The 72,089-nt window shown below is 41.2% G+C and overlaps 2 protein-coding genes across 7 annotated transcripts in view; both read right to left on the bottom strand.

Moving 5' to 3' along the window:
* Positions 1–18,123, bottom strand: part of TMEM248 (transmembrane protein 248) — a 43,242-nt gene extending 25,119 nt beyond the window's left edge. Inside the window, exons 1-2 of one of the 2 annotated variants that reach the window (XM_040260616.1) lie at positions 17,945–18,123; positions 4,428–4,558 (exon numbers count right to left, since the gene is read on the bottom strand). The gene's annotated coding sequence lies outside the window, so the exon portion shown is untranslated. Of the gene's footprint in view, positions 1–1,840; positions 2,103–4,427; positions 4,559–17,944 lie in introns of those variants that run through there. The other variant, XM_040260609.1, reaches the window with a different exon arrangement.
* A 2,298-nt stretch (positions 18,124–20,421) lies between these two features.
* RABGEF1 (RAB guanine nucleotide exchange factor 1) lies at positions 20,422–70,337 on the bottom strand. Of its 5 annotated transcripts, none has more exons than XM_040260546.1 (9): positions 69,253–70,337; positions 45,744–45,932; positions 43,550–43,716; positions 38,343–38,512; positions 32,290–32,371; positions 31,435–31,567; positions 30,106–30,197; positions 25,435–25,691; positions 20,422–22,955 (listed from the first exon to the last, which is right to left on the bottom strand). In XM_040260546.1, the coding sequence occupies exons 2-9, from the start codon at positions 45,920–45,922 to the stop codon at positions 22,557–22,559; spliced, it is 1,479 nt and encodes a 492-aa protein (XP_040116480.1). In that variant the 5' UTR covers positions 45,923–45,932; positions 69,253–70,337; the 3' UTR covers positions 20,422–22,556. The 5 variants fall into 5 exon arrangements, with proteins under 5 accessions (XP_040116480.1, XP_040116501.1, XP_040116506.1 ...); XM_040260567.1 differs by having other exon boundaries at positions 38,343–38,509; XM_040260572.1 differs by having other exon boundaries at positions 38,343–38,509; positions 45,744–45,929; positions 69,253–69,359.
* Positions 70,338–72,089: the final 1,752 nt, after the last annotated feature.

Below are 72,089 nucleotides of genomic sequence, written 5' to 3'. Positions count from 1 at the left end.
CAGCATCTTTTTTCATTGTCTTTAAAATGAGTTAAGCTCTGCTTCGTGTCATTGGCTGTTTAACAAAACAAGACACATACATCAAATGCAAACAATTCTCTGTAACCCAAAAAACCACCAGAAGTCAGACTCGGTAGCCTGTGTTTTTCTGAAGCAGAAAAGCATTCAACCCTTAACCAGCTGTCTCTGAGAATACTTCCAGACACCTACTGCCTAGCCACCTGGACCGGGTGCCCTTCCACCAAAGGCCCAAGCTTTTTCATTTCCCAGCAAACCTAGAATGACCCAAACCCTCCCCATCCTTCAAGGTCCACCTCAAAAGTCACTTCCTTCAAGGTTATGTGGCAGCCAGGATGGGACAGGAGCTAGAGGGAGAAAGGATACATGTATATGTATGCCTGGGCCCCTTCACTGTTCCTCTCAGACTATCGAAACATAGTTTGTTAATGGGCTGTACCACAACAAAAAAATTAACAAGTTTTTTTTAAAAGTCACTTCCTTTAGGAAAGTTTTCTGATTCTAATCAGAAGGAAATCTCTAATAGCTGGTATCTCTATATGGCAATTGAGTCCCACCACGTTTTATCCCCCATCCCCTTCTCTACTTAAGTCCCTTGCCAGCAAAAACTATATTTGCACTTAGGTCTGTCTCACTTCCCTGCAGCAGCTGCAGCTCCCGGTCCAACAGAGCAGGTGCGCTCCATCAGCATTTGTGATCCTAGAACCCAGACGCCCTCCGCAGCCCTGATTCCAGTCCATCTCAATTAGGCCACAGAAATTCTTCCCCAGCCTTTACTAGGAAGTCAACACACTGCCTCCTTACTCCCAGAGTAAACAGGCTTGGAATCATAAAGTGAATCTCAGCTGCACGACAGGTCTGTTTCCTTTGAGACTTCTTAGATGCAGTGAGGGAGCAGGAAGGTGCTTTTATCATTCAAGCCTTAACAGAGAACTATCTACACATGGGATACAAAAAGCTCAGACTCCAAGCTCACCAAAAAGAGTGCTACAGGGACAAAGTCGTCACCAACCCTGGGGTCGTGCCTCCCACAACCTCCCGGGGAGGGCTCATCTTTGAGGCGGGAAAGTAGCAATTCAGCAACCACGCAAGCTTTCCTGGTTTCAGGCAGACCGCAAAGCAGCTCATCATTCAACACTCAGCCAAGGCTGTCATCGGCTAAGAACTAAACTACAGACACCGGATTCTTCAACAAAGGCCCCCTCACCAGCTGTCCACCGATTATGGTGTTTACACGGTTGAAAGCAGCACAACAGGCCTAGTCTTATTCCAGAGGGTGCCTATCAAGGGAACTAAAATTACCGGCCTCTAGATTACCTTGAAGCCACTCAATTTAGTTTATTAAAATATGAATGAGGATGATAATCCACCCCCGCTCTGGATAGTTACCAAGCTTGACACACAAAAAAATACCACTAGTTCACTTCAAGTGTCTACACATAGACAAGTCTCTCCCTCCCATCTTGAAATGTGTATCCTTCGCAAACGGAATACCGCAAACGCGACCCAAAGTCAACAAAGGCAAACTACCAACACGTTCCCCGTGCCAAATCCAAATTATCCAGGCCTCGGCTCCAGACGTGGGAAGTCCTGCCATCTCGAGGGCCTCCAGGGAACGCTGACTCCGGGGACGCGAGTGGACAAACCCGGTGGCGGGCGACCCAGGCCGAGGCCACCAGCCTAGGCCGGACCAGGACCAACCCCCATCGGCAGCTGGAGCGGGGATGCAGCCCGAGACGTGAGGGCGAAACCCAGCCGGTTCACCCCCTCCCGGCCCTCGTCAGCCCCGGCCGAGCCCTGACCCCCGCCCGCCCTGGCTCACCCCGCCCCGGTGGGCAGCGGCGCGCCCCGGGCCCGGCCGGGCCAGCTGCTCGCCGGACGCCCGCGGCCGCTCGGAGCTCACTAGCGGCGGCGCGCGGCCGGCCCGGGGCCGCTCGGCACCATTCTCCCCGCCGCGCCGGGGGCAGCGTCCGGCTCCGCGGGGCCGACGCGAGAACCAGAGGCCAGTCGGGCTCCCGCCGCCGCGACACGGTCTCGTCACCAGGTCCGGCTTCCGTGGTTTCCGGGTAGAAAAAAACGCCACAGCCAACGCCGCCTTGACCTCCGACACCTGGCGTCCGACGGCGGCGTGGCGGGGACAAGACTCCTCGGTCGCTGGAGGCGGAGGCCACGCCTCCTGGCTGGGTCACGTGGGGGGCTCGCACGAGAGTACGTGGGCTGCGTGCGTGCCAGCGTGGAGTGCGGGACGTCCTTTTGCGAGTTCTGCGTAAGAGTGGTGTGTAGTGAGAGCGGTTGCGCGGAGTATGCATGAGTGAGGCGTGTTTGTGGTGCCTGCATGTTTGTGGGTCTCTGTGTGTCCGTGTGCTTTTTGTACGAGGCTGCAGGCGGTGCATGTATATGATGCTTAGTGTTTGATGGGTGTGTGTGTAAAGTGTGTGCATGCGTGTAAATGGTGTGCGGGTGTGCGTGTGTGTCTGTCTCTCTGCTCCAGGATTAATCTCTGCTGATAAAAGTATCCCTGGCTGCAATCAAAATTGTGAAATGATTGGCATTGTCCAGTAAACTTGAAGGCATACATTATCTCCGGAGAATGTTACCTTGGAGAAACACTTGCACGTCTGCACAAATTGACCTAGTAATGTTTATAGCACCACTATTTTTTTGTTCGTTTTTTGTGTTCGTTGTTGTTGAGCTATAATTGCTTTACAGTGAATTAGGCATATGTATGCATACATATATCCCTTCCCTCTTGAGTCTCCCTCCCACCGCCCCGCCCCAGACCAGTATTTGTAATCACTAAGAATTAAGGGGAAGGGAGAAACAAATGCTCATACAGTCAAATGCAAGCCTGTAAACCTTAGGTATACTCATATATAATCAAATACAATACAAAAGAGCAGTGAAAAATAATTGAAAACTGCTGACCCAGCAAAGAAGCTCAACTCAGGGAGCAAGTCACACAATGATTTACTGACGCATAATTCCACTGTAAAAAATTTCCAAACGTGCTAATATAATGGACACATTGTTTAGAGATGTATACATAATTGGTAGAACTCTGACAAAAAGCATGAGAAAAAGATACACAGGATTTCCCTGGTGGCGCAGTGGTAAGAATCTGCCTGCCAATGCAGGTGACACCGGTTTGATCCCTCGTCCGGGAAGATTCCACATGCCACGTGGCAGCTAAGCCACAACTACGGAGGCTTTGCTCTAAAGCCTGAGATGCTCAACTACTGAAGTCTGCATGCTGCAACTGCTGAAGTCCATGCTCCACAACAAGAGAAACCACTGCAATGAGAAGCCTGTGCACTGCAATGAAGAGTAAGCCCCGCTCACTGCAACTAGAGAAAGCTGGCACAAAGCAACGAAGACCCAGAACAACCCAAAATAAAATTAAATAAAAACTTTAAACAATCATTAAGAAGAAGATGCACAACCTGCAGGCTAAGTGTTAAAATGCTGGACTGGGGGAAGGGCGCACAAGCCAATTCAAAGGTAATGGGAATGTTCCCTATCTTAAAAAGGGTCATGAGCACACAGCTATTTAACAAATTTAATTTATTGTTTATATTTTATTCGTAACTTAAAATTTTTATTTTGTATCCACTAGATAGCTAATAAAAATGGAAAACACTGTGATTCACCATTGAACTAGAAAGTTTTGAGTACGAAGATGGTTTATCATGTGACAAAGGCAGCAGAAGCTGCTAAGTATCTTAAAGTAGGTCAAACCTAGGAGATGCCACTGTGAAGTCATTCAAGAGTCGTGAACCAGAATGACTCTACCCTGAAACACTTATCTTTGACAAAGGTATTAATAGCTTTCAGCTGGCTTTCAAAAGAAGCTGCTTAACTTCCAGTAGAAAATAATTAAACCAAAGATATTTTAATCCGCAAGATTATACCTTCAACCTTAAAGACGGTAAAGTCAATCAAATTACAAGTGGAGGCTCTGACAAGCATGCCAATGTAAGCAAGAATAGCTACACGTGGCCGTAGCTTCTTTAAATCAGTTGGTGAATATGAATTAAACTTAAACCTGGACTGTGAAAGTGAACAGCAGTGTGGTAGGTCATCGTGTCAGGATAAATATATGTGTTATCAATTAAAAATAAGTTATGTCAGTTCTGTGCATCGAAGTCCAAAAAGAAATAAAAAACATTTTAATTCCACTATTTTCATACACACTTATGTAATTCTTTTTCTGAAAAGCTGTTATTGAATCAATGAACATCTTACACTCAATGAAATATCAGAATCAATAAACACTTGTTGCATAAGTGAAAGAACAGTAAATATTTAATAAAAGAAGAAATATGAATTCCAACAGATAGAAAAGGATGTCATTGATGATAATGATGGGGGACTCACTGAGGGTAAACAATTTTCTGGGAGGGAAGGTAAACCTCGACAGCAGGAAGGAGAGCAGGAGATTCTGGTTGGAGGTGGGATTTGGGGTCTAGTCCTGGCTTTGCTGTTCACTGTGTGGATCCCCTTGAGTAAGTCACAAATACTCCGAACCTCAGGCTCTTCATTCCTAAGGTGGAGAAGATAACATCCACTTACTCAAGTTGAAGACCATAAAGAAAACTGTGCACCGAAGAATTGATGTTTTTGAACTGTGCTGTTGGAGAAGACTCTTGAGAGTCCCTTGGACTGCAAGGAGATCCAACCAGTCCATCCTAAAGGAAATCAATCCTGAATATTCATTAGAAGGACTAATGCTGAAGCTGAAGCTCCAATACTTTAGCCACTTGATGCAAAAAGCCAACTCACTGTAAAAGACCCTGATGCTGGGAAAGATTGAGGGCAGGAGAAAAAAGGGGTGGCAGAGGATGAGATGGCTGGATGGCATCACAGACTCAATGGACATGAGTTCCAGCAAACTCTGGGAGATGGTGAAGGACAGGAAAGCCTGGCGTGCTGCAGTCCATGGGGTCACAAAAGAGTCAGACACGACTTAGCAACTGAATAACAACAAAAATCCTCCAAATGTTCTGTAAACTGTAAAATGCTGTCCAAAGATAAGATATGTGCTGTGACAGTTAACCATGGTAAGACCACAACAAACTTTAACTGTTCTGTGAAAGTTCAGGCAGGGTCCCAACCCCTGGTCATCATACTGATGAAATGTTGCTTTGTAACCCTTGGGTTCAAGGAGCTTTAGAATAGTTTATGTCAGCTTCTCAGCATTATTTATTGATAATAATCAGACTGATAATTTACACCTGGTCTTCTTGAGGCCCCACAGCGGGCTCTGCCATTGAGGAATGTGCCTATGTGACCGGCAAGATCTTTAAAGGACTCTGCTTTGGGCTCCCTGTTCCAAAGTTTTCATGTACATGTTGATGGTTCCTGATCCAAGAAAAAAGTGATTTCTGTCTTGGTTCTTATAAAAAATGGACAATAGGACCTGGTCTTTCCAGACCTTTTGCTATGGAATAGCCTTTGACTATAATGCATGTCCTACTTTAACACTGTTGCTATTTATTTTTTTCCTGTAATAAACTGTAGCATTGCCCTATGAGTTTCCTGAGCAACTGAACCCTGTTAAGTGAAAGTGAAAGTCTCTCAGTCGTGTCCGACTCTTTGCAACCCCATGGACTATAGTCCATGGAATTCTCCAGGCCAGAATACTGGAGTGGGAAGCCTTTCCCTTCTCCAGGGGATCTTCCCAACCCAGGGATTGAACCCAGGTCTCCCACATTGCAGGCAGATTCTTTACCAGCTGAGCTACAGGGAAGCCCAAAAACACTGGAGTGGGTAGCCTATCCCTTCTCCTTCTTAATTGCCACCATTCATGCAGCTGGTGTCTGAAGTAGGACTTATGGAAAGCCTCCTCATTCTTAATGGCTAAGGCATTATTTTAAAAGAAAAAGGATAGGACTTACCTGGTGGTCTGGTGGTTAAGAACCCGCCTTGCAATGCAGGGCACTCGGATTCAGTCCCTGGTCAGGGAAATAAGATCCCACATGCCACTGGGCAACTAAGCCACAACTAAAGAGACCGTTCACTGCATGAGACAACAAAGATCCCTCATGCTGCAGCTGAGGCCAGATGCAGCCAAATAATAAATAATAACAATAATGAATAAACAAACACAGCTCCTAAAAAAAGATAATTCTGATAAAGCAGATGAAAATGAACAAGCCATCCTTGGTTTGAAATAGCACAGATTTTGAATTGAGATACTTATTAATAATAAAACTATCCAGTGAAATCTGGAAATGAAAGAATCCAAACTCCAGGAGCTTAAATGGATCAGAAGGGAAATGCAAACCGATATCAAGTCAGCTACAAATTCAGTCCCATGGTTGCTGCTTTGAGCAGTAGCCAAATGAAAACAAGCTCAGAATCTCCATGGGTTGAGTTCTGCCCTCTCTGGCTGGCGCTATAATTTTTGATGAATCAGCTAAGCCCATGACAACTCAGAAGATAATTCAAGTGGGGCAAGATTAGAGTGGAGGGCAGGAAGCCATGGAAATAAGGGATTATTCAGTAAAGGAATGGAGACATTTTGTAGATCATCACAGACATCATCCTAATAAACATTTGTGGAAATGACCCTCCCAAGACCTTTGAAATTGGGTCTCTGTCCCTGCTTTGAAGTCTGCTAGCCAGAGGGGGAGTATCTGGGCCACTCCCACCCCATCCTCTGTTGGCTAATACCTTTGTGAGGATGGTTCATGAGGAAGCCCCTAGATTAATGGAATGGATGAAGAAAAGGATATCCAGAGAAGGGTGGGTAACTTTATTGCCCCTCCCTTTATCCACACAAACTGAGATGCCAAAACCCTGCAGGTGCAGCCAGGATTGGGCCATGTATTTAATTATGGAACCGAGTCACCCAGGCTGTGACCAAAACCATAAGGGTAGGAATCCCGCCGGCACTGGCACCGTCTAATACTTTACTATTGAGTCCACGGAGAATGTGAAAGCAGCAGCCTCAAAGCCTGTATCCCAGTGACCCCCCAGGGAATTTTTTTAAGTTACATGGGGTAGCCACTTAGGAAAACAGATTGGCAATTCTTCAGAAAGTTAAGCATTGAGTTTGTATTTGACCCTGTAATTCCACTCCTAGAGACTCAACAGAACGGAAGACATGTCGACACAAAAAGATGTACACAGATGTTCACAACAGCGATATCATAGCCCAAAAGTGGAAACAGCTCAAAGGTTCACCACATGACAAATGGAGAAACAAAAATGGGCTATATCCATGCAATGGGATATTCAGTTCAGTTCAGTCCTTCAGTTGTGTCCGACTCTTTGTGACCCCATGAACCACAGCACACCAGGCCTCCCTGTCCATCGCCAACTCCCAGAGTCCACCCAAACCCATATCCATTGAGTCAGTGATGCCATCCAACCATCTCCTCCTCTGTTTTCCCCTTCTTCTCCTGCCTTCAATCTTTCCCAGCATCAGGGTCTTTTCAAATGAGTCAGCTCTTTGCATCAGGTGGCCAAAGGACTGGACTTTCAGCTTCAACATCAGTCCTTCCACTGAACACCCAGAACTGATCTCCTTTAGGATGGACTGGTTGGATCTCCTTGCAGTCCAAGGGTCTCAAGAGTCTTCTCCAACACAACAGTTCAAAAGCATCAATTCTTCGGTGCTCAGCTTTCTTTATAGTCCAACTTTCACACCCATACATGACCAATGGAAAAACCATAGCCTTGACTAGATGGACCTCTGTTGGCAAAGTAATGTCTCTGCTTTTTAATATGCTGTCTAGGTTGGTCATAACTTTCCTTCCAAGGAGTAAGCGTCTTTTAATTTCATGGCTGCAATCACCATCTGCAGTGATTTTGGAGCCCAGAAAAATAAAGTCTGACACTGTTTCCACTGTTTCCCCATCTATTTCCCATGAAGTGATAGGACCGGATGCCATGATGTTAGTTTTCTGAAAGTTGACCTCTAAGCCTACTTTTTCACTCTCCTCTTTCACTTTCATCAAAAGGCTCTTTAGTTCCTCTTCACTTTCTGCCATAAGGGTGGTGTCATCTGCATATCTGAGGTTATTGATATTTCTCCTAGCAATCTTGATTACAGCTTGCGCTTCATCCAGCCCAGCGTTTCTCATGATGTACTCTGCATATAAGTTAAATGAGCAGGGTGACAATATACAGCCTTGACGTACTCCTTTTCCTATTTGGAACCAGTCTGTTGTTCCATGTCCAGTTCTAACTGTTGCTTCCTGACCTGCATGCAGGTTTCTCAAGAGGCAGGCAAGGTGGTCTAGTATTTCCATCTCTTTCAGAATTTCCTACAGTTTATTGTGATCCACACAGTCAAAGGCTTTGGCATAGTCAATAAAGCAGAAATAGATGTTTTTCTGGAACTCTCTTGCTTTTTCCATGATCCAGAGGATGTTGGCAATTTGATCTCTGGTTCCTCTGCCTTTTCTAAACCCAGCTTGAACATCTGGAAGTTCACGGTTCACATATTGCTGAAGCCTGGCTTGGAGAATTTTGAGCATTACTTTACTAGCATGTGAGATGAGTGCAATTGTGCGGTAGTTTGAGCATTCTTTGGCATTGCCTTTCTTTGGGATTGGAATGAAAACTGACTTTTCCCGTCCTGTGGCCACTGCTGAGTTTTCCAAATGTGCTGGCATATTGAGTGCAGCACTTTGACAGCATCATCTTTCAGGATTTGAAATAGCTCATCTGGAATTCCATCACCTTTACTAGCTTTGTTCATAGTGATGCTTTCTAAGGCCCACTTGACTTCACATTCCAGGATGTCTGGCTCTAGGTGAGTGATCACACCATCGTGATTGTCTGGGTTGTGAAGATCTTTCTTGTATAGTTCTGTGTATTCTTGCCACCTCTTCTTAATATCTTCTGCTTCTGTTAGGTCCATACCATTTCTGTCCTTTATTGAGCCCATCTTTGCATGAAATGTTCCCTTGGTGTCTCTAATTTTCTTGAAGAGATCTCTAATCCTTCCCATTCTGTTGTTTTCCTCTATTTCTTTGCATTGATCGCTGAGGAAGGCTTTCTTATTTCTTCTTGCTATTCTCTGGAACTCCATTCTTTGGAATTCTTTAAAAAATAAAAGTCTCGTTAAATGTTGGAACACATGATTTTTTTTTAAAGTACACTGTGCTGGTGTCTCCCTTATCACAAAGCTCTTACAGTGGAACTGGGGTTAAAGGGCATGACAGAGAAACTTCAGAATCTTCCCTGCTATACCCCAGTTCATTGAACATTTTCATATTGAAAAAGTTTTCTTCTTCAATATCGGACCTGGTTGTCTCTGTGCTGGAACTATAGTTAAGGGCTCCAGAGGCTGGAATATTTCCTCACAAGATACCACTCCTATTAATTTGGACCTAACTGCAAGAATTCCAAATGACTGATGAAACTCACTGTCCTTTCCCCACACTCTGCCACGTTGGAGCTGACAACAGACTGTTTTGTTGCCTAGTGGACGAGATAGTTGTATTTCTCTGCATTTATACAATCAGAACCTCAGGATGAAATGACGTGGAAGCCTTTCCGAGTCTCCTCCTGTTGCCATACCACTTGTCCAGTAGGGAACCAGAAGTTTCTGCTTCAAAGACGGGAAAATGGATTGAAATTACTGATATATGGAAGAAGATGAGCTTACTGCTGAAGGAGAGGGAGAGAATAAATTGTTGATAATGTGGATGCTTTTTGAGGAGCTTAGAACAAGGGAATAAACGTCTCTCAGTTCTGACTCACACACTCTTGGGGGCAAAGTACATGTTTGCCAAAACCTTTTCCTCTTTTAAACAGCCAACAGAGTGATCTGACCGATGTGGAAAACAGTTTGGCCTCAGAAAGTTAAACATAGAATTATCGTTTGATCCAACAAATCTCTTCTGAGGTACACACTCAAAAGAATTAAAGGCAGGAACTAAAACATACTTGTGTAACAATGTTCACTGCACCATTATTTGCAAGAACCAAAAGGCAGTGAAACCCAAATATCCACCAACAGGTGCATCAACAAAATGATATAAACATCACTTCAGTTCAGTTCAGTCGTTCAGTTGTGTCTCTTTGTGACCCCACAGACTGCAGCACGCCAGGCTTCCCTGTCCATCACCAACTCCCTGAACTTACTCAAATTCATGTCCATCGAGTTAGTGATGCCATCCATCTCATCTTCTGTCGTCTCCTTCTCCTCTTGCTTTCAATTTTTCCCAGCATCAGGATCTTTTCAAATAAGTGAGCTCTTCACATCAGGTGGCCAAAGGACTGGACTTTCAGCTTCCACATCAGTCCTTCCAATGAACACCCAGGACTAATCTCCTTTAGGATGGACTAGTTGGATCTCCTTGCAGTCAAAGGGACTCTCAAGAGTCTTCTCCAACACCACAGTTCAAAAGCATCAATTCTTCAGCACTCAGCTTTCTTTATAGTCCAATTCTAACATCCATACATGACCAATGGAAAAACCATAGCCTTGACTAGATGGACCTTTGTTGGCAAAGTAATGTCTGCTTTTTAATATGCTGTCTACTTTGGTCATAACTTTCCTTCCAAGGAGTAAGCGTCTTTTAATTTCATGGCTGCAATCACCATCTGCAGTGATTTTGGAGGCCAGAAAAATAAAGTCAGCCACTGTTTCCACTGTTTCCCCATCTATTTGCCATGAAGTGATGGGACCGGATACAATGATTTTATTTTTCGGAATGCTGAGCTTTAAGCCAACTTTTTCACTCTCCTCTTTTACTTTCATCAAGAGGCTCTTTAGTTCTTCTTCACTTTCTGCCATAAGGGTGGTGTCATCTGCATATCTGAGGTGATTGATATTTCTCCCAGCAATCTTGATTCCAGCTTGTGCTTCCTCCAGCCCGGTGTTTCGCATGATGGACTCTGCATATAAGTTAAATAAGCAGGGTGACAATATACAGCCTTGATGTACTCCTTGCCCTATTTGGAACCAGTCTGTTGTTCCATGTTCAGTTCTAACTGTTGCTTCTTGATCTGCATACAGAATTCTCAGGAGGCAGGTCAGGTGGTTTGGTATTCCTATCTCTTTAAGAATTTTCTACAGTTTGTTATGATCCACACAGTCAAAGGCTTGGTGTAGTCAATAAAGCAGAAGTAGACGTTTTTCTGGAACTCTCTTGCTTTTTCCATGATCCAATGGACGCTGGCAATTTGATCTCTGATTCCTCTGCCTTTCCTAAATCCAGCTTGAACATCTGGAATTTCACAGTTCACGTACTGTTGAAGCCTGGCTTGGAGAATTTTGAGCATTACTTTGCTAGTGTGTGAGACTGAGTGCAGTTATATGGTAGTTGGAACATTCTTTGGCATTGCCTTTCTGTGGGATTGGAATGAATACTGACCTTTTCCAGTCTGTGGCCATTGCCGAGTTTTCCAAATTTGCTGGCATACTGAGTGCAGCACTCTCACAGCATCATCTTTTAGGATCTGAAATAGCTCAACTGGAATTCCATTACCTCCACTGGCTTTGTTCACAGTGATGCTTTCTAAGGCCCACTTGACTTCACATTCCAGGATGTCTGGCTCTAGGTGAGTGATCGCACCATTGTGATTATCTGGGTCGTGAAGATCTTTTTTGTATAGTTCTGTTTTGTTGCCGCCTCTTCTGAGTATCTTCTGCTTCTGTTAGGTCCCTACCATTTCTGTCCTTTACTGAGCCCATCTTTGCATGAAATGTTCCCTTGGCATCTTTAATTTTCCTGAAGAGATCTGTAGTCTTTCCCATCCTATTGTTTTCCTCTATTTCTTTGCATTGATCACTGAAGAAGTCTTTCTTATCTCTCCTTGCTATTCTTTGGAGCTCTGCATTCAAAAGGGTATATCTTTCCTTTTCTCCTTTACCTTTAGCTTCTCTTCTTTTCTCAGCCAATTGTAAGGCATTCTCAGACAACCATTGTGCCTTTTTGCATTTCTTTTTCTTGGGGATGGTCTTGATCATTGCCTCCTGTACAACATCATGAACCTCGGTCCATAATTCTTCAGGCACTCTATCAAATCTAATCCTGTGAATCTGTTTCTCACTTCCACTGTATCATCATAAGGGATTTGATTTAGGTCATACCTGAATGGTCTAGTGGTTTTCCTACTTTCTTCAATTTAAGTCTGAATTTTAAAAATCTGATATATACACAGAAAGGAATTTAATCTTAAAAAGGAAAGAAATTATGATACTTGCAACAGCAAGGATTAGCCTTGAAAACATTATGATCAATGAAATAAGTCAGAAACAAAAGAATATATAGTATGATTTCCCTTACACAAAGGAGCTAGAATAGGCAAATTGATTAGGACAGAAAGTGGAATAGAGGTTACTGGGAACTGTAGGGGTTGGGGAGTGAGGAGTTATTGTTTAATGGGTACCAAGTTTCTGCCTGGGATGATGAACAAATTCTAGAAATGTATAGTGGCACAACATTTGTGAATGTACTTTCAGTTCAGTTCAGTCGCTCAGTTGTGTCCAACTCTTTGCGACCCCATGAATCGCAGCACACCAGGCCTCCCTGGCCATCACCATCTCCCGGAGTTCACTCACTCAGACTCACGTCCATCGAGTCCGTGATGCCATCCAGCCATCTCATCCTGGGTCATCCCTTTCTTCTCCTGCCCCCAATCCCTCCCAGCATCAGAGTCTTTTCCAATGAGTCAGCTCTTCGCATGAGGTGGCCAAAGTACTGGAGCTTCAGCTTTAGCATCATTCCTTCCAAAGAAATCCCAGGGTTGATCTCCTTCAGAATGGACTGGTTGGATCTCCTTGCAGTCCAAGGGACTCTCAAGAGTCTTCTCCAACACCACAGTTCAAAAGCATCAATTCTTCGGTGCTCAGCCTTCTTCACAGTCCAACTCTCACATCCATACATGACCACAGGAAAAACCATAGCCTTGATTAGACGGACTTTAGTCGGCAAAGTAATGTCTCTGCTTTTGAATATACTATCTAGGTTGGTCATAACTTTTCTTCCAAGGAGTAAGCATCTTTTAATTTCATGGCTGCAGTCACCATCTGCAGTGATTTTGGAGCCCCCAAAAATAAAGTCTGACCCTGTTTCCACTGTTTCCCCATCTATTTCCCATGAAGCGATGGGACCAGATGCCATGACACTGAATTGTACATTTGAAAATGGTCAATTTTATGTTACATACAGTCCATCAATTTTTTTTTTAAGTGAGCTGACAGTCTGGTACCTAGTGAACCTCTAGGTGTGGTCTATGTCCTCACAACGGACAAACAGGTGGGAGGTCTGCCCATATAACTGTCTGGACCAGGACAAATGTGGCTATGCCTTCAGGTTCCCATTTCCTTTATTTATATAAGTATAGATGATCTACGTTGGGACATTTCTCTCATGTCCAACTGAGGACACATGGGCCTTGTTGAGACATTACTCTTGCTGGGAACCAATATCTGTCAAAGTACGTGACCCAAGAAAAGAAGTCTGGTTATATTCCCAAGATGTTTTTAACCTGAAACAACAAGAGACAAAGCCTTAAACCTATATTCCCATGAGAAATAATATATGGTACATGAGAAAAGGTACATTTTGTTGGGAGGGGCAAAAAAAATCAGTGCTAGATTACTTATGGTTTAATCAGTCAAAAGAAATACCCTCAAAAGTATAGATTGTTATTGATCAGGGAGGAAAAGAACTGCCAAGTATTAAAAAAAAGTCTGTGCTGGTGGTACTGTATGGAGCAGCTATCTGTTTAAATGAATACCAACCCTCAAATGACTGCAAACATTGGGAATATGTGTGCACGTCTAGATTCTCTACATGAACAGGTCCTGTTGACCGGTGTTCTGTGCACATAGGGTGACAGCCTTTGGCTGCGATGCCGTTCCTTACATTAATGGTGTTGCTATCTTCTACCCTTTTCCTGAGATAAACTCTAGATTTGTAAGCATTGTCATATTGAGTCCTGTCCTTTGTGTGTCTTCAGCAATTCAAACCTGTTTACCACCATTGGGGTAGTTTTCCTGCATTAACAATCACTCTCCTGATGGGGGCGCTAACAAGGACACAGCCCCTCTTTGGTACTCCCGCCCCTAAAATACAAATCCTGTTGTTCAGTCCCTTACTTGTATCTGACTCTTTGAGACCCCATGGACTGCAGCCAGGCTTCCCTGTTCTTCACTACCTCATGGAGTTTGCTCAAACTCATGTCCATTGAATCAATGATGCCATCCAACCATCTCATCCACTGTCGCCCCCTTCTCCTCCTGCCCTCAATCTTTCCCAGCATCAGGGTCTTTTCCAGTGAGTTGGCTCTTCACATCAGGTGGCCAAAGGATTGGAGCTTCAGCTTCAGCATCAGTCCTTCTAGTGAACACTCACATCTAGTCACCATGAAATGATCAAACAAATCCCAGACGAGCGACGTTCTCTAAACATCGAGCCCACCCTCTACATATATATACCAATGTCATGAAAAACAAAACTCCTCATGTACACATTAAATTTCACAATCATCCTCATGTACACATTAAACATCCTACAGTTTTGTCAACTGTGTCAGTAAAGCTGAAAAAACACACCCAAACAAAATAAGGCTGGCAATTATTTCAAGACTAAAAAGACATGACCAATAAATGTAGTAATTAATCCTGCATATGAAACTGGATTTTACCCAAAAAAATCTATTAATTTGGTCTGTTTATTGCCTCAAAGTTAAATTTTCATTGTTATGTAAAACACTGTCCTTATTCTTAGGAGATATATATCTAATGTATTTAGGGATATAAAATTATGATATCTGCACCTAACAAGTACTGCAGTCAGAGTGGGAGGAGGGGCAGGGGAGAAAGAAAAAGAGGGAGGGCAAGAGAGAAAAGCAAATGGGGCAAAATGTTAAGGATTAGATCAAGGAGAAGGGCATATAGGTTGTTCATTATTCTTCCAATATTTCTGTAGATTTGACATTTTTCAAAATAAAAAATTTAGGAGGAAAAACTAACAATCACTGTACTACATTAGACCAGAGGTCGACAAACTTCTGCAAAAAATATTTTAGGTTTTACAGGCCATAGGAACTCTATTCTAACTATTCATCTCTGCCACATGGTATGAAAGCAACAGAATGAATGGGAGTGGCAGTGTACTAATAAAACTTTATTTACAAAAGCAGGGGGTGGACCAGATTTGGCTGCTGGTCACACTTTTTGACCCCTAATTTTGGCTGTGAGCAACTCAAGGCTGCACCCCAGGGTCGACTGGAAATTCATGGCTGGAACTGATAAAATTCTTAAAACATGAATCAAATACTGTAGCTTGAAGTGCTATAATCCTAGTTGCCTAATAACAAAAACAGCCACACCCCATTTCAAACCTCTCCTCTTTTTCATCTTTTCTCTAATAAAAACTCTTCAAATTTCATTATCTTCCTGAAGCCCCAAAACTCTTTCTTTACCAACCTCTCTCTTCTCAGTTCTCTGAGATCTTGGGGAGAGCTGATATAAAATGGTGCTTTGAAGTGGAGACTCTGTGGGAATGTAAAATGGTACAATTGCTATGAAAAACAGTATGGTAGCTCCCAAAAATTAACAAGAGACCAGCCATCTGATCCAGCACTTCCAGGAATATATCCAACAGAACAGAATCAGGATGAATGGAAGTCTGAACTCTGTGTTCACTGCAACACTAGTCACAGTTGCTGAGAGGTGGGAAAAAACCTAAATGTCCAAGAGATGACTGGATAAAGAAAATGTGTATACATACGATGGAATGTGACTCAGCCTTTAAAAAAAATAAGGAAATTCTGAGACTTCCCTGCTGGTCCAGTGGTTAAGACTCTGTACTTCCACTGCAAGGGGCTTAGTTTAATCCCTGGATGGGGAACTAAAGACCCTGCATGCTGAGCATCCTGGCCAAAATATTTAAAAATAATTAAGAAAATTCTGTGCAAGTTATTAGATATAAGATGGATTAACAACAAGGTCCTACTGTCTAGTACAGGGAACTGTATTCAACAACTTGTGATAAACCACAATGGAAAAGAATATGAAAAAGAATGTATATATATGTGTCTAACTGAATCACTCTGCTGTACAGTAGACATTAACACAGCATTATAAACCAACTATAATTCAATAAAATAAATTTAAAAGATTTTTTTTAAAAAGGAAATAAAAAAATTTTATTGCAGAATTCTGCAATATGGAACATGGATGGACCTTAAGGACATTAGACTAAGTGAAGTAAGCCGGATATGGAAAGACATGTACTGCCTAATTCCATTTCCAGGAGGTATCTGAAACAGCCAAATTCACAAAATCAAAGATAGGAAATGGCGGTTACCAGGGGTTGGGGAAATGGGAGATCGGGTTATTCATCAGTAGGCATAAAGTTTCAGTTAAACAAGATGAATAAGCTCTAGAGATCTGCTGTGCAACACTGTACCTAGAGTCAACAATCCTGTACAAAATTTAACCCAAAATTAAACACACAAAAAATTCAGAGGATAGATCTCACATTAAGAGAATAATCTCATTTTAAGTGTTCTTACCCTTGTAGCTCAGTCGGTAAAAAATCTGCCTGCAGCGCTGGAGACCTGGGTTCAATCCCTGGGTTGGGAAGATCCCCTGAAGGAAATGGCAACCCACTCTAGTATACTTGCCTGGAAAATCTCATGGACAGAGGAGCCTGGTGGGCTGCAGTCCATGGGATCGCAAAGAGTTGGGCACAACTGAACGACTAACACTTACTTACCGTGATACAAAGTATAAATAGAACAAGAGTGGGGCTCTGGAGCTAGACAGCTCAGGTTTGAATCCTGGTTCCCCACTTCAGCTCTGTGATCTTGGGCAAGGCACTCACATCTTGGTACATCAGCCTCATTTCTGTGCCTCAGAATAACAGTAATACTTCCCTGCAGGTTCCCTGAGAAGGTTCAATGCATGTTGTTATGGGAAGCACGTAGCACAATGCCTAGCGTGTATTATGCACTAATTAAGTCTACCCATTATTATTCCTGTTAGTCCAGGTTTATTAGGGCATCCCCAGTGGCTCAATGGTGAAGAATCCATCTGCCCATGCAGGAGACATGGGTTAGATCCCTGGTCCAGGATCTCACACACTGTGGAGCAAACCAAACCCACGCACCTCAACTAAGGAGCCTGTGCTCTAGAGCCCAGGAGCCACAGCTACTGAAGCCTGCCCACCGCAACCACCGAAACCCGCGCACAGTAGAGCCCATGCTCCACAAGAGAAGCCACTACAATGAGAAGCCAGCTTACTGCAACTAGAGAAAAGCCCTCACGGCAATGAAGATTCAGCACAGCCAAAAATAAAGAAAATGATTAGGCTAGGTTTATTACAGACATTCACGAGGTAGTACATTTTAAATGCTTGCTTAGCATGGGACCTCGTACATAGGGGCTGAATACACTTGAGATACTCTATTCCACAGGGCAGTTAAGCCCAAATGTGGTGCCTTGGCTGTCACTTCCGTTATATCTTATGGTCAACTAAGTCTTGAGCTATTTGACTTTTCATATTTTTAGAGCTTCCTATTTTTACTGGATTTTAAGTAAGCTGAAGTCAAAGCCCAGGCCATGTACCTTTTCACGGTCCCTCCAGCACCATTCTTCATATGTAGTCTGGGCTCCACATATATTTAGGGCAGAAAATTAGTACATTTTAAAGAAAGACACTTCTGCAGACCACCTTGTCCAACCCCTCACTGATCAGTTCACCCAGATACTCACAAAGGGCTCATTTCAGAATGAGTCACTCTTACTTTGGGGAGGAGAAAGTTTCCACTTGAAATAGTGACCATGTCCATCCGCCCCTCACTTTCCAAATCAGGAGAAAAATGACCAAATGCCTCCCGCAACCCACCTCTCCACCGCCCAGAGCAGATGCCACTGGAATTTCAGCTTAATTCTGACAACAGACTCATCCTAGTGCTTAGAGGAGCAGCCTCCACATTTAAGAATGCTTACCGGTCTTCTGGCTGCTACCTCAAATCCAAGAAACTAGCTTTCTTTCAGCTTCACTGACTTTTTACTAAGGGAGCAAGCGATTTTCTTCTGGCAGGGAAACCATTCGACAGGTGCAAACTCCTGTGGAGGAAATTTAAGCCAGACACCTACCCCTGCAGACAACTCATTATTCTTTTAAAGCGGGGCAGGCCAGCCAAGAGCTTGATTCCACCCCTAGAGGTGGCATTCTGTATTGGCAAGCACCGAGAGGTTGCCTGGGAAACCCTGCTCAGAGACAGCTGTGTCACTTTTAAAACCAGCTTCTCCCTTTAAGAGCTGATGTGTGCTAATCCAATTCTGTCATGCAGTAGTTTGAAGCTTTTGTTTTTATACTCTGAGAATATTTTTTTTGTTTTCTGATGATAAAATTACCATGCCATTGTATAAAGTTAAGAAGACCAAGGAAATATCAAAAAGGAAAATTAAAACCATCCATAACCCTCAAACCCAATGGTAATTACTGATGAGATTTTCTTTTCTTTTTTTTTTGTCTAGCACTGCTTGGAATTTTAAAACAGATTTGGAACTATGCTTAATACTGTATGAGGATAGCTTTCTGCATAATTATTCTTTAATTGAAACAACCCCCTCCACACAATTTAAACATTGAATTTTTAAAATTCTATACTTAATGTTTTTATATAACTTTTAAAATTACTTTCTTGGGCTTCCCCGATGGCTCGGAGGGTAAAGAATCCACTTGCAGAACTCAAACAGGGGCTCTGTAACAACCTTAGACAGGTGGGATGAGGAGGGAAGGGGGAGGGAGGCTCAAAAGGAAGCAGACATAAGCATACCTGTGGCTGATTCATGTTGATGTTTGACAGACACCAACACAATATTGTAAAGCAATTATCCTTCAATTTAAAAAATAAATTTTTAAAAAAAGAATCTGCCTGCAATGCAGAAGACACAGGAGACTCGGGTTCAATCCATGGGTGGGGAAGATCCTCTGGAGGAGGAAATGACAACTCACTCCAGTATTCTCACCTGAGAAATCCCATGGACAGAAGAGCCCGATTGGCTACAGTTCACAGGGTTGCAGAGTCGGACAAGATTGAGCGACTAAGCACAAGCACATTTTCTTAGCATTGCTAATTATAAAAATAGGGTTACTGTGCCATTAAAGTAAAAAGATTTTTAAGGCTCTTGGCACACAGCCCTGATTTGCTGTCTGGAAATCTTAATTTGCGCTTTCATCAGTGAGGCACATTTCTCTATACACTCATAAAGATGTTCACCTTTGCCAATGTGACAAAAAAAATTGTTATTGAATTATTTTCTATTTCTTTGGTTACTAATGAAGTTGAGTATTTTTCATCTGGTGTCCATTTAAAAAAATTTATGATCACTTTTTAACAAACTTTTGTATATAATTGGCAGAGTGGTGAATGTCATCCATGTGTTTCTGATCTCTCAAAGCACATCTCTTCATATTCAAAACTAGGTAAGCAGGTGAAATGCCAAGAAAATCTAACATGTCATGATGCTTTCTTAGTCACAAGAAATCTTGAACACTTTAGGGAAAACAAAGAACATTCCCAGATAAATCGCTGTCCATTTTTAAGTCTATATGGTGAATTGTTCACGTCTTATGTAGTATTTTTAAATGTTCAAAGTTTTACAGTTCTTTATTTGAAAAAGTACTTTTTCATATTTGAATTGATTTGTCTTTCTTTTCTCCCAGCTTTATGGTGTATGCTCTTTTTCATGTGACTCTCTGCAGCCTGCCAGGCTCCTCTGTCCATGGAATTCTCCAGACAATACTGGAGTGGGTGGCCATTTCCTTCTCCAGGGGATCTTCTCAGTCCAGGGATTGAACTGGACTTTTCTTGCATTGGTAGGTGGATTCTATACCACTGTACCAACTGGGAAACCCAGCTTTATGGTGATATTAATTGACATCTCATTGTGTAAGCTGTACAACATTTTGACTTCATACAACATGAACATTGTGGAATGATTACAATATACTTAACACATTCATCACTTTACCTAATGACTTTCTCTTTTTGGTGAGAAATTTAACATGTACTGTCTCACCAACTTTGCACAGTACTTACAAAAAATTTTTGTTAAGTATTTAAAAAATATTTTCTTAAAACATTTACTTATTTGGCCGCACCAGATCTTAGTCACAGCACAGTACATGGGACCTTCTATCTTCATTGCGGCATGCAGGATCTTTAGTTGCAGCACGCAAATTCTTAGTTGCAGTATGTGGGATCTAGTTCCCTGACCAGGGATTGAACCCAGGTTCCTTGCTTTGGGAGCAAAGGACTCACCAGCTGGGAAGTCCTTCTTGTTCTTGATTTTAATTAATGTCTGTTTCAAGTATGATAATGACTGCTGTGGCTTAAAAGGGAAACTTTTATAACATGAGAATATTAATATTGTCTATTTTCCTAAGATGAAGAACCGAAAATCGACCTATTGGCAAGAGGAATGGATTAGGAAACTTTATTGATAAGGACTTCTGTTCCAGTCACATTTATAGTACATAAAATGCCAGTACTTTCTGGTTGGGAAAACAAACCCTGGCTATGATATTGATGCTGACTTAAAGAGAAACTGTAAGGCAAGAGTCCAAATAAGAATTCAACCAATATGAGACATGCTAAAAAAAAAAAACAGTTCAACAATTTACACACAGGTAAGAAGTCAAAAGAAGACAGCTTTTTTTGGGAGGCTGATATGCACATTTTATTTAATAAACATAATGTACAATGACTAAAAGAACAGTATATTCCCAGGAGAAGTAAGAGTGTGTATGTATACCTGGATTAGCACCTAGAAAGTACATAGAAAAGAAAAAAAAGGGAAAGCTCTCTACGAAGACGATCTGGGCCCAGGTTTCTATGAGCACATTCTCCAGACACTTGATGGTAATATTCCAAGTGAGCTTGGCGATCAGCTGACTCAGCTGACTGCTTCATGTCTTCAGTGCTTTAGGACAACAGATGTATCAATGTGATGCATTTTAGATGTTAATTTAAGTAAAAGGCAACAAGTTTTATACCCACCCTAGTTTTATTCCAAAACTACTGCACTACACATCTGTGGTACACCATGAGGAAGATACTGGAAATGCAAAGGAAGCTTTCTTAACTGCTTGTGTGATGTGATCTTGTGCAAAAATGGTGCCCTGGGAATTACAATTTCCCAGGTACTCCGAGAGTCTGCAGACATCACTGCTGGGGAGGAGAATCACGATGGTGTATTTAGTTGTGAAAGGCTCCACCAGGATTAGACAAGGCTCCACGCTGCCAGGGGCTGGAGAGCTTTAGCGAATGAGCTCTGAGTTCACATTTCACTGTACATTTGGTGCCATTTTCTTTGGTTACGTCCTATTAGCCATCAGGAGGAATACGCCTTTGCTTACAAAGCAGATCAGCAGTCCCTAACTGGGGGCAGAACGGGAGACATTTGGCAATGTCTGGAGACGACTGCTACTGGTGTCTAGTGGGTGTAGAGGCCAGGGCCACCACTAAATACAATACACGAGGCGGCACCCAAATAAAAATGTCCTCAGGCTCCAAACAGCACTGACGTTGAGGAACCCTGAAAGAGGCTTATGTGACCTGTGACTGGACTGTCCACAAAGTCACAAGTACACTGTGGAAGCACAGATGTCCCTCTCCCTTGCCTCTGCATGTTAAAGCTCAGAGAGATGTTCCATCAGCTCTCGTCTGCAGTGACCTGTTCTTTCCTGGCTTCTGACTCGGCCCCAGGGCAACCGCCCTGATCAAGAGCTCAGGGAACATTTGCTGAATGGAAGGAGGTCAGAGGCGCTGGAAGCATGGTTCAGCCTCCAGTCTGTACTGAACAGTAACTTCACAAGACTGAGAATGTGATTCAATGGAGTCATGTTCTCTGACTGAACAGGACCTCAAAGTCAGGGCTAACACATTGTTAAAGCTGGAGCCAACATTTCAGGGAGAGTATGTCTAAGTATTTCTGCATTCATTTTAGTGGGGCAAACCAAATAAAACGGTGTTAAAAGGCAAATATTCAGTATACTTCATTTCGAACCAAAAAAAAAAGAAACGGAATTAACACATGAAATGCCATGCACAACGGACACCATTCCTTTTTTTTTTTTTTTTACATATTTACAATTTTACATATTTACTTAACAATATATCTTCTATCTTTACAATTATAAAATTATGTCAAACTGTAGGAACAGCGGTACCACATACATTTTTTGTAGCATTCATTTGTTTTCTCCTTTAAAAGGCAATTATTTAACCAAATCCAAAAACACACTGAATGCCACAGAGGAAGCACATAGGAAAACCATGGAGAAAAAATAGATTTATAGACAAACTTTTCATACAAGCCTTAAATGAATCTATTTCAGTGACTCAATAAATAGTACTTTATTATTTACTAAGCCTCCCTTGACAGGAAAACAAAACAAAACGAACAAAACAATCCCCACAAACTGTACCTTTAAAAATGCTGATACTTCTAAGCAATTGAGTTATACTCTAGACCCCAATCAGTGGACTGCAGGAAGGGCTGGCTACAATTCAGGCTCAAATAAATAACTATCTATGTTAAGTTTTCATCATCCTGCATAAACTTGAGGTTGCAACGGTGGAGGAAGTTTATCATTTTCAACATTTTCAGAGTCAATAGCTGCTACAGATTGATTTGGGGGTCTAATTTCAAGTGGGTATTTCTCAACAATGTCTTGAACCTCTTTTGCGATTCCATCCGTCCAATCTATGAGGTCTTTCTCAAGTTTCTTGGCTTCATTCATAATCCTTTCCTGTCGTTCATTCAACTGAGACAGGAGGTCCAAATTCTTATACATCTGCTTCACACCTAAGCAAGCATCAGGAGACCAACTCTCAGATTCCTGCTTCCTGGGAGAAGTCTGGCCAGACATGTATCGATCAAAATCTTCCTGACTTAAATTCAAAGACTGAGCATCTAATTTCTCAATGAAAGCCACGGCACAGCACTATAAAAAGAAGAGAATGTCATTTATTATAGTTATATAGGAGAGCTACAAACATTCGAAAAGAAGGTAAAAAAATCCTTTTATTACAAAGAATTTACACAGAATCAAAACTTAACAAGATAATCTCATAAACCTCCATGGACTTCAGCTTCAAAAATTACCATGGCCATTCATGTTGTTTCCTTTATACTCCCATCTGCAATAATGCATTTCTTCCTTTTAAAAAAATTAAATCTAACTGCCAAGTTCATTGAGCCAGAAATTCAGTCCTCTCCTTGGGTGGTTCGAAGGTCCTAGGGTCTTGTACAGAATGAAATATTTGAAGAGGCACCTTTAGTATTCATTCCACAATGGTTATCACAGAGCTTCCCGTGTGTTTCCTTGAAGTCACAGGTGCTCTGCTTCCCTGCCACGCTGCGGGGCAGAGGAATCACGGTGTGGCCTGGAGCTCCAGGGCCACGCCCCACGAGGCCCTTCCCTGCAGAGAGGGTTTCCCAGCTCTGCCACTGAGCTCTGCCACGGCCTGCCACTGAGCATGTCCGCAGGTACTTGCGTGCACACAGACCACTGGTCTTCAAGATACTTTAATGTCAAACAGTTAAAAGAATGCACTTTGACACCAGACCACCTGAGTGAAATGTCACCTCTGTCAACTGACAGCCCAGAGCTGTGTGACCCTAGAAAAGTTACCTAAGCCCTCTGTGGTTCCCACATTTGTAAAATGAGGGAAATACCACTCAGGTTTATTGTGAGAATTAAACAATGTAGCCCATGTCTCACAGGTCTGTAGTAAGCAATGAATAAATGGTAGTAATTATTAGCACAGAAATGCTGGCGGAAATGCTGAGTGACACAGACATCTTAGTTATACTCTTAACTAATTTTTTCTAGACGGAGCACATACTATTTTCATACTTTTTTTTTTAATAAAGTATTTTCATGAGGAAAACATGAAAAACATCACAGGAGAAAATAGACAGCTCTCAGGATTTCTTTTCAGAAATTCGTTCACAGGATCTTACCTTATTATTCATAAAGAAGTGAATCTCCTTAAAGAAGATTTAGCAAGTCTATTTCAACAGCCTCATCTGACAAGAACGTGCCTGTCTGACCCTTACCCACCAGCTAACACTATGTGTGTGGAATCAGTGCAGCCTATTTTCTGGAAAGAAGAGGCCTCTAAGATGATTCTGACGTTCCTGGTCTAGGCGAGTAGATACACGGTACTGCCACTAACGGAAACAGTACATAATGGAAAAGAAAGAAACATATGATGGGAAAGTGGCTTCAGTTTTGAACAGATTAAATCTGAAGCATAATAAATTAGCTGGGAAGCTCAGAGTGAGGTCCAAACAGGTGACCTGCAGGTCATCACTACAGGTGACCAGCAGCGCTAGGACCAGAGGAGACGGTCTAGGGAGAGAGATGCATGGAGGACAGAGCCCCCAGGGAGTGACACATTCAAGGGGACAAGGAGGACACCAGGCCCACAAAGAGCCCAGGGAGATGGAGGGGGAATCGTGGATGCTGAGGCACACGAGAAGTTCCAGAAGGAAGGTGTCACCGGGAGTGTTAAAGGAGTGAAGTGAAGCAGAGTTCCTAAAGGCACGTGGCAACTGGCCAATTTTTTACTTTTGCCACAGCGGTTTCACTGGGGCCGTGACTCTGAGTCTGGCAAGAAGAGGATGAAAAAAAAGATGTGCACACAGTTAAGGCTGTGGGTCAGGGGGCCAGGAAGAGCTAGAGTGCAGGCGATTCAAGGATCCGTCTTTTTAGACAATTTACCAAAAATGCTTCCTTATGTAACCTGGCCTCCCCTCGCTACTTATTACCCTGAACAGCTTCCAGCACAGGAAACAAAGAACATAAGGTGTCTTGAGGCTCAAATTCATGAATGAGACAATAAATCTAGTCTAACGGAAACAAGGAGAAGTCCAGCGGTCAGTAAAAGGAAGTATGTGGCTTCAGGCCTTAGATGTGTGTACCTCACAACTGTCCTGCCTAGTGTTAATTAGTACTGTAAAAAAACAAGAGCTGAAAATCACTGCACACCCTCTATGCATCAGCATCTCAGTATTCAGTTTTAAGAGGGAATTTGTAGAAATGAAACAAAAAATAGACATTAAGTCTTTTAATAAAGGAATCAGCCCAAGATCTCATTTATTCATGGTTAAAACAACAAAGTAAATGAGCGGCTCTTACAGCCGGGACTCTGGGGAGCGACAGCCAACAGCACCAAAGACACTCAACGTGGCCATTGTGTGCCCTGTAGGGGAACCACAATGGCTAAGTCCTGGGAGGTGGTATGTGTGCCTGGCCTGGTCACATGTGCTCTGCGATACCAAGCAAACATCCTCAGCTATGCTGACCCCTCAACTCCAGAGCACGAACATGTCACAGGCCTGTGAGAGCCCTGTCACATCCTTAAAATGAATACCTTCGGGTTCTTCTCCACACCACCAGCAAGTCAAGCCCTTACCAGATTGGTGAAATAGTAGCCATCCTCGCCTGTCATCAGTCGGCTTGGGTTGCAGAAGCGGGTGATGTACTGGATGTTGGACTGAAGGCGTGGGGGGTTGCCCTTCAAGACAATGTAGATGAGTGTGGGTAAGAAGTCATCGGCTGAAGCCGGCTCGTTCTTGGTGATCTTGATGGCATTGAAGATGTGCTTGCTGCACTTGGTGATGCAGGCCAACTTATCCCGGGGCACACGCTTCGAATCCATCTCAATGATATCTACAAAGGAGAAGAGATGCTGCTTCCAGTGAGGAGACGGTTACATCAAAGAGGCGTCGGGATTACCGTATTTCGTCTCTTAAGTTACAGAGGTGCCCTCGCTAACCCCTTCTCCACTAGTTAACTTAGCGTATGAGAAAGCCTGCAACAACAGTAGACATTAGCTCACACTTGGGCACAGGTGCCCATCAGCCAGGCCCTACACTGCGTGCTCTACAAGCATAAACTCTCCATCCCTAGGGTATGCATGTGCACTATTAAGGGAGCTGAGGTTCAGAGAGGGTCAATGATTTGCCCAAGATTATACAATAAAAAGGCTCATAGCAGGGATCTAAAGCTAAGCCTATCTGAGTCTAAAGCACATTCTTTAAGTCATGATGTAAAATGCTTATGAGCTCCCCAGAGAAATAAGCAGAGTTGTTTCACTGTTTTTGTTCCTCATAAATACATCATAAAACTCAGTTCAGAAGGCCTCATTTGCATACAGCTTTTTAGAAGTGTGGCTATTTTACAAGGCATCTCTGAGCTGGATATCAAAGTGCAAGCGGCTGAAATCCATCACACAGAGGTCCACAGTGGCCAATCCTTGTGGCATATAAATCTCCCACTAGCAACAAGTATCTAATAAGAGCTTTATGACACTTATAACCCGCTGGGTAGCAGAGAGGATGAGCATAGGTATTATTTAATCTCATAAACAATACTTTATTTCTCTCAGAAGCAAAATTATTTCACTGCCCTTCACTACCAATAAGTCCAACTAGCAGGCTCTTATAAGTTCACATTCTCTGTCACAAGGACTAGGAGGCAATGAGGAATGATCCAGTTTGAACTCTGCACTGTCAGAACCACACAAAAGGAGGGCAGGTGGGTGCCTCCGGACAGATACACCTTCCTACAGTCTAGAACACCATGAGAGAAAAGAGCTGAAGTGGTTTGACACCAATTTCTTGCCATTAGCAGAAATAAAAGTTTCAGATTTAGGTGGTTCAGTGGTACATGCCAGAGTTTTCTTCTGCTCTCAGCTCTCATCCCCGGGGTCAGCTACCTGGGGAAGTTCGCACAGGACCACCAGCCATGGAAGACTAATGTGTGGGAGACAGGAACACTGCACAGTGCTGAGACCTTATTTTAATTTACTAATACCCACCCCCCACTACTTACCTGTCTACTGTAAGAATTATATAATTGTTTTATTGTTTAAATTTTTAATTCTGCGTTTTAATTACTGTTACTATGTCTCAGCCTGTTTATTTTTCTTTTTCTATTTAAATACAACTTATTAACAAAAAGATTTGGGAGAATGTCCACATATATAATTTTTTTTTAACCATTTTCACCCTATTTAGCCTTCTGCCTTTTACTGTTGGTTTACATTCTCCATTTCAAACATTTAACCATGTTCTCATTAATCTTTATTCCTTAAGTTTTAAAATAAATTAAAAGTGAATTACAGGCACATATTTTATTGCACTTCACAGATACTGCAGTTTTTTGTTTTTTTACAGATTGAAGGTTTGTGGCAACCTATGTTGAGTATCTCTCAGCACCATTTTTCCAACAGCATTTGCTTATTAGTTACTCTCTGTCTCTGTGTCACATTTTGGTATTTCCTGCATATTTCAAACCTTTTCATTATTATTATATCTGTTACCATGATCTGAGATCTTTAATGTTACCATGGTAATTGCTTTGGCATTTTTAGCAATAAAGCCTTTTTAAAATAAGGTATGCATATTGCTCTTTAGACACAATGCTACTGCACAGAAAAAACTACAGTACCATGTAATATAACTTATCAGCACTGGGAAACCAAAACATCCGTGCGGCTCACTTTACCACGGTGTCTGCTTTCTTGCGGTGACTGGGAACCAAACCCATGGAATCTCTGAGGCATGCCTGTATTTTCTATCTGGACGCATTTGTAGCTGCCCTGCCAAGGAGCAAGGCCAGGAGTGTAAAAAGAAAAAGAGAAGAGAAGAAAAAGGAAAATAAAGGGGAAAACAAAACCCAAGGGACTTCTCCCACACTCTCCATCTGGTAGTGAACCCCACTCTTCCCAGTATCTTTGAGTCTGAGAAAAGTTTCTTTTTGCTTTTAGACCACCCATCCCCAGGAGCAGTTCCATGATTTGTGCTGCCCTGAAGGTCTAAACTAGGAGATGTGGAAAGAAAAGTAAACAACACAGGAAACATGACTGCGTTAGCTGTTCCTCCAGCAATGACTTCCCTTCCCAATCTGCCTGCTATGACTTACTTTTCAGAATCCTCAGACACTGCTTTGTGTTTTCTGTTCAGGGCTTTTGAAAAAAGTGAAAGCGTTAGTCTCTCAGTCATGTCCGACTCTTTGTGACCCCATGGACTGTGGCCTGCCCAGCTCCCTTGTCCATGGGATTCTCCAGACAAGAATACTGGAGTGGATTGCTATTCCCTTCTCCAGGGGATCTTCCCAACCCAGGGATCGAACCCAGGTCTCCTGTACTGCAGGCCAATTCTTTACTGTCTGAGCCACGAGGGGCCAGGAGGAAAGACAGGGCTGAGGGTGGGGACTCTATCTTAGCAGATGTCCAGACTTATCTTTAATGTGGTTTTGAAAGCAGAGTAGGTGGTACTCCCAGGTCAGTCAAATTGGGTGCTAGTGACATTCTGGCCAGATGATTCTGCTGCAGGGACTGTCCTGCACAATGAAGGGTGTTCAGCAGCACTTGGGGGTTCTACCCACTAGAGGACGGATGCCAACTCAAGTGGCACGGGCCTCAGTGCAGTGTATTTATAAACAAAAAGGACGGTCCTGATTAGAAGCAGACAGTGATTTGCAGACAGTGATTTAGAGAAAGTTCACTGATTATCTCCACATTTAAGACTATTGTTAGAGACTGTCCTTTTGAAGGCTGACAAGTTTATAGAGTAGGAAGAAAGTGATCATATCAGCTCTGGTCCTCAGAGGCAGAATGTGCCAGCTCTTGGACTGGCAAGAAGAGGGGGCTAAGATGAGACCGTAAGAAGGCTTTTAAAATTTCATGGCTATACTTTTACTATCAAAAGATGTCTTCAAACTTAGATGCCAAGAGAGTAAAGTCCAACAGCTCAAATTCTGTTAACAAACTGCTGATATACTGACATCTTCTTTCCTATTTTTATTTTTCAGTAAACAATGATTTGGCACTTGTAGTTTCTGGTTTTATAAGGTCTGTCCTGTGGCTTTTTAGAAAAGAGTCCCCAGCATAAATTCCTGTGAAGTACTTTAAATGTAAACCAGTTGATCTTGAACTTACTAGTAAGAGTCTTTGGGGAAAATGTAAGTACACAGGCTTCACTTTCAATCTTTTATGGATGTCCCCTGAGCAAAAGGCAGGGGTTGGGGTTGGGCCTTGACCCAAAATAGTCATTCATGGGACCCATGAGGAGCTTAGCAGAAAAGCTCTGAGCAACAAAGAGGACGGTATTTAGTGAGGACAATTAAACTCTACACAGGGAGTTACAGAAAATAATACATTTTATACCAAGAGCTGAAATGTGAAAAAGTACAAAGAGAAGCAGAACCGAGAAAGTGGAAGAATCATGTTAGCCAGAAGACAATTCAGTCCCTGAAGGGGCCTTGAAGCTAAGTTTCTGTAACAGCCTCACCTCCTTTCCAACCCTGATAATATCTTAAGCAAACCCTCACTTCTTACTGTAACTCGACTCTCTGGTTCTTATAACCAAAGGAGACTACTTAATGGCCCACCTCCAGCACTGCTAACATCAGCTGACACACTTTCCTTCCCAGTAGAATTTCATTAAAAATCTCTAAATTGGCAATCTCTTTCCAACTCTTCTCCTTAATTAAGGAGAAGTTGGGCAAGCTGGATGTCTTCTCCACCAGTTTTGTTTTAAAACTTTTGTGTTGCACTTCTGCTGGCTTATTCTTTAAGAAACAGAAACCTTATTAGGTGACTGGACCTGTCCAGAATGTCGGAGCCACATCGATTTAGGGCACTTCATTTACTTCTCCAACTAACCAGAAAAGAAATTCAAAGCACATCTCTGATTAACAACCAACTAGAAGCATCATTTTAATATATAATTCTAGCTTGGGGATAACCATGCCTCACCAATTTCATCTCTCAAAATTATTGTGATACACAAATGCAGTTGAGTTTTAAGAAATTTACCTAGTTGACTTTAGTTCAATGCTCAAGAAATAAGAAACGGTCATGGAAAATGAAGGGGGAGAGTGGTTTAGTTGCTGATCTGAAACCTAACACTCTTAAATCACTTTTTACCACATTCCAGTATAGCTTTGGCAATCTGCATTTTAGAAGTATTTTAAAAATACTATCTTTTTGCTCACTGAAATAAGTACAGATTTATAAAGCAAAATGCTAACTTCAAGGGGAAAACATCCAAATACAAAAGTTCTTAGTTTCACTGACCTGTAATTGCTTTCACCACCATATCAGACACTTCTGGAATTTCTTCATTAACAGGGACACAAAGCATCTGAGGGGTAACCCAGTGCAGGGCTCTACCAAGAGAAAGAGAGACAGTGAAAAAAAAGGGCCAAGGATGGACTGTAATCATTTATCATGTTATTTCCTCAGCGACAGAAAAAGATGGGGCACAGCTGGCTCGTCAGGCAATCCCAGCCCCCGCACGTACTAGCAGCTCAGCTGATGTGCCAGGCAACTGGAATCCTGTGATGAGGCTTCTCTTCTGCACTTATCACAAGAAAGCAGAAGACAATTTTTCCAGTTGAAATGAAATTATACTACATTGGAAAAGCAAGGGATATTTGAGAATGAAGATCTGGGAAGAACCTGCTGCTCCCTGTCCTCACTGCCCACCTTTTAGGCTCTGCCCTCGACTTCTGAAGCACACCAGAGCCCGAGTCAGAGATCATCAGGCGTGTGTCGCTTCCACCTGAACCGCTGAGATTTCTGGTCACGTGGTGATTCCACTTGTGAAATTCTGCTGCCAACCCTCACCACATGCTTGACTAATGCTCTCACCCTGGACCTCAGTCTAAAGCCCACCGAGTTACTTTTGACTTCATCTCTCATCTTCCCAAGATCAACTCCACACTTCCAATGAGACATCAAGTTCAGAGCTACCAATTACCAGCCCTGCTGTCTGGGAACCCCACTTGTGATCCAAGGCTCCCTCTCCTCCAGAAACACCTCTTCAGGCTCAGGCCTGGCCCTGTTCTCACATGTGGACGGCCTCTTTCCCCAGTGCTCTGCTGCCACTAGAATGCACAGCACAGGGACTCGCTTACTGGCCATGGAGCAGTGGGTGCTCGGCACAGTGTCAGCAACCCAGGGCTAGTGGAAAGATCCAGCAGCAGGGATGGCTGAATCACCCCTGGGAATAACAAAGACAGACAACACACACTGCCTTTATACGGATATTCACAGCTTCCTGCCTGACAAGATAGTGCAGTGAAATGAGAAAACAGTGAAATTTCCTCTTGTTCCTTGGAAATTCTGGAGATCTGAACAGTCTCAAATACCAAGCACAGTTCTCATCTAAAGCTGCCTGGATTCAAATAGATGCGCAAGACGGAGACCTGAGTCTTCTCCTCTTGTCAGTTTACCACTTTCCTTTTCTTTCTGACATCACAAAGGAGTTTATATGCTAAGGATGGCAGACACCTTAGCCGTTACTTGCACCAAGGTCTGAAACTCAAGGGCCCTGTTTTCTCGGATGTGTTCTTCCAACAGGGGGTAGTAAATACAACAAGGAAAAGCAGAACAACCAACTACCTGATCCTCTTCTGAATAGCAAGATCTTTCTTCTCATCATCAGTAGTTTCTGGACAGAACACGTATTTATAGAGACGAGTCATGATGTACTTTTCAATCTGATCCATTATCTTCTCAACTCTTTCTGGAGGTACTGAAATATTCAAAAGGATATTTGAATGAAGGATGAACATTTGAAATGAAGAGTAATGTTTTCATAGTACTTTCAATGTAGCAGAAAACTAATTTACCAGAAATACATTAAAAACACTCAAACAAAAGTATAAGGTATTAAAAAATACTCTTAAAAAATTACCCCAACTTTTGGGGCTGCCTTTTACAGAATTCCTACTTCTAACTTAAGCTGTCTGGCAGGACCTAATAGGTGTACACCCTGCTTAATGAGAAGACCTTAGCATGGTGCTACATTAGAAAAGCACTTGAAATTCCCAAGACTGGTATGTGCTGGCAAGACTCACCCTTTCACTTTTCAGAGGTCTACCATTTGACCTCAGAGGTCACTCTAAAGTAAACAAATGGGGCAGATTTCTCACCAAGATGGCAATTCTGAGATGGGGGTTTTATTTAGAAGCCTCCTAAGGGGTTTTACCTGACTCTGTCCCTATTCCCAATGAAATTATTAAATATTGCTCAAGAAATTATCCAATTGCCTGATTATCTTGCAATGACATATGTGGTGGTATTCAAAGATACTGCTAAGTATAAAACCAACTACCTGAATGTTAGTGGAGTAAGCTACAGAACAGAGCAGGCAAACCAACAAAGACTTTTGATGAAAGAGAGAAACTAAGAGACTCAGCAGGAGGCCTGTGCAAATACCAACAGTCCCTCGGAGGCGGGCTAATGAAGGATTACCTTTTCCACGAGTCTGCATTCTTTCAGCCATATTCTGGTAAAAATCCTGAGTACACTCTGACTGCTCCTCAATGCTTAAGTCCTGAAACAAAGGGACAAAGAGGCTGCTAAGTAACTGAAAGACAGATCAGGAGGAAAGTTCTAATTTTTACAAAACTTCCTCCTTGAACTAATCCCAAAAGTATTTACGAATTCAATTACTGCTGCAGGGAAGAAAAGCCTGTCCTTTAATATTCTTTACCACATTCCATGACTTCTCATTTCTTTCTGCTGTATACACATATTCTTACATGGGTATAATGCATATTTTTATTATTTACATGCATATGTACATTCTGACTTACCTAGTCTACTTAATCATTTGATGGCTTTATAATATTCCATTATATTAGCCAATTTATTTAACTATCTTCTACCACTGTGTGCCATGGGTTCTTACCCTTTTTTCACTAATTATATATTGCAGCTATAAACAAGATAGTTTATTTTGGGTTATTTCTTTGTGATTCATTTACAAAAGTGGCATTAACTGCTTAAAAAACATGAACAACTTTACAGTTCTAAATATCTGTTGCTAGACACAATCTTCAGAAACTCTAAGTACAGACATTAGCCTCGTATGTGTGCTTATTTCTCCACAGCCCCTCCAACACCGAGCATTGTAATTTTCATTTGGGTTTTACTGATTTTACAGGTGTAATACATATATTAGTATTTATTCCCCACTTTCTTCCAAAGAATATTTGAAGTCTATATGAAAGATAAACCCAGCTCAGCGCAACCTAGAAAAATGACGAAATAAGACAAAACATGGAGAGAAACAGAAAGTAGAGCTGGAAAGATAACACTAAAATGTCTTCCTTGAAGATACAGAAGTTAGTCAAAAAAAGTCAGCCCATAAATTTGTCTAACTAAGCTGCCTAGCAATCACCAGTAAGATGAAAACAGTCACACAACTGAGTGTCCAAATCTAAAAGCAGTAATTTCTTAGGTGAAATTTTGACTCCAAAATCAGGAATTTCTCCAAGGGTTCTCATGAAGATGTCGTCACAGGAGGGCATGGATATGGCACAAGACAAATTCCATGGGGCTGCTTCTCACAGACCACCTCTGCACATGCCAGTGACGTGGGTCAATAAAGCCCCAATGAAGCACACAGTCCCTGACGCCCTGGCTGATTCAGAAGAGATGGCCTGGGGTGAGGGATAGTGAGCAAACCTTGCCCACCTGCCTTCACAATGTCTCGTCCACCCTCCCTGGTTTGGGTTCTCATTACCTCTCCCCTGGAGTTCAGCTGCTCTTCCCACTTTGATCTTTCTCTTTTCAACTGATCATCTTAGATCACGATCTGGTCCCCACGTACCCTGCTAGGTTTCCTATTGTTAAGAATCTGCATGTAGCTTTCCCACCTCTCTAACAATGTAAAATTATTCTCTGTCCAGATTACTTCTGCTCCCCTCCAGTCCTCCAGAAGCTGCCCAAGGAAGTCCCACAGGGTCTCATTCAAGGCTCGGTCCCTATCTCGCCTCCTCTGAGAAGATGTCCCCTCCATTCCCTTGGTCAAAATAACCTTGCAGGCCTCACAGCACTCAACAGCGCTCTGACATACCTTAACTGCTGCACTCCTTAACTGCCTGAATGTTTAATACCATTAAACCTTTTTCCTGATTAAGAACAATTTTCAACAGTTCCAATTTTAGCTCTTCTCTATAGATGAAATAAGTATCTTAATCTGCTTTCTTCTAATGTTTCTCATTCTTAGCTCTTTTATTTGGTGGGCATGTAAGGTTCATATCAAATACAGACCTTAAATAATCTGCACATGAACTTCCCTGTCTTCTTCAGCATCAATTAGTAAAAAGCAATCCTGTTCCCTCCTGTTTTTCTAATTCTCATATAATTTGCTCCTGAGAAACTGAATTTATTTCTGGTTATTTCACCATTCTCTCTCTTTTCTCCCTATATATGAAAATCATATCTAGTTGTGATAACTTTCATTTTAGTATATTCTGAAGTGCCTGCTATATTTAGAAACTTCCCCTCCCAAACTCCTGCTACCTTCTTTTACTAAAACAAACAATGTAACAATGTAATTTAATATTTTAAGTGTTCATACTGACCTGAAAGGTATTTGTAAATTTATCTTTTTGTTTTCCTCAGTTAGATCCAAGATATCTGTACTTCCTCAGCTAAATCCAAGATAAAATCCAGAAACAGTCTTTTAATTCTTTGAATAAACCTCTTTCTGTATTAGATTAAGTTATCATTTAATATTTAATCTTTTTATTGCTATTATCTTTAAAAACTTCTCTTTTTTAAAAGTCTGCTAGGCTCTCTAGCTTCCTATCTCTGGCATCTTGTACTATAACTGAATTTTGTGGATTTATCTCACCATACTGCTAAATTTATCTCTATTGGTATTCTGTTTTTTCTCAGATTTTCCGGTAAGATTACTTTCCCCCAATTTCCAGAAAATTATATTTCTATTCATTATGAAAACATTTATTACATGGCTAATAGAATTCTAGCCACTGTACCAGGCAATTACATGAAAAATAATAACTTTCTCAGAGGGCATTCAGATTGAACAGTAAGACTGAATGCAAATAATTCAGTACTTTCTGCAGTAGATTATCTCCTTAGGTAGCTCAGAGGAAGAGATAGACAATAAAGTAATTTATAATATATAACATGGCTAACTGTCGTTTGCATCAAATCTTAACAGTAAGAACACATTTCATTCTTAAGACTATTACCAGTACTCACTCCTAACTAGAAACTATGGCCTCCCTTTACAGGCCTAAATGGCCTGTTTTATAGGTGGCAATAGATCACCTAATTCCTCCCCCAGCTCCACACAATTGCTATTTTCTATTTCACAACTCCATTTTCTATTTCTACTGCACAGATTTACACTTTAGCACAGTGTTTATTCTGCAATGTGAACTAACCTGCCACTCTGTTTTCTTATCCTGCTTTAGATTCTTCAGAGGACTTACCACAGTTGTATATTATAAATTAGTTTATTGCCTATCTCCTGCACTAAAATGTCAGTTCCCGGAGGGTACTATTTACTTTTGTGTCCTTGGAGGCTACAATAGAGCCAGGCATAGAAAAAAAAGAATGCAAGGGGACATGCCTATGGCTGATTCATGCTGATATAAGGCAGAAACCAACACAATATTGTAGAGCAATTATCCTCCAATTAAAAATAAATAAAATTTTAAAAAAAGAATGCAAGTGGCCATTTATTACTACTCTTTATACTATTGTAAAGACGCAGGGAAACAGTTCTATGTTGATCTCTCTTATTTCTGCATCTTGTGAGGAGACACTGGCAGCCTTTGTTCTGCACCCTTTTCCAGGATAGCTGTATAGTGGACAGGCCGTGAAAACGGGTAGGGCTCCACTCAAGTGAAAGGGTAGGCTGTTCACTGTCTAATATAGTAAGGTTTCTTTCTGGAGCACAAGTCAGGCAGGCTCACAGCCCTATAAAAGATCCTCTTCTTCAGCCTAACTCACTGCCTGTATAGGGATTACCTGGTTGATATACTCGGGCCACTGCTAATGCTGTCATAAACTGGCTTCTTTCTTTTTTTCTGACCCAGGAAGCTTGTCTTCTGCCAGTATTCATGGAATTATGGAAGTGAAAGCATTAGTTGCTCAGTCGTGTTCAACTCTTTGCAACCCCATTGACTGCAGCCCTCCAGGCTCTTCTGTTCATGGAATTGTGCAAGCAAGAATACTGGAGAGGATAGCCATTCCCTTCTCCAGGGGATCTTCTCGACCCAGGGATCAAACATGGGTCTCCTGCATTACAGGTGGATTCTTTACCACCTGAGCCACTAGGGAAGACCACGAAACTATGGCAGGCTAACTTTTAACTTGCAGGTAGATTACCTCTCAGATCCTTCAAAGTTCTTCCCAAAAGAGCTAAGTGACATAATAGCACGTCTGTGCTGGTAAATTCTTTTAGGTTTTACAAAATTCCAAAAGGTTTTTCATAATTTTCTAAGAAAAAGCACAGTCTAGCAGTGTAAATTACTTCTTTAAGCATTCTTTAACCAATCCCTGGGTTAGTCTTTAATGTCTGTGTAAAGCCATTTTATTTTATTTCCTAAAAAAATTTAAAAATTGTCTGAAGTCTTTTTTCCACCCGTAGCTTTCAAAATCTTTGCCTATTTCCTTAATTACGTTTTGTGTATTTTATCTTTTGAAACTAGATTTCCACGACCTATTTTCTAGATTAAGTTTCTTTTGTACTACAGTTAACTGTTTGATCTACTTAGGTTTTAACTTAACTTTTAATGTTCATATTTTTTGTATCACTAGACTCTGCTGCCTTCAATAATTTTCTTTTCCAGGAAACTAAACATATTAGGGCTTTATGCCTTCTAAATACATGTTTAATTTTAAGTTTTAAAGTATATCGCCAAGCATGTAGTTCTCACATTTTAAGATAATCCACCTTACAAGGGAATATACCCTGTGGTCATGAAGCTAGTTGATTTTTGTCAAATTCAATTACTGGCAAAATGAAGGTGGTAAGAACTATCAAGGTACATGAGTTCACTTCATCACTCTAAGGAAAAGCCAGTAGTAGTTAGTCACTTTTAGGAGCTAGATGGTTACTAATGACAAACTACTCAAATGTGCTTTTCACAAACATTACCATGTAATTTTTCAGCAAGAGAAATGTTTAACTTTTGCCTTTGCTTCTGTGAACGAAATGTGTAAGGGTTAAGTGTTCCGGTAACTCACATTCTGAGACAGTAGGGACAGCACAGTTGGTACACCAGGTAGCCAAATTCTGCAGAATTCCCAAAGATGTTACAGTCATTTAAAACACTGAGGGCACCAGAGTTTGAGCACATAAAATGTTATTCATGACACTCAGGGGTCTAGTAGTGTCCTACCAGTGACTTCTGCAAGTACCTGATATTACTAAACATACAGTCTTAAAAATCAATGAACAGACTCCTGAATTAGAGTTCATTGATGCAATTGTACATTTAGCCATTGGTTACCTGAGTTTTCCAACAAGGTTTAGGAAAAGATCAAAAGTATTCACAGATGAGTAAAGTGAACCAGGCTTTTCAAGCAGTATAGCAGCTAGTTTTAAAAAAAAAATCTCTTTAAGCATTACTTTGCAATACTTCAGTGTGTGGGAATTATGCAGGTGCTGAATGAAATTTTAGCCTAAAGAGGTACATTTTGGGGATGAGGAAGTATTTTTAAAAACTCTCAGTGCAGATATAAAGTATGTCCTGATAAAGATAAAATGGCTGAAAAAAATTTTAATGCAATTCTGAAACTACTTAATTTTTCTAGACTCGACCTGTATGTGGAAAACAGGTTGCTCATCACTGGCATACTCTAGGACTGGAGAAGACAGGAACAAAGAGGAAAAAGGTGTGGGCAAGAGTGGTTCACTGTTGAAACTATGGGTTAGAAATTACAGGGCAGGGTAAAGACACACATGGAGAGGACACAAGCTGTTATCCAAGCGACTCTGAATAAGTCGCTCATCCTCCCTGGCTCTCAACCTCCCTACCTGTACAACAAATGGACAGAAGTTGCTAAGGGCCTTTTCAATGTCTAAATTTTAGCTTTCGCTTCTCTGCCTGAGCAAGGACAGGAAAATTAAAAATCAAAATACAAAACCAAACCAAACCAAAAAAAAAAAAAAAATCCTAAATGATTATTCTTGGTTTAATGATTATTACTTAAGAGTTCAAGGTCTACTATGACCCTCTTGGCAGCTTACTATTTATAAGGTGACAAGTTAGGAAGGCTTATTACTAAAGGACGCAGTATGATTGGCTGTGATGCCAGACTTTCCACATAAAGATGATCCAAATACCATTGAGTTGCAGTGGAAAAGTATTAGCCTTAGAGTCATGTTTAACTTGGTTCAGTGACATTTCTCAGGTAAGTGAAAACATTTCTGGATCTTTATTTTCTCAGTTGGAAAATGACAAAGTTTCACTAGATTATCTCTAAGACCTTTCCTAAAACCAAAACTCTACATTTCTAGGTGGTTCTCAACCTACCCTTTTGTAATGCATTGCTTCCAAAAACATCTTGGTCTGCTTATAGATTTCTTGGCCTGTCTTGTGGAAGGTCTTGAGAAATTCTATGAACTCTTTAGACACTCTATCCGTTTCAATGCTGGTTTGCCGGTTTATGGAAGGACTGGGAGCTTTTGCTTCCTGAATTTCTGCTGGGAAAATTAAACATAGTAAGTTTCATTACACAGAAGATCCATGCATGGAATTACTTTAATTATCTAACCTTAGATTATTTAAATTATGCTAAATCAAAGTTAAACTTGAATTTGAGTTATTTTATGTTTAAATATTTGGATTCTCCTTGTTTGTTTGTTTGTTTAATCGCTAAGTCGTGTCTGACTCTTTTACAACCCCATGAATTGTAGCCCACTAGGCTCCTCTGTCCCTGGGATTTCCCAGGCAAGTATACTGGAGTGGGTTGCCATTTCCTTCTCCAGGGGATCTTCGCAACCCAGGAATCAAACCCCTGTCTCTGCACTGCAGGCAGATTCTTTACCCGTGAGCCAGCAGGGAAGCCCATGCACCTAGTAACACAGCTTTAAAACACATGAAACATAAACTAAAGAGAAGAAATTTAAAAATCCATAATTTTAATAGGAGAGTTCGATGCTCCCCTCTTGGTAATCAATATTATAGGTAATACAAAAAAGTCAGTAAGGACAGAATACCTGAACAATGCTATCAGACAACTTGAATTAACTGATATTTATAGAACACTCCACTCAACAAAAACAGAATACACATGCAATCTGACAAACTAACAGTTGTAATAGTTTACATACAGCAAATGTTTATTATGTGCTAAGTACTTTTCCAACACTTTGTTGTGTAATCCTCACAACTCTGTAAGCTAAGGCTTGAGAACATTAATTACCTTGAATGATGCTGCAGCTATTTAAGTGGCACAAGCTGGAATCTGAACCCAGGACTCTGTGCCTTAACTCTGTAGCCTGAGCTCCTTACTATGCAGTATCTGCCTCAGCATGTCAGAGTGGACTGAGGACTCTTTCCAGGGGACACCATGCCCTGAGACTCTGCAGATCTGTAAGCCAGCCAAGGGCAGGGAAACTCTAGCCATCTCTTTTATTGCCTTACTTGTGCACACTCTCTCCCTTCAACAAATACTATTTTCCAAAGACAGACGATTTTGATTTTTAAAAAATACTCTTTCAAAATGCTAACGAAAGTAAAGATACTCTGTATGATACTATAATGGTAAATACATATTATTATACATTTGTCCAAATCAACTGAATGTACAATGCCAAGAATGAATCCTTATATAAACTACATACTTCTGAAAATCACGTGTCAATGTAGGTTCAGCAACTGTAACACAAATGGCCCACTCTGGTGGGGGATGCTGATGCTGGAGGAGACTGCATGTGTGGAGGCACAGCACATATGGGAAATCTCTGCATCATCCTTTCAACTTTATGTGAACCTAAAACTACTTTTAAAAACTTAAAAGAAAAAAACAGATGAACTGCATTCACCAGTTATGAATTAGTACGTGCATGCATGCTAAGTCACTTCAGTTGTGTCCGACTCTTTGTGACTCTATGGATCACAGCTCACCAGAATCCTCTGTCCATGGAATTCTCCCAAAGAATCCCTTTCTACCCATTATCTAGAGTCACAAAATTTTAACATTTTGCTCCATGTCAGTGTGCAATTTTTACTAAATTTTTTCAGAGTAGATGGTATGTATCATGCTCTTTATCCCTTAGTTTGAGTATTTCTTAGCAACAAGGATATTCTGTTGCTAACTATAGTTACTGAAAAATAAGCATTTTTTTTTTAAACACAGGATCAAACTGAGGGTCACACATTTATTTAGTGGTCATACAGTCTCCTCTAACCTGGAAATGTGTCTTTGTTTTTCATGACACTGACAATTTTGAAGAATACGAGCCAGTTATTTTTACTGAATGTACCTCAACTTGTGTTTCTCTACTGTTGCCTCATGACTAGATGTCAGGTTATAAATTTTCAGCTTAAATATTACATAATTGATATTGTGTTCTTCTCAAATTATCATATCCAGAGGCACAGAAGGTCTATTTCCCATGTTGTAAATATAGCTATCATTTCTCTATTTGTAATCAGTAAATAAGCTGTGGGAGTTAACCTGAATCATGGTTCACAACTTGTTCCTCAGGAAACTCCCTCCTTTCACCCTAGATTCAGCATCCACTGGTGAAACCTGTCTGAACCAGTTCCTACCAGGATAATTATAAAATGGTGATTTTTCTATCTCCATCACTCCTATATTTGTTAGTCAACATTCTATGGTAAGCAAGAGTTTTCTTCCCTTCTTCATTTATCTGTTTTATTAGCTGGATGGACTAATGGATTATTGTTTTATTCATCTGCAGTCCATTTATATCTTTATTTGTTTTGATACCCAAATTCAGTCAGTGGGAACCCATTCAAGCTGACCTCTGGGTGTTTGACATGTCCCCAACATTTCTGAGGGGCCCTCCTTTCCCAGCTCCAGTTCCAGAATCAGTCAATTCTCCAAGGAACCCGAATTCACTTTAGTGTAGGATAGTATTTATAATCTAACGTCTAAGTAGAAAGATTGGCATTTTAATTCTAAAAAAAAAGGACAGCCTTCCTTAATCCCTCCTTAGAGCATAACTTTTAGATTATTTGTAAAAGATGAACACAAGATTCTACTCAGAGTGACATCTATTTGACTTCTAAAGAAAAAGAGCATTTTAGAACGTATGAGCAAGTATTTCAACTTGGCTGACCCACTGTGATTTACTCTAAACTACAGCTCACTCAACCCTGCTTTGGAGATTAAAAAACTGAAAGTAAATTCTCTGCGTCTTTACAGTCAAAACTGTCCCATTAATCTTCTCTGAAGACACAGCCAACTCTAACAGGAAGTTAAAATATTTTTCAAATCCCTTAGAAGGTTATTTGTGTTCTATGTACCACCAACCTGCCCTAGCTTAAGGGCTTTCTTTCATACCACCAATAGAAGCAAGTAAAATATCAAGAGCAAGGACATCTTGTATTAACAAAGTAAAATAAAGAATACAGAACATAAAAGGCCTATTGTAGTTGAGACTCAATAAATGAAAACTGCGTTTAGTATAGGCTAACTTTACCTACATGCAAAGGCCAAAAAAATAATCACCCTGAAATGTAGAGTTCATTTGGCAGAGTTACATAAGCAATCTGTGAAACAAAGATCCAACAGCATCTTCTTTTCTAATACACACACATCAGTTTTTTTCCCAACACTCTGAAGTCTTTCTCATCACATGCTTTCTACAGACATAAAACAGCTAAAGATAAAAAAAAAAATCTATCATTCTAAAGGAATTTTAAAAATTACGAACTATTCCATATCAAAGTTTTTAAGATTAAAAATCACCTGAAATTTTTCTTTTAAAGTACAAATCTTCCTTCCATAATACAATGTATACTGTATAGAAGCTCCTAGGACATGATTTTTAAAAGTGCCAAGTATAGTCATAAATATGTGTGACTATTATGCACTTATCTATCTACATAGATACAGACACAGATATAATTATAGGTGAACACATATATATTTGAGGTCAAGGGATATAAGGGGAAAAAGCTTAACCAGGACTTAGGAGACATGAGCTCTAATACAGCAACTCATTATATGACCTTGGGTAAATCAGTTCACCTTATGGGCTTTCATACTGTCATCTGTAAAATGTGACAGAGCTGATGATTTTATAATTCTTTACTATTTCACTTGTTGTCATATATTGTTTCACCAGACATCTATAAACGCATAAGGTTAATCAGACTTTCCTAAAACAGGAAACAGAATGCAAACTAAACAGGAATGAATGGCTTTGATCAATACCTCCAAGTTCCTTACCAGCAGGTTTTTTTCTATCAAAAAAACAACGTGCATTTTAAAATAGCAAACATGTATTGGAGACCTACTATGTGTGTCAGGTACTGCGCTAAAACTCTGTACACACATCAGCTCATTTACTCCTCAAGACATGCCAATGACAGGTATTACTATCCCTCAGAATAGACAGGGCTTAAAGAGATCAGCCTGCTTAAGGTCACACAGCTAGCAAACTGCAAAGCTGAGGCTCAAACCAGGGTGACTCCAAAGTATACACTTTTAATCACCCTACTATACTATCTCCTCATAAATAAATCATGAACCAAATACATTCTTATCAAACACATCTAATCTGTCACAAGTATTGATTATTCCCCTTCTTACTGCTGTAGAGAAAACTGCTGACAGAGGGCCAAGCAAGAACAATTCCAAATGGATCGTGTGAATGAAAAGACGGTTTAAAGGTTTGCCTTTATTAAAGAGAAGTGCTGTATTTTTGGATAAACAATCGTTCCTTCTAATAAACAAAAAACGATAGTCATTAAATCCAAAAGATCAGCAAAGATCTTTAGCTGTGATACTATTATTTCCCTTCCTGCAGGCAGACCAAAAACCTAACAATTATCCCAGGCTGGGGTGGAGGGAGTGGAGAAGTGTCCAAGAGAACAGCTCTCTGACACCATCAGTGTTGGTTATCAACACAGAGGTAGAGAGACTAAGTTCTAACAAGAGACATTCTTTCTTGCTTCCTGCTAGGTCATTTCACTAGCTTTCAGCTCACAGGTAGAACAAGTGTGACTTTAGCGAGAATCTTCCTGCTGGTTATAATGTGGAATTTTAAGCAGTAGGATGAAAAAGGTCAAGCACATACAAAAGGGAGCCTTTCCTACATGTTCTCTAAATAGAATTTCCTATCTAGACACAAGCTGCCTCTCAAGCTTTCAGAAAACTTCTCTTTTAGACAACTTTAAGATAACTTGAAACAGTCATTTCTGAAAAGGTATGGATAGTGAGGATATTAAACAAAGGAGAGTAAACCAATATTCAAAAATTGAAGGCACAAAAAATAAAACATCCAAGCAGATATGATGGGTATAAATTTTATAAACAAAACTATATGTTTCAACTATCTTTATTTCTCTGATAAAGTAAAAATAAGTTTTCTTAAACACAATGTCCTCCAACCAATGAGATTTCATTTGTCATCTGCACTTCCAACCCAACATCTCAAGTCTGCGATGATATCTCTGAATGCTTATAGAAATTACAAAGCTGAGCCCACACACATTCTGTGTCTCATTGGGCACAAAAGGAAAAAGAGAATCAGAAAAATTACCCTTCTTTGCTCCAACCCTGGATGAAGCACTGAAGAATTTCTTCACTGTGGTAACCTTGCGGGTCTTCTCATTGGTTTTCTTCTCTTCAAACTTGGAAAATGTGAGGGATTGGGCCCCTTGGCTGCTCTGACTGCTGGCAAAGGCTTCTTCTTCCTCCCGCTGCAGTCTGTAATTCAAGGAGAGATCAAGAGTAACCCTGATATTCTCCAAGTTTTCCTTGCATCTACAGGTAATAACTCGATAAATTGGGGAGCTAAAAGAATTCGAGGTTAAATACCAAAGAGGTCTGAGGTCTCTGATAGCAAACTATCCTATGTGCCACTACAAACTTCAAAAGGGACTTTCTCTGTGGATCAAGTTCATTCAGCAGTTGTACGAGGATTACACAAAAGAAATACAGTCCAGTCCTCTTCCCTGACAACCTCAAGGGTGGAAGAAAGAAAGAGCTAAGTCAATAACTACCACATAATGTGACAGCGCCTACAGCAGACAGCAAAACCCTAGTGCTATGAGAATACAGGGGGAAAAACCTAAATCTGCTGGAAGAGTCCAAGGTTTTTTGTTTTAAATTTATTTTATTCTTTTTGGCTGTGCCAGGTCTTTGTTACTATGTGCAGGCTTTCTTTAATTGCAGCAAGCAGGGGCTACTCTCTAGTTGTGGTACATGGGCTTTTCACTGCAATGGTTTCTCTTTTTGCAGAGCATGTGCTCCAGGGCATAGGCTTCAACAGCCAGGGTACACAGGGTTAGACGCCCCACTGCACGTGCAATCTTCCCAGATGAGGGATGGAACCGCATCCCCTGCATTGGCAGACAGATTATTAACCACTGGACCACCAGGGAAGTCCCAAGAAAGTTTTTATAATGGTGATATTCAGGCCAGTCTTAGAAGGATCAAGAGGATTTCCCCAAGTGAAAGAGCATTCCAGAAAGAAGGTACTACTACAAATGAGAAGGGTGTCACTTGTGTTGAGGACCAAGTTCACTCAGTGTTGTCAGGTCACTGGCAACGTGATGGGCTCTGATGCGGGACGTACAGGTAGGCGCCAGGTGGTAAGAAACCTTGACTGCCAAGCCTGCTATAATCCTGGACTTCATCATGTGGTGGGGAATCAAGAAAGACTATAATCCAATACCATCGTCTGATCTGTGCTTTAAACATAATGCAGGTAGCTGGGTGACACCTGGAGGGGCAGACAGACTAGAGACAGAGACAGTAATTAAGAACAGAGTACAGATTTAAGAGCAAGAAATAAGAACCTGGAAACAGGAGAGGATGGAATTCAAAAGGCCTCTCTGAGCTGAAATAAGCAGAACATGCTCAATTAGTTGCAACCAGTGTGTGGGAGGAGAAGGAGAAATTTAGAGTGACTGATGTCTTTTAGTCAACTGAATAAAGAGTGATGTCATTAACTGGATACAAGAGGAGGGATAGGAGGAACTGCTGGGAGTGGGGATCAGAGTAAATAAAAGTAAGAAATCTGGCCTTGGGCCAGCTGAATTTGAGGTATTCATAATAAATCTCAAAAGTTATCCATAGAACTATGATTCTCAAAGTGTGATTCTTCAGATAGCAGCGTCAGCATCACCTGGGAACAATCTAAATCTACAAAACCTGGTGGTCCAGTGGTATTATTCATGGCATTTTATTAGCTCCTATGCTCACTAGACATTCTATGTTTTAATTTTTATCATAGTCATTTTCCTGGATAATACTAACAAATGCCATTTTTTAAGGAAAAGTTAAACTTCTGTACTTTCAGGATCATGGATACAAATCAACAGGTTTCTACTACTGTGTGCTTATCACTGTGCCAGATGTCATGCCGGGTATATTAAAAGAATGAGGAAAATAATGCTTGATGAAAGTCATAAGCCAAGCCCTGAGCACTCATATCTATAACCTCATTTAATCTTCACCATAAAGTATGCTTATCTTCATTCAAAGGAGCTTATTGTCTATGTTAGAGAACTAAGACTTAACTCATCCCAAACACAAAACAATTAAAAGTTAAGACAAAGTGAAGAAATCACTGAAAGCTGTTCATTAAGTGGTGAACGAAAGAAAATATCCATTTCTCTTAAAATTAAGCTGACTTGCTGATAGCTCAAAACAGAAGAGAAAAATGTATTCTGCCAAGCTGCGTATCCAGTTACATCATTGTCTAAACACCCCAAGTTAAGTCCTTTTACCGCTCTGCCAGTTCCCAATCCTCCTGAATCTGCTTCTGCCTGGCTTTGTGGTACTCCTCTCTCCAGCACTTGGAGCAGAAACCCTGCCAAGCAGGGTTGCCGTAGTAACCACATCCTTTCTTGCATAGCAGCTCCGACTGATCCACATGAATTCCTCGGCGTTCAGACTTAAGGCTCATCTTCCTCCTGCTAATCAAAGAGCAAACAAGAAAGTGTTGTTGAAAATGAATTCACTATCATTCTGCTCACAGCAAAGCAAATAAGAAAAAAATGAATGAGTTTATCAACTTCATGCTGTAAGAGAAAGAAGGGGAGGAAGGGGAAAAGAAGGTTTCAATATGGCAAATTCCTGTCATACTAAAGAACAAACTTCTTATTCCTGCCCAATAGTAAAGCATACTTTAAGAAAGGACTGATTGGATTAAATACCTAAACATAAGACATGAAACTATAAAACTCCTAGAACAAAATATAGGAGGAAAACTTCACAACATTGGATTTGGTAACAAATTTCTTGGAATATGACACCAAAAGCATAAGAAACAGGAGCAAAAACAGACAAATGGGACTACATCAAACTTAAAAACTTATGCACAGAAAAGGAATCAACAGAGTGAAAAGGCAACCTATGGAATGGCATAAAATATTTGCAAACCATTTATCTGATAAGAGCTTAATATTCAGAATATGTAAAGAACTAAAACTCAACAACAATAAAAATCCAATTAAAAATCAGCAAAGGCCGTGAACAGACAATTCCCCAAAGAAGATATGTGTGTTAGTGTTAGTTGCTCAGTCGTGTCCAACTTTTTGCGGCCCCATGGATTGTAGCCAACCCAGGCTCCTCTGTCCACAGAATTCTCCAGGCAAGAATACTGGAGTGGGCTGCCATTTCCTTCTCTGGGGGATCTTCCTGACCCAGGGATTGAACCCGGGTCTCCTGCATTGCAGGCAGATTCTTGGCCATCTGAGCCATTAAGAATACAAACAGCCAACTAACATGTGAAAAAATGTTTAACATCACTAATTATTAGGTAAATGCAAACCCAAACCACAATGACATATCACCACATGTCTGTCAGAATGGCTACCATCAAAAAGAACACAAACAACAAGTGTTGACAAGGGTGTAAAGAAATTGGAACCCTTGTGTACAGTTGGTGGGAAGGTAAAATGACACAGTCACTGTGGAAAACAGTATGGAGAGCCCTCAAAAAATTAGAAATAAAATTATCATGTGATCCAGCAATCTCACTTCTGGGTATATTCCGCAAAGAACTGAAAACAGGATCTTGAAGAGATATCTGCACGCTCATACTCACTGAGCATTATTCACAGCAGCCAAGAGCTAGAAGCAATCTAAATATCCATCCAAGGATGAATGGATAAACACAGGATGAATGGATGAAGAAAATGTGGTATACACAATGGAATATTATTCAGCCTCCAAAAGGGAAGAAATTCTATCATATGCTACAACATAGATGAAGCTTGAGGACATTATGTCAAGTACAATTAGTCAATCACAAAAAGACAAATCAAAGACATGATCCCACCTACATGAGGTATCTAAGGAAGTCAGACTCTTCAAACCAGAAAGTAGAATGGTTGTTGCCAGGGGGTAGGGGGAGGGAGGCAAAGAGGAGTTGCTGTTCCATGGAAGAGACTTTCAGTTTTGCCAGACAAAAAGGTTCTAGAGATCTGTTGCACAAGGTACTCACAGTTAACACTTCTGTATTATACACTTTGAAAATGGTTAAGATAGGGCTTCCCTGGTAGCACAGTGATAAAGAATCTGCCTGCCAATGCAGGGGACATGGGTTCGATCCCTGGTCCAGGAAGAGCCCACATGTGGCGGGACAGCTAAGCCCAACTACTACAGCTACTGAAGCCCGAGCACCCTACAGCCCGAGCTTTGCCACAAGAGAAACCACTGCAGAGAGAAGCCCGTGCACCGCAGCTAAAGAGGCAGGCACTAGGCATTACTTCTGAGGACTCCCAAAGGCAAAAGGGAGGAGGGGAATTACGGAAGAAGACCAGAGCTCACTGTATCACTGAACCCCCAGCAGGCGGCCCTTTCTCCCCTCCTGTATCACCAAGTCAACCCAGAAACGAATGCCAGGGCACAGAGAGAGCTCCCTCAGTTCTGGCTCAAAGAATGAGAATAGGAACTCCTAACACTGAGAGGAAATATGAAAATCCCTCCATTTGCTTGTTTTTTCCCCCTTCTCTTGAGCCACTGGCAATCATACGATGTCCACAGAAGCGACTGGAATGAGAGACTGTGGGAGCTACCCTCTGAGCAAGGGGAACTACTTACTCATTTTTCCCTCTCTCGAGTCTCCCAGATAGTGATGGGAGTACAAGATAGAACAGGGCAACTACTTCCACAGCTTTCCACCCAGAAGAGAGAAGACAAGCCCCGAGGGAACTTAAAAAACACAGAAGGAATCACTGAGGCGAATTCAGGAGAGCAAGCTGTGAACACCCTAGCTCATGCAGGCATACATAGGTCTGATGCTATTCAGGACCAAAGACCAAAAACCACACTAACAGAGACCACTGCACAGGCTTCAGACTGGCACCACCAGGAAACAGGGTGAAACAGCACTGGGGAGCCTCTGAAAAATGAACTGACACGGGAACCACGGCTCACAGAAGCAGGGTTGGAACCAGCAGCCTGAACTTGTCAGCAAAACTAAAAACTTTTGCTCTGCAAATGACACTGTGAGAAAAATGAAAATACAAACTACAGACTGGGAGAAAATACTGGCCAATCATATATCTGACAAAGGACTTGCACCCAGGATATGTATAACTCTCAAAACTGAACAGAAAGGAAAACCATCTGATTTTTTTTAAATGGGCAAAAGACTTGAACAGACTTATCCAAAGAAGATAAACACATAGGAGATGATTCTCCACGGTTTCTCACATTTCTGTACAAGGGGCCTTTGTAATTAAGACTATTTCTTCAAGAAGGTTTGCATATCTAACATTCTCAGAAGGAAGTAATCACTGCTTCCCTTCAGAGCAGAAGACAAGTTTGTTTACTCTCAAGTAAAGTAGAATATTACCTTCCAGGTCAAAAGTCAGGTGGCTTTGTTTGCTGCCCATTGTAAATAATTTGAGTTCCTTAAGCTTAGGTTCCTCGGCTGTGACACCAGCCCCATGGGGCTTGGGACCAAAGGTAGCCCACGTGAGATGAAGCTTATTTTATTTATGTCCTGTGAATAATGAACTCCTTTGCCTTCAACTCCAGAGTCTCATGACTTCTGCCAGCATCTATGAAACTGGCAGGCTAACTGGTTACATTTCAGACGGTAAGAACCCATGTCAGAAACATCACCTTGACAACGTGGCAGCTAAGCACATGAAAAGTAGTTCAACATTATCATCCGTTAGAGAAATGCAAATTGAAATCACCATGAGACATGGATTCACACATACTAGAAAGGCTAAAACTAAGGACAATACCAAGTGGAAGCAAGGATGCAGAGCAACTAGAACCCTCCTGCTGCGGCTGCTGCTAAGTCGCTTCAGTCGTGTCCGACTCTGTGTGACCCCACAGATGGCAGCCCACCAGGCTCCCCCATCCCTGGGATTCTCTAGGCAAGAACACTGGAGTGGGTTGCCATTTCCTTCTCCAATGCATGAAAGTGAAAAGTGAATGTGAAGTTGCTCAGTCGTGTCCAACTCTTCGCGACCCCATGGACTGAAGCCCACCAGTCCCCTGCATCCATGGGATTTTCCAGGCAAGAGTACTGGAGTGGGTTGCCATTGCCTTCTCCGACACAACACTGCAAATCAACTATACTCCTATAAAATTTTTTAAAAAAGAAAATGGTTGTCCTATGTATGAAAAGTATTTATATGCTTTACACTAATTTAAACATAAACAAAAAATCTTGTATATGTCAACTGGGAAAAATATCTTAGTTACTATTAACACAAAAAACACAAATAAAAAAGAACCCTCCTAGTGGGATGCAAATAGTACATCTACCATTGAAAACGATTTGGTAATTTCATTAAAAGTTAGATACACTTACCATACAACCCAGCAGTCCAGTTCCCAGTTACTTCCTCCAAGAGAAATAAAACTGATGTTCACTCAAAAATCTATACAATGTTTCTAGTGACAGTATTTATGACCAGTTAAAAAATGGAAACAACCAAAATATCCTTCAGTAGATGAATGAATGAATGAATCCATGCAATGGAGTGCTACTTAGAAAAAAAAAGTAAGTGATGCTATACCAAACATCCTGGGATGAATTCCCAATGCTTTATGCTGAGTGAATGAAGCCAGTTTAAAAAATTTACTTACTGTATAATCAGTGTGTTAGAAACTGATGTTAGGGCGGGAGTCTATAAATGAACAGCACAAGGAACTTTTTCAGAGGTAACAGAACTGTACTGAGATGTATTATGGAGGTGTTTACATAAATCTACACTTTTTTTCTGGCTTCCCAGGCAGCTCAGTGATAAAGAAACCACCTCAATGCAATGAGCCACAGAAATGCAATGAGCCACAGAAATGCAGGTTAGATCCCTGGGTTGCGAAGATGCCCTAGAGAAGAAAATGGCAACCCACTCCAGTATTCTTGCCTGGGAAATCCCATGGACAGCAGAGCCTGGCAGGCTATAGGGTCCCAAGGGGTCCCAAGAGTCAGACATGACTTGGCAGCTAAACCATCACCACCACCAAGGACAGACAGGATTTAGATTTATCGTACTTATCATTTAGTAAATGAGGCTGAGCTAGAAAGAAGGTTAACAAAGTCTAGTCAAGATTCTAGAATGTTAAATTGAGAAATTTTAAAGACCATCTACTTTCTTCTATTATAATACAGATAAAGACATTGAGACTGCGAACCTATAATCTGTTCAGTCTAAAAGGTAGTAAGTAGCAGGGACATCACAAAAGCCTAAACTTGTACTACGTCCTGAGTTCCATCAAACTATTTTGAGAGCCTGAGCTAAACTCATCATCATCAGCCTGTGGTCCTTCAATTTCAAGAGAAGTAGGCAAAAAGAAATATCTACTTTTTTCTTTATATTGATTCGGTAAGCTTAAAAGTTTTTATACTACAAAGACGATAGCACAGCTGTCTGTTACTAAAATGAACATATTTTAGGGAGGCTACCTAACACAGGTGTCAGCAACTTCCCCTTCCTTGGGGAAGTGTTCCCCAAATGTAAATCTCTAAATCTACAGGTTGCCAGGTTTGTGTACATGCAGCCCCCCTCCCCCTAACTTCAGGGCCACGGTTGACGGAACCAGAGGGGTATATGTGACCCAAAATGAAGTTCTGGAAATGCGACTGAGTCTGGATTGTTCTTTTGAATGATGGAGAAGCTGAGGCAGGACCACCTTCCAACAAGCGGTCTGAGTACCAGGATTATCAGTCTGCAGACTGAAATAAGACACACAACAAGAAGCAGAGAAAAATGGTAGAAGGAAAATATTCTCTAGGTCCCCAGGGGCTTCCGTTTCTCAGTTCCAACCCTTTGCTAAGGTTTGGCTGCTTGCCTACCTTCAGATTCTGAAACACACCCCTTGATCCCTGACTGCTTTTTCCTTTTGCCAGCTCCAGTACAGCCTATCTGCACCCAAAGACTTGCCCAAGCACTATGCTAGAGCTCAAAAAATGTAACTGTGAAGACTACTTCATATATACTAAGGGCTCAACAGGTTAACATGAAAACAACAATAATAGCTATGAGTCTATGAAGACCAACTTGATGTATACATGAGAACATGGAGATCGGTCAAATATGCACTCAAATCCCAGCTCTGCAATGTGACTTTGGACAAAATATTTCTGAAACTTCCATTCATACCCCTCTATCCAACTTCTGCGCCTACCATTCTCTACCTTTCCACAAATCTAAGCCTCACAGGCCTTGTGCTCCTGTGACGTTCACTCTGTTGTTAACCTGTGATTATGCTATCTCAGATAACCAAAAAAAAAAAAAAAAACTTTCCAGATAATTAAGATTACTAATCAGTTGACCTTAAAATAGAGATTATCTTGATTTTCCAGGTATACCTAACATAAGCACATGAACCTTAAACGCAGAAAACAGGAACCCAGAAGAGTCAAAACAATCTTGAAAAAGAATGCAGGAAGACGTAAGTTACCAATTTCAAAACTTACTACAAATCCATGATAATCAAACCAGCACGGAACTGGCACAAGGACAGACACGTGGATCAATGGGATAGAACTGTGAGTCCAGAAATAAACTCACCAAAATATGGTCACAACTATCAAATGGAAGAGTCTTCTCAACAAATGATGCTGAGATACCACGCATATCGAATGAGGTCAGACCTTTGCCTTATACCATACACAGAAATTAAAAATTGATTAAAGAGCTAAATGCAGGGACTACCTTGGTGGTCCAGTAGCTGAGACTCTGTGCTCCCAATGCAGGGGGCCCAGGTTCAATCCTCAGTCAGGGAACTAGATCGCGTGTGCCACAACTAAGGGTTGGCACGTGCAACTAAAGATCCCACATGCTGCAACAAAGACTGAAGATCCCACGTGCCACAATTAAGAACCAGTGCAGCCAGAAGAAAGAAATAAGTGAATAAATATATTTTTTAAAAAGACCTAAATGCAAAAACAAAAACTCTTGGGAAAAAGCATAGGTAAAATTTCATGATTTTAAATTTGGCCAAGATTCTTAGATGACACCAAAAGCATAAACAAAAGAAAAGATAGACAAATGGTACCTCATGAGAACTAAAAGCTTCTATGTTTCCACGGACTCCATCAAGACAGTGAAAAGACAACCCACAGAATGGGAGAAAATATTTGCAAATCATGAATCTGATAACGTGTATCCAGAATATATAAGGAACTGTTACAACTCAGTATTTTAAAAGATAAATACTCCAGTTATCAAAATGGGTAAAAAAGCTGAATAGACACTTCTCCAAGGAAGACATACCAATGGTCAATGAGCACATTAAATGACTTCTGACATCATTTGTAATTAGGAAAATGAAAAACCACTTCACACTCAATTAGATGGCTAGTATTAAAAAGCGAGATAATAACAACTGTTGATAAATATGTGGAGAAACTGAAACATTCATACACTGCTGATGGGAATGTAAAATGGTGCAGCTGCTTTTGGAAACCATCTGACAGTTTCTCAAATGATTTTAATTAGAGTTACTGAGCAATTCCACTCCAAGGTATATGCCCAAGAGAAATGAAAACATATGTCCACATAAAAACCTGTATGTCAATGTTTATGTCAGAAATTCCCATAATAGTCTAATGATGTTGAAAACAACCCAAATGTCCACCAACTGATAAATCGACAAAATGTAGTATATTCACACAATGAAGTATCAATATTATTCAGCCATGAAGAGGAATTAAGTACTGACACATGCCACAACAGGACTAACCTTGAAAACATTTGCTAACTGAAAGAGCCAGTCGTAAAAGACAACACACTACACGATCCCATTCGTATGACTGTTCAGAACAGGGAAGTCTGGAGAGAAAGCAGAATAATGGTCGCTTTAGAACTCAGGGGGAGAGAGAGAGAAAATGAAATAAGCAGATAGCTAAAGGGCATGGAGTTTCTTTCTGAGGTGATGAAAATGTTCTAAAGTTGGTGTGGTCAAGGCTGCTTTTGAATTGTGCTCTTTAAATGGGTGAATCCTATGGTATGTGAACTATATTTCAAGAAAATTGTTTTTAAAATATAAAGCAGAAGAGGAGGACAGAGAAGGCAAAGAGAGTCAAAGAACCCTTGCTGGCTTTGAAGAGAAATATAAGAAATGTGGGTGGCTTCTAGAAGGTGAGAAAGACCCCTGGCTGACAACCAAGGAAATGACAACCTCGGTCATAAAACTTTACTGAACTCAATTCTACCAACATTTGAGTATGCCTAGAAGCAGATTCTCCCCATAACCTCCAGGTAAGAGCCCAGATCAGATGACATCTTAATTTTGACCTCTTGAGAGCCTTCACAGAGCACCAGCTGAGCTGGCCAGGAGTTCTGACTTACAGAACTTTGGGTGCTGTTTTAAGCTGCTGAGTTTGTGGTAATTCATTACGGCAACAACAGAAAGCTAATATAGGACTCCTTTCAAGTTCTCTCTTCTGGGGACCTTTCCAAGTGTGTTCTAATGCCTAGAAGCTGTGACTGTTCATAAGGTAATTTCCCTCTCATCAGTTAGGTCTCAGCTTTCACTCTTTCTAGAGTAGTACTTATCCCAACCAACCCTTATCCACCCCTGGCCCACAATTATTTCTCCATATCCTATTTCTAACAAGGGAGGGTAAGTAAAGGTATGCAGAAGAGTTAACCAAGCAGGCCTGAGCTGCTCAAATCATGCACGCTCTCATTTTCAGAAGGGCCTGCTCATGTGGCTGACTCTTGGCCAGCTCCTGGGAGCCGAGGTCTTAGGAGTGCACTTCCAGACTAACTGGTAAGGGTGTTCTGTGTGCTTGGAGTCTTGATCCACATTGTGCCAACCTGTCTGAACAGTCTGTGCAGACTGTGCACTGTATGGTGTGTGCTGTGCAAGGTCCGGTGAATACTGCTTTCCTTCTGGGGGTCAGTCATAAAGGTGCTTGTGCCTGTGTGACCAGCCTCCAATAAAACCCCTGGAATCTTATTAGTCTTACGTGAACTTCCCCAACAGAAAACTTCACACCTGGTGCTAGAGTTTGCTGCTGAGGGATTAAAAGCATCCTGTCAAGCATTGGGAGACGGCTTTTGGAAGCTCATGTCTGGTATCCTCCAAATTCTGCTCAACGCACTGTTTTCCTTCATCAATCCTGTTTCACTGTATCCTTTCACTGTAATAAAACCACCAGCAATACAGGAGTTCTTCAAGTCCTTCTGTGAATTACAAGACCTGGGGAGCAGTCCTAGGGTCTACTCATACAGGATGTGATTACAAAGGGGTAGCATAAGGGAGCTCTTAGTGGTAATAGTTCAGTATTTTGACTGTAGTGGTGGTTATAGGAATCTATGTATGTAATAAAATGGCATAGAACTATAATATACATTAAAGATGTCAACTTACTACAACTGTACTACAGCTAGCTACGGAAGACATAACCATTGGGACAAATTAGGTGAAAAGAATACAGGACCTCTCCGGATTATTTTTGCAACTTCTTGCTAATCTGTAATTTCAAATTAAAACTAAAAAAAAAAATTCCACTTAAAATCTATTAAATAAAAACACCTATGACTGAACAGGGAAGCCTGGCGTGCTGCAGTCCATGGGGTCACAAAGAGTCGGACACGACTGGGCGACTGAACAACAACATGATTGAACCAATGTGTATCAGACAGTTGTACATAGCACTCAGATCACTTCTGTTACTAAGTATGGAAAACAAAGCAAGCAAGTAAGCCACCAAGAAGAACGTACATCCCATGATCCGAAGGTTGTGCAGTGGTAATGAAGCTGTTCTGGTGGGCAAAGCAGGTACAGTCAGCACACTCAGGTTAGACATCAGAGCTACAGAGACCCCATACCCTCTTCAGCTAGGGAGAAACACAGGGGATCAATTCTGAGACTCAATTCTGTCTGTCCTGGGCAGAAAGACCTATCCCTTTCCAGATGGGCCACAACCCAGAGGTGAGCTACCATCAGTACTGCATCCAGGAGGGAGGTCAGGGGGACCACACCCAGTTCCTATCTGAGCTCTGCACACAATAAGTAGACTTTTACTGAGCAACCTGGGCATAGAAAACGCGTAATTCAACTGGCCTACTCACACCAGGGAGGGTGGAGCAAGAATGATCTCTACTGCTGAGACAGCCGAGACTGCTGCGAGTTCAGCCGCAGGGCTAGGACTCAATCTGGACTGAGGTATCCTGAAAAGGGCCAGAGGAGTAGAGTCCACAGAGGTGTGTCTGTTCTTCCTTAAGGCTCTGCATGCAAACCAGGTTCATTTCATAAAACCAAACCAAAAAATACTCTGTAGATCTGAGTATCTTCCCACTATCTTCCTTGTGAGAGGCCTGCTTCCTTTTCTTAGGTTCAATGTCTTGTCCTCACAGATCATTCCTCTGGGATTTACAGAAACCATCCAATCAACTCTACTAAAACAATAAACTATCCTTGAACCTCAGTTAAGAAATGGAATTTAAAGTTAAGCTTTTCCCCTTAAATTTGTTTTGTTTTTCTAGTTACAGAAGTAAAAGATGGTTACTCTAAAAAACTTAAGATATATACACCCACAGAAAATAAAGAAAACATTACTCCAAGACAGTCACTATGTTCTCATAGTGCTTTCTCTACTCATCATGACCTCATTTATTTATTCAACAAATATTTACATACTGATTTATACTATATGACAGGCACTTAGGATACAAATATAAGTAAAAATAATGTTTCAGTTCTCATAGCACTTACTGTCTAGAAAATGTGACTATATACCTAAAAGCCCTGAAAGAAGAAATTAAAACACTATGAACATTGAAGAATTTTAAAATTACTAAATTTCATAAAAATTTTTATTTATATGAAAAAGCTACATATGTGTACATGAAATCTATGAAACTTTTATAATAACCTAACTATAAATTAGGAAATATAAAAAGAGATCTCATTCCCAATAGTATCAAAATGTAAAAACTTCTAGGAACTATTTTAATAAGAAAATTAGGGACTTTCCCTGGAGGTGCAGTGGTTAAGACTCTGTGCTTTCACTGTGTGTGTGTAAGGGGGGGTGGCGAGAGTCAATCCCTGGTTGAGGAACTAATATCCTGCATACTGCACGGCTTGCTGTGTGTGTGTGTGTGTGTGTGTGTGTGTGTGTGTAAAAGTAATTATTTATCTGCATAAAAATACTGAGATATAAAGAAGCCTTAAGTAGTTGGCAAGACATACCAACACACAGTATGAGAAAATTAAATATTTTATAAATGAGCAAATGTTTCCAAATTTTTATGTTTTCTATAAATAACAATAAAATTCCAAAAGACTCTTTTGAACTTGACAAAATTATTCCATATCTGGGGACTTCCCTGGCGGTTAGGACTCCACGTTTCCACTGTCCACTGCACAGGGCGAGCGACAAATCCCCGTCAGGGAACTAAGATTCTACATACCAAATAACACAGTCAAAAAAAAATTCCATGTTTTATCAGCAATAATACATAGGTAAGAATTTTTTTTTAATATTCTAAATTAATTTATTTACTGAATTTTAATTTTCTGCAAACTAGTTGAAACAGTGTAAACTTAGCAACAGAACTAGCACAGTTGACCCCCAAATGAATTGTTAAAATTACATAATTTATTACCAATATAATATTTAATATATTCTGTGCCTCTAATAATTAGAGGAAGGAGAAGGGAAGAATGTTCAATAAACAATGTTGGAATTACTGGTCAGCAATCTAGTACCCCCCAAAGTTAACTACAGGTACCATAAAGAGTTAAAGTTCTTTAAAGACAAGTGAAAAAATAGAAAGAACTAAAATTACGTATTTATGAAACTTCTAAAGACATGAGGGCTATCTAAGCTTACAAACTGCAGGAGAAATCAAAAAGGAAATAGATTTGAATAACTAAAGTGAAACATCTACCTAGTTTTTAAAAGGTCCCATCTTAGAACCAAAATACAAAGGCAAATAAGAGACCAGGAAGACTATTTTAAGTAAAGAGGACAAGGAAGTATTTTATCATATTTAGAAATTATATTAATGAAATTTATAAATCTAAGGATTTGAGCATACCATTCACAAAATGGAAATAGCTTCCTAGGAACAGACATGGAATGTCAAAGGGTGTATGCCTTGTAAACTTTGATTTATATCCCCAAACTGGTCTTACAAAAAGGTCATACCTATTTACATTCCCACCTACAATGATCTACTTTGCCAAAAATTCATAAAAGCTACATTATTAGTCTTTAATCGCTGCCAATCTGAGAGGCAAAAAAGGAGAAGCAGTTCTTGTTTTAACATATATGTCCTTAAATTAACCATCTTTATAGATATTTATTGGTCATTAGCATGCTTTCTCTGAAGAATTAAACTGTTCCTGTTCTTTGCTCATTTTCTCTGACATCTTTTTTAACAGGTGCTCTTTTTATATCCTCTTTTAGTCCTTGACTTTACATGTTATCAAGATACTATAAGTTTAATCAAAGACTGTATACATGTTTCACTGACTTTCATAGCATGAAATACATTGCCTCCAAAATGAATGTGAATGTCACACAGAGAATTAGTGGCAGAGTTCCAATGTTAAATACAACAAGACAAAGTATCCAAACACCCAAATAATTTCAAACAATAATCAACCCCATGGAGTATAATGTACAGTTTATGTTGTTGAAATGAGCAGAGCCAGCAGAGCAGCATTCTTAAGGAATGAATTCCAGGCAACAATCTTCTATTGTATTGTCACACCCTCGTCAGTGAAGTGAAATTATGACTCCAATCTGAGCGTGCCATTCTCGAGGTGAGGAACTCAAAATTACACGCAAAATAACCTGGCTACTCAGTCTACTTCTACCAGGCTCTATCCCTTCTTCTTCCACAGAAGCAGCCATTTCTCAGCAGGTCAATAACACAAAGTAACAGCAAACTACAATACATAAAGGTGGCTGCAGTGATCAAAGGGTTTTGGTTTTGCAAAATTATACCTTAGTTTTAGCTTTGCTGCAGCCATTTTCATCCTTTGCCAGTTGCTATCACTGGGCTAGACATACATGTATCTATGAGATAAGAGAAGAACAAAAAACAACTGCCTGGAATGAAATGTATTTATTCAGACTTGTTAGAGGGCTCAGTCAAATAAATATTTGTATTATATTCTAAGCTTGTGAGAAAAATGCTTTGTTGTGTAACAATAAATTAAACTGCAGAAACTTTCAAAAGCTGCTAAAACCATCCCATCTGCTATAGGTTGAATTGTGACCTCCCAAAAGACAGGCTGGACCCCAATAATGTGAATGTGACTAGATTTGGAAACAATGTCTTTGCAAATGTAATTAACATGAAGTCATGCTGGATTAGAGTGGGCCCTAAATCCAATGACTGGTAGGTATCCTTACAGAAGGCCCTGGGAGAGACAGAAACACGCAGAGGCCACATGGCCACAGAGGCAGAGACTGGAAGAACATAGCTACAAGCCAAGGCCTGCAGCAACCATCTTCCCTACAGCCTTCAGAGAGAGCATGCCCCTTGCTTTTGGACGTCTAGCCTCCAGAACTACAAAAAAAAAAAAACATTAATTTCTGTTGTTTTAAGCACCTAGTTTGTGGTAATTTGTTACAGCAGTCCTGTAAACCAATTAGAACTGTTGTAAATTCCAGAAATAATTGAAAGAAATGAGTCTTTCACTAGTTGACACAGACCTGTGGATCCACAGCATCACTTCCTCTTTACAAACAGGCTGATCACACATCCCAGTTAATGAGAACAGTCCTGGCATAAAAGCATCCCTTTGGTTCTCAAAAGTGACCTGTTTTCGATAACAAGGTACACAGTCATCCTATTCATGAACAAGTCTAGAATACCCTTCTGTTCATCTGCCTTCAAATCCCATCCTATTTCAAATGTCTGACTCCCCTTTCCCCACTGACAGAATAATTCCATCTCGCTGGCTCCTATAGCATTTTCTTAAAGATTTATTTACTTATTTGTTGACTGTGTCAGGTTTTAGTTGCGGCACACGGGATCTTCGCTGCAGGCTCTTTTGCCACGGCACAAGGATGCTTCAGTTACGGTGCACCAGCTCCGCTGTTCCGCGGCAGCATGTGGGGTCTTAGTTCCCTGACCAAGGATCAAACCCAAGTCCCCGGCACTGCAAGCCAGATTCTCGACCAGGGAAGTCTCCCTAGAGCATTTTATAACTACAGCTATTACAACACTCATGTTCTATTACATTTACTTGCTAACTTGTCCATTCCATGTGTGTAGACAACACAGCACCAGGAACACAATGAGTATTCAATAGGTATCTTCTAGATTTATTAAATGATTTATTCATAAGACTCACAAAGTACTTGCTTAGAGTTTTTTTTCCCTTTTGTCCCGTGTGAAAATTTTTTTAAAAAAAGAAAATCTCAACTAAAATGGGTATCAGGAAGGCTTGTAAAGGGAGCTCTCACGTGCTACTACTACCCTCATCATCCTCATCATCAATTACGTCAGACAGGAAGACATCAATTACCCTGCGGGAGAGATGTCAGTTACTGACTGCAACAGGAAGAGATGTACCTTGTACTCCCACACAGGAAGTGCACTACCATATTATGTCAGCAAGAGAAAGACTTCCTTCTTTCCCAGCAACCCGCCCAGCCAAAAGAAAATGCTGTAGCTCAACCAATGAGAAGCTAGGGTCATCTGAGCTTTTACTTTCCTCCAATGAACTTTCATTTTTCCTTGCTGATGATGACTTCCTTTCCTGTCCCCCCTCCTTACTGGAGAAGCCTTCCATGTTGTGTAACCTCTCAAAGTATCTCTTTGTCAGAGGAGATGCTGCCTGACTGATGAATCATTTGATAAAGCAAATTAGATCTTCATTTACTCGGCTAAATTTTGGTTTTAACACCCCTATATACTCTCTAGCGTTCAACTGTAGGAGGTAGGAGAAACTTAAACAGCCAAACAACTAACTTACAAGGCAGTGGTTCTCGTATTTTAGCATGCATAAGTATCATGCTTGGAAGACTTGTTACAACATGGATTCAGGTGGTCTGGGGGTAGGGAAGGCCTGAGAATTTGCATTCTTAACAAGTTTCCAGGTGATGTGGCTAGGGGCTCCTTGAGAACCACTGCTCTAAATTAAAGTAACGTTCCCTGATGGCTCAGACAATAAAGAATCTGCCTGCATCGTGGGAGGCCCAGGTTTGATCTCCGAGTTGGGAGGATCCCCTGGAGAAAGGAATGGCTACCTGCTCCAGTATTCTTGCCTGGGAGCCTGGCTATAAAGTAAGCACCACAATTATGAAAAGATTAATTTACTCTTGTAACTTCATTCCTAGCGGGAAACTCTTTTCTGAATATGACAAAGTAGCTTGTGGCAGACCAACACTGCTGCTGAGCATTAGGAAAGTCAGCAACATTTTAAAAACCAATGTTTAAATGCATCAGAAAGCAGCTGAAGCAACCAAGACTAGAAGGCTCTGGATTCTGGAAAAAGGGAGGAACTGTAGAGAATCCAAATGATGTATTGATGATTCTGGGGCAAAAAGCTGAGAATCAAGACTTTCCTTCTGTAGAGGAACCATGAGAGTTTTTGGTAGAGATGAAAAGCAAGACTCCACGGGTCAAGATCCCAGTGAAAGAGGAGAGTTGAAGAACCGGGCCTGACAAAAGGCTGGCCTTCTCCTGAAGATATTTACCAAATTCTGCAGTTGCACAAAGAAGGCTTCAAAACAAAACTAACGCCCCTGAAAATCAAGAGTAGAGTTTTCAACAATCTCACTGCTCTCTGCAAAGATTAGAGCAGAGAAGCTACCAGGAGGAGGGATCCCTGTGAATTTATGAGAGTATCATTTGGAAGCCCTGGATGGCTGGCTTACCTGCTAACATTAAAGGCAAACGGCATTAAAGACAAACTAGAGAGAATCCCTGCAGTACCAAACCGGCAACACAGCCTCAACCATCAGCTCAGTCCCTAACAGGATTAGGTGATGAGCCCCTACTCTACCCGACTAGCAAAAAGGATGAGGGATTTCCCTCTGAAAAAGAGCAGCAGCATCTGGAACTTCACTTTATTCATAACGCTCAGCATTCCTATAACTGAAAACCAAAAGGAAAAAACAGAAACAGATGTTCAGATAATCTAGACACTGAAGTTAACAGAAAGACTTTTAAATAACGATGGCTTAAATTTAAATTTCCTATTTTAAAAAACAGGGGAAGAAAGAGGAAAGAACATATAAAAAGATGAAGAATTTCAACTGAGAACTGGAATCTATAAGAATCAAATTGAAATTCTAGATCTGAAAAGTATACTAACTAAAACTAAGAATTCAAAGGGTAGATTTAGGCAGAGATCAAGGACTTCCCTGGTGGTCCAGTGGTTAAGACTCCACACTTGCACTGCAGGGGACACGGGCTCGATCCCTGGTGGGGGAACAAAGATCCTCCACGCTACATGGTGTGGCCAAAAAAAGGAAAAGGAGATCGGGGAACACTGTGTGAAAGTCTACCAGGTGTGTAACTAGAATTCCAAAAGGAGAGGAGAGAGTAAACAGGGTAGAAGAAATACTAAGAGGAAAGAATGAAAATTTCCAAATATAGTAACAATTACACGAATAGACTAACGATTCTAATTTAAAGACTAAAATTGTCAGACTAAACAAATAAAAAACTAAATCTAACTTCATGATGCTTTTCTAGGATAAAGAAGGTTGGAACATATAAGGATAGAAAAAAAGATACAGCATGCAACATTCATCAAGAGAAAGCAAAGAAAGCTATACTGGTACCAAAGTAGACTTTAAGGCAAAAAGCACTACTAATGATTCCAGGATAACAGTGTCAAGCCACCAAGAAAATTCTTTTTCTTTTTATTTTTTTAAAGAAAATTCTAATGTGAGCCAAGCAGTTAGAAATTAGTCATCACTGGGAGCTAAGAACACACTGGCTGAAACCCAGTTTTGTTTAGGAAATCTATGACAGCTCAAAGAAGGACAGAACTACAAAGTAACATGGAGCTTAAATACCAGTCTTCTTTGCAATACAATAAAACCCACATACGTACCTTATGGTGAGTTCTGAAATGCTTACACAACATGTTAAAATCACTTTAAAATCACAAAATAACAGCTAGACAGTTGAAGACAACACACACACACACTCACACGCACACACACTGAAAAGGCAATTTACTGAAAAGGTAAAAATTCTTCTTTAGGGAAACAGCCTACAACCTCTCATGGGTAACATCAACAACAAAATCTGCCTGCAATCTGTCCTCAAGCACATGTAAGAATAAAAGTAGGCTCCTGAAATGAACTTATTTACAAAACAGAAATAGTCACAGATGTAGAAAACAAACTTACTGTTACCACCGGGGAGAAGAGGAGAGGGATAAACTGGGAGGTTGGGACCTACATACACACATATTATAAAACAGCTAACTAACAAGGACCTACTGTATAGCACAGGAAACTCTGTTCAGTACTCTGTAATGGCCTATATGGGAAAAGAAATTGAAAACTGATTCGCTTTGCTGTACACTTGAAATTAACACAACACTGTAAATCAACTATATGTCAATAAAAGATAAGATAAAGGGGCTTCTCTGGTGGTCCAGCAGTTAAGAATCCCGCCTGCCAACACAAGGGACACGGGTTTGATCCCTGGCTCGGGAAGATCCCACATGCTGCAGGGCAGTTAAGCCTATGCACCACAACTGCTGCTGCTGCTGCTGAGTCGCTTCCGGCGTGTCCGACTCTGTGCGACCCCATAGACGACAGCCCACCAGGCTCCCCGGTCCCTGGGATTCTCCAGGCAAGAACACTGGAGTGGGTTGCCATTTCCTTCTCCAATGCATGAAAGTGAAAAGCCAAAGTGAAGTCACTCAGTCGTGTCCGACTCTTAGCGACCCCATTGACTGCAGCCCACCAGGCTCCTCCGTCCATGGGATTTTCCAGGCAAGAGTACTAGAGTGGGATGCCATTTCCTTCTCCAATGCACCACAACTACTGAAGCCCAATGCCTCAAACCTGTGCTCTGCAACAGAAGCAGCCACGGCAAAGGAAGCCCAAGCCCACAACTAGAGTAGCCCCCGACTCTCCACAACTACAGAATGCCCACTTGCAGCAATGAAGACCCAGCACAGCCATAAATAAAATTTTTAAAAACTAAAACGAAAGTAGGCTTAGGGAGAAAGTGGTGTCTCCTTCATACAGCTGACATTCAGAGGACTTAAATGTTGAACTGCAATATTGTCTCTCATCAGACATTCTATTTCCTGGAGCAGGTGTTCTGTAAACATCACATGATGTTCTGTAAAGGTATCAGCAGCTAGCATATGGTATGAAAATACTTTGCCATCTGATTATTGCTTATAAATGATATTTAAGACGTGTCCATTCACAACTATACTACATTTGACAGTCCAGACAAATGACATCTACACACTTATCACACTACTGTACCAACCACAAAAGCTAATTAATTTCTATAAATAAAAATGTAATCCAATTCACTAAGTAAAAGCCAAGCATATTCCTTCCTAAGACATTAATTATAATGGATTTTGGACACTGTTTCATCAGCCTACTTTTTTTGTTGTTGTTTTCACAATTTTATTTTGTATAATATCCTATTCAAAGCTTAGGTCACTAGCCCAACTAATTTTTCAGGAACCTATTTAACTACAATGACAAAAGTGCTATGGAAATGCAATTAAGGAAACACCATGTTACATAACTATATTTAGACAAGGACAGTCCCACCCATTGTTTACTAACAAGGATGAATAAGGATGTTCTCTACTCTTTAGTTCCGTAGGCTAGGTCACAATTTACAATATCCTGGAGGAACTATATTACCATACTTCAAAATAAAATGATGTGAAATTAAACTGGAATAGTCTCAATATGAAAACTCACAATAAATAATGGTTTACTTATCTGTACAACTCTAAAATGCAATACAATTCCTAATAAAACACAAAATGAGAATAACACATAACAATATCATAACAATAATAACACCTCACAATATCACTACAAAAGTATAACCTAAATGTGTCCTAAATTGTAGCAGTGGGATCACCAGCTAAAGTTTTACTCTAAAATATAAATATAGACCTCTCCAGAATGGCACACTATCTTTACAATTATATAATCGTGGTTTTCCTGCTCTGGAGACAAATTTATAACAACAAAAAAAAGAAAAAGTATACGCACTTCAGATATACACAAACGCATAAAATAATATTCCCATTTCTCTAATCCTGACAGATGCCTAGAAGGCGTATTTTTTCCCAGCTGTACAGACTATGGCCAAATGCCCCGAACTTGCAGCTCTCAGCTCACTTTCTGGATGAAGGTTCAGAATGGTTCAAGGCCCTTTTGCAGGGATGGGTTGTAATACTTGCCAATGTGTTTACCTCTACTGAGTGTATTGTGTAGCCCCCCCTGTGGGCCCAGACTAGCCCACCTCAAGTATTACAGTAGAGTCACAGGTGTGGACCACTCAGTCTGTCAGATTACTGAAGTTAAATTTCACATCAGTTCAAATCTCCATCACTTCTTGTATGACCTGGAACAAGTTACTGCTCTGAATCACATTTCTTTGTCTTTTTCTTTTAAGAAAGGGAATAAAGAAGAAGGACGACACTGTGACAATGCATGTAAAGCGCCTGTAATCAGCACACGCCTGGCTCACGCTAGCACTTGGTAAGTCTGAACCAATTACTTAAAAGGTCAACTTTTTAGCTTGAGGAAAAGGCAGATATATTATTTTACTGGACACTACACCTAGGATGAGCCGAGTGGATTGATTCCCTTCTTAAATATAAATTATATGCCTGGACTTTACAAGCCAATGCTCTCTGTGTTGAAGCTAACACCCTAAACCTACTTCCAGCAATGAGTCTTGGTACTCATTGGTATTTCCTCAGCTTATCTACGTGTGGAGGCAAGGTAACTTTTATTTAAATATTTATCCTTGGCAGTCTCCTCCATTTTCGTACCCTCCATGATAAAGCATGTCTGATAAAAATATGGCTCTGTGATTAACCAACAACACAAAAAATATATGTACTCAAAGAACTTGTCAGGAAGCACAAACCCAAACCTCACTGCTGGTAAATTAATTTAAAAAGCTCCACGGAGAAACAAAACACTTACGAAAGGTAACCTGAAAACTGTGTCATCCCCATCTACACACCTAGATAACATAAAACAGATCCTTAAATTAAATCAGTCTCAGGAGCTGAGTGCTTAGTCCACATTTTTTCTGCCAGGACCAGAACTGTTTTTATTGAATTATGTTTTGATCTTATGTCATTAACCTACACAATGAAGCAATGGGGAATTTTACTAAAAAATAAAGTAAAACACAGCACAGCCCTCTGAAATGCATGCTACTTAAGAATGTAGTTAAGGAGTTTCTCAGAACAAGGAATCTTTGGGAATCCAAAGCACAACTTGGGTCTTATCTTATGGTCAGTGAACCATGTAACTGATTACATTTCTTTCTGAACTGGCTACTAAAAAGCAGTCAAATTTGGGGCCCTCTAACAAATACTTAAGACTTCAGTCCAAGTACTTTGTGTACAGATCTCAATTCTGTTTCCACCTTCATTTTCCTCCCACAGTCCTGAATTCATCACCTTTTTCTGTTTCCAACAGTTGTACATATCTTTGCAAGTCATTATGAATCCTTTTGGGAACAAGGTGTGATATAAGCAAATGATATGTCCCACTTAAAAAAAAAAAACAGTAGAGCACAGGAAGATATTTTCTTCCATTAATAAACATTTATGAGCTCAATTTCTAGAGGCATTTTCTTTCTTGAGCTCCCAAAGAACAAAAGCAAGTGTTGTAACCAACGTTATATTTAAAGTTAGGAAAGTCTAACTAACGACAGAGGAACTATCAAAATAAGTCACTTTCATTATGTATTTTTAACTGGGGTGCACACAGAAATTTGCAAATATATCCCCTGTAAAAATCCCCCCAAAGTCATTTTTAAAATACAGATGAAATCACCACAAATGCAGGTGTATTTGCATATTTACTCCAAATGAGAACTGAACCAACTAGCTTCAAAAATTATTTATAAAATTTCTATCCGGCTCCTTCCGGGCTGCCCTCTGCCTAGCACAGGGGATGCTGCCAACCATTCTGTACTGTGAAACAGCATGGAATTTAGAGCCATAAATGCTCTTGCTACATTCTTGCTTCAGGGATTTCAGAAATCTCATTGCTGTCATTTGAAGAAAATAAAAAGCTTAAGTAAAATTTTACTCTATCATGCAGTCACACTTAGCATTCTGATCATAACTTATAACTATAAATGTATCTAATGAACTGAGTATAATTATAGTCCTTCACCCACCTAGCGATTGTAAACAAGTGAGCTATGCTACCAGAGATGTAAAAAAAATGTTTTACTACATAATAAAAATTACGCTTCCTATCCCACCGATAGTAACTTCAGCAACAACAGGAATCTCATGGGCTAACTTGAAAGCAGCAGCATAAAGTACAGCATTTTCTTAAGGCATGTTAGGAGATTTATCCAAATAACAAACAGATAAAATAAAAGCCACATAACAGTACATGGGAAAAAGATGAGTCAACTATTATTGTTTTTCCTAAGTGTTTACTCAACAACACTTTAGATTATTTCAAGGCATTTCAGTAAAACAAACAATATATATAATGTTTCCACAATTCTTTAGGACAAAAATGAACATTTAATATGACTTTCAAAATGCCTGGCCTCTGTTGTGAAACTTTTTTTTAGGGTCAGCGCTGGGTTAAGAAGCCACTTAATAGCATTTCTATTCTAAGTCACAGAACAGACAAGTATGTTATACAGACATCTCCAATATTTTAGGCATGGGTCATCTCTGCTGGAGATGTCTACTTTGCAACCAATATAAACACATGTGCCAAAAGTGAAACTTGCATTGTCAAGACAGAAATTCTGTTTCTAGCCAAAGACTGACAAAAGTAAATAAAAACGAGATCTTAGTTCTTCTATTTGTAGCTATCTAAATAAATACCGATTAATTTTTTTTCACTGAAAATCAACATCAGAAATCCATGATGTCTCAAGTCCTCCGGGAACACTCGGTGAATGCCTGACTTGGATTGAGATGCAAAGAGATAAAAGCAGAATTCCTGTTTACAGAAGCGTACGAATAAGCAAGGTCAGACACACTCAAACAATTAGTAAATGAACAGACAATTCCATTCAAACACTCAAAACACAAGCTAGCGCACAATCAAGCACGATCCTGATCTGCCTGTAAGACCGACATAAAAATTCCATGTTAACCAGGCAAATAAAATAACCCGCCTCAAAATCCTTCCCTGGTTCTGTCACGGTCAGAAAAAAGGCCCAAGAAACTCTGCATCTCTGTCCTTCTCTCTGCGTTTTTTCCCTTTTAAAAAACCACCTCCTGGGGAGTTACTCTCCTCTCCTCTTTTAGCTGTTCCACCCCCACATTCCTACGACCCCTAAAATTCTCACCCCACCACGTCAGTCTGAATAGTACTCATTCTTCAGGACATTTCCGGAAATATTCCCAGGTACCTCCCTCCACACCCTGCAGTCCTTCGGGGCACCTGGGGTGTGGTCCCCACCCCACCCCGCCCCTACTCTTAGCTCACTCTGCTCACCACACTGTATCTCCGCTGTCCCCCTCTCCTAAAGTAGCTAACTTCTAGAGAAAAGAAAATGATTGCTTGGGAGGTCCATAAATGTTCAAATCCTGAACACTTCTTAATCTTCCACCTAAGAACCAGTAACTCTTAAAATTATCGTTATTTATCATTAAATGGATTAAATCAAAATCTTCGGGCATCTCTGGAAAGCTTTCTTGGTACAACTATTTTAATTAGTAACTTTAATAGACTTTTTTGAGTTTGCTTTGTCGTTCTAGATTTACAGAAAAAAAAAAAAAAAGGTACAACTATTTTTACACACAAAACACAAAACTCTCCAGATCCAAAAAACTACTTCCCAGGTGATGCTGTAAACTCATCCTGACACCTAATCAATCTCACGGCAAGGCGAGGCCCGGCGCCCACTGACATATTTCCCAACCACAGGGCTTGGTCACTGGCGCTGAGACATCACCAGCAGGCTCTGACCTACTCTCTTCCCCCCCTGCCAACTAAACTTCCATGATGGGCATCTCCTCCCAGACAGTTCGGAAGCAGGGACTTCTCCTAAAAACCCAGGCCCACAACTTCGCCCTCAACCACAGGGCCAAAGTTAGGACTAGTCTTCAGTCGCCGCGCTGGAAGCATTCTCCCAGCTCCGGGACCTTTCCCTCTACAATACCGACGCGGCTCCCTTAAGTACCTGGCGCCCCTGACAGGCCGGGCTGCGACGGGATCCCCCAGGGGCCCAGGGCACGACCCACCCGGGAACCACCACAGGTGTCCCTCGGTACTCCAGCAACTGGACAGTGAGGAGGGAGCCGGCCGGAGGGCAGCCATCCCGCGAGGGGTGGACGGTGGCAGAAGGCGGCCAGGAACCAGACGCGCGTCTGCCCGTCGGAGTTGGGCCGGGCCGCAGAGAACTTGGCGACGAGCGCCCGAAACGGGCAGCCCGAGCACAGCAGAGGATGAAGGGGGCCGACGACTACCTGGGACCGCCCCGGGCCTCGCCGCCGGCCCCGGAGCTGAGACGGAGGGCGGCAGGAGACACCGGAGCGAGATGGCCCCAGCCAGGTGGACAGCCCAGACCAATGACCCAGCACCCCCCCCGCCGGGACGGCGCCGCCGCCACGCCGTCCCGAGCCTAGAACCGCGCCGCCCTCGCCCCCAACCCGTCTGCCCCGTACCTCGCCTGCGGCTCCACCGACGTCAGGTCAGCCGCTCTCCGCGCGTCGCTAGAAGAGGTGGCCGATATTCGTCCACAACCCGCCCTCACGCCGGCCCTCCCTCTTGCAGCCCCGCCCCCGGTGCCGTGAACGCACGTCACGCACGCACGCGCGCACGTCACTTCCGGGGCTTCGGCGCTAGCCGGGAGGACGCGGGTTTCCGTAGGAATCCGCTATGAGTGGAGATGGCGTGGATTCCTGTAGCAGCAAAGCCTAAAGGCGAGGGGAAGGAGACGGCTTCGACGCTTATCCCGGGACGCTGATCTGGAGCGTTCGGGAGCCGGCGGAGAAGCCGGTGTTTCCTTGTCTTTTTGTAGGAGTAGGCGGAGGACGACGCTTCCCGTATGACACAGCTCCTCCCATTCTTAGCTTGGAATGGGAGGCGGCGGCTGCCAAGGCTCTCGGAGAGCAGTTTGGGCCCGTAGATGGTTCCAGGCCGCAGGACATGAGGCTGCCTGAGAAACTCATGAATCCCACCGCTTCACCCGGATCTTAGGATTTTTAAAGTTCTTGAGTTAAAGGACCTTAACGAAAGTGGCTGATATAGAAACCAGTTTTACAGCTGAGCGTAACTGAGTTCCAGGAGTTAAAAAGTTAGCCAGTGTCTCGCTATCGGTAGTCGAGTCATAAATGGAATCCAGTTCTCCGTGATTCCCATTTCAGGAATGTTGGAGACAGCAGCTGCCTCTGTATTCTGGATGCCATCTATGGCACAAAGTGCAACCACGACTGAAAAAAAAAAAAAAAACAGGGAAAGAAAAAAGAGAAAATACAATACGGTGTCTGGGAGGGAGATCTGGATTGGAATCCCAGGTTTGCTAAATGCTGCCTCAGTGATCTCAGACAGGTTGCCTAATTTCTCAGTCTTTGCTCATTATTTATAAAATGGAGATTGGTTCTTCCTCAGATTACTCCTAAATGCTAGAGGGTAGTAGAATATGCCACCCCCAAATATGCTTCTTTGGCATAAGGATTATTCTGAGAAAGAGACACAGAGAAGCCCTGAAAACCAACTAGAGGTTAACCTTTTGTAAGGGAATCGTACATTTATAAAAGTGTCTCCCACTCTGTACCTAGCAGAGGTGTCCTCTGCTACACTCTTAATACATCACTAGAGACTCATCAATGGAGAAGACACTGGCTTAAACTGTGTAACAGACTTTTAAGCTTGTTTTTCTTCCCCTAGTCACCTCCGTAAGTGGTCTCCACTCTCCCCTTGCACCCCCCCCCCCAACATCTTTCCTCTTTTGTCTTTACCGGAAAACGGTATTTAGGTTGGCATTCTAAGCCTTTTCCCCGGTTAGCTCCTGTGTACATGTGAAGGATACATGTTAATACATTTCTGTTTTTCTCTTGTCACTCTTATTTTATAAGGATTTCAACCAACTCAGAAAAGCAGAGAGAAAATTATTTTCCTTCCCCTACCACACCTAAAGTGTGCTCTGCTGAGGACAGCAGACTATTGAAGAAAAAACAAAGTACCTATGCTGAGAAGCTTACATTCTACAGGAGAGGTACAGGAGCCATTAATAAATCATTTACAATAGTACATAGGATAGGGATCATTGCTATGGAGGAAAATAATGCAAGGGAGAGGGCTGGCGAGTCCAACCAAGAAATTTTGACATTTTCAGGTGAACAAGAAAGCCCTGGCTGAGGTGACTAGAGCAAAGGGTGAGGGAGCTAGCTATACCATTGGGTTGGCCAAAAAGTTCATTTGGGTTGTAACATTATACAGAAAAACCTGAACAAACTTTTTGGCTAACTCAGTACTATACAAGTATTTGGGCAAGAATGTTTTAGGCACAGGGAACGGCAAGTGCAAAGGCCCTCCTGACACCAATTTGAGTAGCTGTAGCAGAGTAAATTGAAGGGAGGAAGGAGAGATCAAATGGTAATGGGCAAAGCAAGTAAGGGGCTAACCCCAAAGTCAGTGTGGGAGGGCACTAGCAAAAAGGACACGAGAAGGTCTGACTCGTTGAGGCCATTAATGGAACTAGCACAAAACTCGGAACAGGCAATGGCACCCCACTCCAGTACTCTCACCTGGAAAATCCCATGGACGGAGGAGCCTGGTGGGCTGCAGCCCATCGGATCTCAAAGAGTCGGACACGACTAACCTGACTTAGCAGCAGCAGCAGCAGCAGCACAAAACTACCACATTCCTGCTGGGAGAAGGGATAGTGGTGGTGGAGACTATTGGGAAAGGCAACAAAGGTATAGTTAACTGAGGAAGCAATGTTTTAGCTCTTGAGTTGGATGACAGGTATATGGATATTCATTGCTTTATTCTTTATTTCAATGTATATTTTGTTTTTGCCTGTGTGTGTGTGTGTTGGTCGCTCAGTCGTGTCCGGCTCTTTGTGACCCTATGGACTGTACAGCCCATCAGGCTCTTCTGTCCATGGGATTTTCCAGGCAAGGATACTGGAGTGGGTTGCCATTTCCTTCTCCAGGAGATCTTCCCAACCCAGGGATTGAACCTGGGTCTCTTGCATTGCAGATGGATGCTTTACTGTCTGAGCTACTAGGGAAGCCCTGTTTTTGCATACTAACTTATAAAAATCAGTCCCATAGGGAAAACTGAAAAGAGGGTGAGAGTAAATCCTGGAGTGGGTCAAAAGGAAAAGAGCCAGCAAAGAAATTTAAAAAAAAAAAGCAACAAGAAGAAAACTAGAAAAGAGGAGTAACGTGGAGGCTAAGAGGAGAGAGAAAGCCAAGGGACTGATCAGTCAAATTCTGCAGAAAGGTTAGATAAGACGAATCTACCCAAGAGAAATGAGAGCATACTAATAGAA

This window comes from Oryx dammah, unplaced genomic scaffold, assembly GCF_014754425.2.
Source record: "Oryx dammah isolate SB20612 unplaced genomic scaffold, SCBI_Odam_1.1 HiC_scaffold_2, whole genome shotgun sequence".
Lineage (NCBI taxonomy): Eukaryota > Metazoa > Chordata > Mammalia > Artiodactyla > Bovidae > Oryx > Oryx dammah.
This window is presented reverse-complemented; position numbering and strand designations above follow the sequence as displayed.

Excerpts from the sequence above, each read along its gene's own strand:
- RABGEF1 (XM_040260546.1), bottom strand. The coding sequence starts at position 45,922 with ATGAGCCTTAAGTCTGAACGCCGAGGAATTCATGTGGATCAGTCGGAG. Across the intron at positions 43,717-45,743 it reads GATTGGGAACTGGCAGAGCG|ACTGCAGCGGGAGGAAGAAG; the intron begins GTAAAAGGACTT and ends CTTGAATTACAG. Across the intron at positions 25,692-30,105 it reads GGTGGTGAAAGCAATTACAG|ATATCATTGAGATGGATTCG; the intron begins GTCAGTGAAACT and ends TCTCCTTTGTAG.